Source organism: Haliotis cracherodii, unplaced genomic scaffold (genome assembly GCF_022045235.1).
Source record: "Haliotis cracherodii isolate W230 unplaced genomic scaffold, xgHalCrac1.p SCAF_24, whole genome shotgun sequence".
NCBI lineage: Eukaryota > Metazoa > Mollusca > Gastropoda > Lepetellida > Haliotidae > Haliotis > Haliotis cracherodii.
The window spans coordinates 10,671,829-10,743,917 of NW_027266280.1; the positions used below are offsets into that span (position 1 = coordinate 10,671,829).

Sequence of the window (72,089 nt, forward strand, 5' to 3'; positions counted from 1 at the left end):
ATGACAGTCATTACAAAATAAAAATGCATGCAGTGAATAAGGATTCTTGATGTGTTTGCTTTAGACCGGAATCAAACGGGTGTCTGAAGAATAATCTTGCTAAAATAAAACATGTATGGAACTCTAAAAGTGCACTTACTGTAAAGGGCGACGCACCCCCTATACTCATCTGTCTTGTTTTAGCCATTAGAAGGTGCAGATCTCCAGCAATGTTTTAATGTGTTTTGCAAATAAAGTTAAAATTGTTGCACACAGATGAATCACAATTCAAAATATGTGCTTATATTTTCAAAATCTGATTTTGGCCAATCTAATGAGACTCTATGCCATAAAGCAACATAATCTCTTTCCAAAAAGAATGTAAAGGGAAAAAATAGGGAAAGTTATTATTATTATTACTATTATTCAGGAAACAAGTCTAGATGAATGTAGATCTTTCCATGACAGATCCTGATACTATTTAAGCCCATTTGAGCTGTGGCAGACCCCATGTGGACAGATTGACATTGCACCTTTAACGCTATGCCATTGGGACCTATTCTTTGTTTCGCACGTGAGTCGTCTACTCCAGTGACATGGCCGACAGTAGTTGAATTCATGTGCAATCGATACCTGCTCAATAAGTATACACCATAAGTATAAGAGTGATTATGATAAACACCAGTTTTAATTTGCTAAACACAGATGCTTTTTAACATTTTACAAGAATCTTTCACGACAAAACTTTGACTCATAGCGTTTGCAATGTTTTTTTTGAACACTTGTCTTATTGATCTAAACAGTACACCCACATCTGGGCCACCCCAAATTGTAGGTATTCATGAAGCAGTGTTTACTTTCACATTTTGGCGTTTAAGCGTAAGTTTCAACTGTCTTCATATAATCAGTACATACATGAAATAATTATGTCGTCGAAATGTATTGACTTGAGAATATTATATAAATACACTGTTCAATTTTGGCTATTTACAGTTCCATCGATCAAGATCTATCTATATAAATATGGGATATTCAGTATTCATGCAAAGCCTGAACGACAGAAAGGTCGTCACACACACACTCACACACGTAGACTATTTCTATCAGTATAGGTGTAAATTCAAAGCGTGTAGGCCTATAGGATCTAACAGAGAAAGCACAGAAAAAAGCATGTTGCATTATTGTACATTCTGCCGTTTTGTCTGATCTGTTCACTCGGCTACTGCCCCAGTCTTAAAAAGTCTGCAGCACACAGATACTGCACAGTGTAGCGCCAGCGCAGCATACCCAGGGAACCAGGCTGGCTTTTACATGACCATTGATGTTGATGTTTTTTCTTTACCAATGAAATGTTGGACATTATGTCATCATACCTTCTTCATCAGCGTTCGCTTTCTGGAACAGGGGGTGATGGATCTTTTTTTGAGTATGTCACACATGTTCTGGGCATTGGTCCCTTGTGATGAGTTTTCACCAATGTAGTTTTTTTTGGCCTGTGTTTGTCGACTTTTTGTATATCGGTAGGTTTCCGGCATCGGTTAAAATGTATTTTCTATATTTACAGGTTCCTCAACTGCTTGACCTGCGCGCCACTCACATGAAGTACCTTCATGATTCATGCGTCATCTGTGATATTTCATTCCTTAGTGAAAATGGAGTGACAGTGACACTAGCGTATCCTGAGTCATCTGTGATATATTTTTGTGGCAATCCACTGTGATATAGATCATTGTGTCGTATGATGTGCAATAACGATCTATGGTATTAACTTTAAACCCGCTTTTGCCGGTCCCAAGCCCGGTTGTGTAAGGGTGAGAGTTGGACAATACTTCCTAAGTCTCGTTCATAAACGTGTATTGATGTTTCCGTTATCAGATGCTGTTTCATGCATTATTTCTTTGCAGTTTACTGTCTCATCTCACCTCTATAGTATCTTTGTCTTGTCCACTAGCCTCCTCCTGATGTTCCATGATTTCCTCTCCAGTAAGTTGAAGTCAGACACAATTACTATCATAACATGGCTTTAAATACACCTTTACGAACGATTATTAACCACTCAGATGGCTCGTTCTATTTATGTACTATTGGTAGACAACATGTGTTATTCGTGTACACTGTTGCCATGACAGTTTTCCCTTAATTTTTATTTGTTTTACGGTTTGATTTTCCATTCCATTTTGTAATTCGGATTTCTTCAATTATGACCAGCCACTGGGCCTCCATAGAAATTGTTTGTTTGGACTTGTGCATTCATTTCCCAGTCAACGTCTCGTTTCATCGTTTAGTACTGTTTCCGGTGCAGAGTAACATGGCGTTGCAGATGTACAACTGAGCGGTGTATGTGCATTAAACTGAACAAACAGAAGTATAACATTGTCGTTGAACCTGATATGTGTGCAAGTTAGTTGATTGGGGTCGTATTTGTGTGCCATGTGTGGTCAAATTCTAGTTTTATTGACTAAATTGACATTTCTGTCGCAAGTGGGGAATTGGCCACTTTCAATTGGCGATCTAGCGCACAGTCGGAAATAAATTATTGCATGGCCTGTGCTGTAAATGTCTTCATTCGCCAATTGACGTATAATACGTCGATTTGCTTATTATACGCCGATTGGTGGTTGTCCCCGACCTGATGATTGGAGATGGAATTGGAAAGCCAAATGTTCTATTTGTTATTTATTTTCTTTCTGATACTACATGTCTTTGTCGTAGTGTCTTTAAGGCAGAATCAAATGAAAATCGAGTTAAATAACAATTTCACGTTTTCAGAAAAATATAGTATTTAATCACAAAAAGTACATGAATGAGTACTCCAAACTACAACGCAAAAATAAAAATGTGAAACGCATGTATCTTATATAGTCTAGCAATGAACCTTTCTGTAGTATACATGTTTAATTCTTCTTTTGCAAAAATCAAATATATGAAACAAACTTTCAGCATTAGCATACAATTTGACGCTCCCATCTTTTGCTCGACCTCATGGTCACAATCAACGCACAACATATACACATTTGACAGCAACACGAGAGAAAAATCCAAGTTTTAGACGTGTTCCATGCGTCTACACAATCTCACATTGTGATCGTGAGTAACGTAACAAGCAAGTGACGTCACATCAGACATTATGACGTCATGCTATCCGTACATGCTTGCCAACGGCTCTTACAAGAGGGAGAGTGGGTAATCCGAATTATTATTAATTATATTAGATCTTTTAACGAGTAATGGCATTATGAATAATATTTGTCGGTAACGGTCTTGTAAACGACGAGACCGGAGGTCAAAGGGTGTACACGAACTCTCATCTCGTATAATTCCGTACTCCCTGCTAGTGACACGTGTATATCAAAATGTTTGTGTGACAAATCAGGCCGCCAGTAACTCAAAATGTAAACATGGTCACCTACGACATGACAAGCAGATGACGTCCAGCAATATTCCAGCTATATGAGAGTGGTCTGTAAATAATCCAGTCTGGACCACACAATCCAGATCCGGGTCACGGGGACATATGGTGAATAGATGTTATAGTACCACGCCCGAGTCATCTAAACACAAAAGCATCAGGGGTATTCATACCCGCTCCTGGGTCACACGAAAAGAGACGAACAAATGAAGGCGATCCATGCAGAGAGACTTCACTTTAACGATGACGACAGGTGTTAGTCTGCCGGTGTAACTAAAATGTAAGGTACGTGTAGAACCACATTGACAGTTTAAAGATTGTCACACTAGGTTTCAGCATCCCTTTAACCGCAAATACACACGCACTTTCTCAATAAAACGGTACAGGAATGTGAAAATATACATTTATGTGCAATACTCTTTCGACGAAAACCAATTGAAAACAGTCGGACAACGCTATATTTAAATAATTTCAAGTTTATTTCAACGGGTGGCCCAGTCGTCTAGGGTGCCGCGATTCCCTGTGCCAGAAACCTATGATCGTGGGTTCGAATCCCGGTTCGCACCGATTATGTTTCTAAGTTTGTCATCACCATACTCGTGCTTGTGGGTTTCACTGAAGTAGTAAACGTCTAAGACCTGCATCACTTCGGGCTTTCCTCCCACATTAGGCTGACACGCCGTGATATAACTGGAATACTGTTAAAAGCGGCGTTAAACCAAACTCACTCATTCATTCCTATCAGAGATGTGTGAGGCGATGGCGACCTAAGTGTACAGTTGCACTGAGAATCAGCTACAACATCGGGTTCTATCTGTTCCATCGCTGCCACCAGTCACAGCATCTAACAGAGCGAGGCTTCCAACTAGACACGAAGTTAAACTCGCAACAGACTGACCATTAGGTTTACAAACAACGATGCCCATCCTGAGGCCGAATACACTTCCCTCACCTAAATTATCTGGTTAGTTTGTCAATTTGTCATGTAATTACTTCAGTGAGAATGCAATTCCAATGCATAATTTTAAATTAAGTATTTTTTATACCTTCCTAGGAGCGCTTTGAGAAGCCATTCTCGTCTGGATAGAGCAAAATGTAAATATACATGTCTAATGGACATAAACCGACTTAGAAACCCATGCGGTCAGTCACCTTCTACGGAAAAACGGTCAGACTGTCATAAAGCGGTGAAGGCACACGGGAGAATGTCAGCGCCAGATGTATATGACGTTTATGCACCAGTCGTGTGTACATGTTTATATAGATGGGTGACAACTTTGTGTACTGGCTTCCATTCATCCAGTCCTGGCCTCATTCTGAGAATTCTATAGGCTGCCCTGTGTTGTGTGACATGTATTCGATCTGAATAGATTGTGTTCCCTTGACATTCCAGTATGAAAGTCAGCGCTACAAGGTATACTATTTACCGTAACAAAAGCCTATTCAAAAGATCGTAAATACATGACAGAAGACTTATACGCGGATCTGGCACATCGCTCTACAGCTGAGCTGACAAGCAGTGTCTTCTTCACGTTAAGATGCCCCGAAAAGAAGGATGTCTTGCCTTGATCATTTTAGTTGCTGTTCACCAAGCTTCTGGGTCGAGTAAGTAGCGTGACAAGTCTAGTACACATTATTAATAATAGTATTATGGAGTGATGTTGGTGAGATGAACTGCGCGAAGATAAAATACAGCGAGACATTTTGTTGCGACAGTCCACCGCGACGAAGGCAGGACAAAGTCTCCGAGACCTCTAGAGAATATATTAAAACATGAAACCAACTCTATTCGGCAAGTCTAGATTGCCTCATGTCTAGATTAAGGTAAAACATTGTTCTGGGCTCTAATTGGATTTTATTTTGTCATTTTGAAGCGACATATTTTTAAATTTTATTTTATTTCTGGGACTAAAATAGTTGTTAGTATAGGCGACACACTGCGAATTCAGAAAGCACAGTTTTAACACGAAAATATACAACAAAAATGAATCTTCAATCTTTCTAATTCGATGTTCATTGTTTAATTACACCCGCTACGAAACAGTACAGTCTGACTGTGCTTTCAATGAACATGTAACATGGATGACAGAACAGTCTAAATTGTATTTTCAGGCATTGGTGACCCAACAGCCGCGCCGAGTAAGTATTACTTCAAAACAGGAAGGTTAAAATGTTGAACTCTTCAGTATTACAAATAAGTATTTCATGACTTTGTGATTTGGCATTTCACGTTCAGTAATCGTGTAATTTAGGCACCAAATATATCACCATGAGCAAACACATTCCTATTCCACGAGCTGGTACAGTAGGGATCTTGCCTTCACCTTTCCTTGTTTGTGTGTTATTTCACTCAGCATTATTCCAGCAGTAGTTGAGGGCATCGGTACAGTACCGCTCCTGGGTTCTGATTGGTTGAGAGGATCACGTGACCTCTGTGACGTCACTTCTTGTCACGTGACCTGAAGGATGAAAGCGTTCTTTCGGGAGAGATGGGTGGTCCTGAAAAGGGCCGTTTTGGGGTGTCACGCGTGACTACAAACACACGTTTTATCCATAGGGTGATGACGTCATTCGTTCATCCACGCCGAGGAGTTGTCACTCGTGTATGTCTACATGTCTGTTACCATTTGTGTTTCCATGCAAACGTCATGTACAACGTGTTTTAATGAAAAACGTGGTGCCATGCGTGACTACAAACATACGTTTATCCATAGGATTATTATGTATACGGAGGAGTTGGCACTCGTGTATGTTTGCATGTGTACTGTCACGCGTGTCTTCAAACAGACGTGGTGTACTTCGTGTCTTCAAACACACATGCTGTACTACGTGTCTCCATGCAAACGTGATGTACCAAGTCTCTCCATGTAAACGTGGTGCCACGCCTGTCTTCAAACATTTATCCATATGATTATGACGTTGTCACTCGCTCATCCCTGCTGAGGAGTTGGCACTCGTGTATGTCTACATGCGTACTGTACTTGCATGGAAACACGTAGTACATGACGTTTGCATGGAAACACAAATGGTAACAGACATGTAGACATACACAAGAGCCAACTCTTCGGCGTGGATGAACGAATGACAACGTCACCATGTGTGTTTGAAGACATGAAGAACATCACGTGTGCATGGAGGCACGCTCGACAGTACACATATAGACATACACGAGTGCCGACCCCTCGCCGTGGATGAACGAATGACAACGTCATCATCCTATGGATAAACGTGTGTTTGTTGTCACGCGTAACACCACGTTTGCATGTCAACACGAAGTACATGACGTTTGCATGGAGACACGCGTGACAGTTCGTATGTAGACCTACACGAGAGCCAACTCCTCGGTATAAATAAACGAGTGACAACATCATAATCCTATGGATCAATGTCTTTTTGAAGACACACACATGACACTACGTCTTGCATGAAGATATGAAGTACATCACGTTTACATGGAGAGACGTAGTACACCATGTGTGTTTGAAGACATAAAGACCATCACATGTGCATGGAGGCACGCGTGACAGTACACATGTAAACATACACGAGTGCCGACTCCTCGCCGTGGATGAACGAATGACAACGTCATCATCCTATGGATAAACGTGTGTTTGTAGTCACGCGTGACACCACGTTTGCATGTCAACACGAAGTACATGACGTTTGCATGGAGACACGCGAGACATACGTATGTAGACCTACACGAGAGCCAACTCCTCGGTATAAATAAACGAGTGACAACATCATAATCCTATGGATCAATGTCTTTTTGAAGACACACACATGACACTACGTCTTGCATGAAGACATGAAGTACATCACGTTTACATGGAGAGACGTAGTACACCATGTGTGTTTGAAAACATGAAGTACATCACGTGTGCATGGAGGCACGCGTGACAGTACACATGTAAACATACACGAGTGACAGCACCTCGGTATAAATGAACGAGTGACAACGTCATCATCCTATGGATAGACGTGTGTTTGTCGTCACGCGTGGCACCATGTTTGCATGGAGACACGACATACATCACGTAGGCATATCCCTACATCACGTTCATGTCTGTGCCTGTCGATTCACCTTTAGAATTCAGGCAACAACTTTAGAATTCCACAACATGATCGTAGCGCTAAGGTGATCGCCGATATGACGTCAATCTAGCAACAAAGTGGCAGAGTCGTCGACTGTGTATGATAAGCTCGTCTCAGTGAGCTATCATATCCACATGCCATCGCCACACCAGTCAGTGTCCTGTCAGGAGACAGGTGGCAGACCATCCGTACCTTTGCACCACAGCACCTTTGTGGGTGAAGAAGTGATCGACTTCTTCCCCAAAACGGCCCTTTTCAGGACCTTTGCTTTGACGACCCTCAAACTCAAACAAAGAACCCACCTCCTCCTCTTCCCTCCCTCCCTCCCTCCGTCCACCACCACCCCTCCCTTCACCACCACCACCACCACGTCTATTTTTAGAACAACAAAAGAACAATAATGTCGATCTTGGTCACTTTTTACGACCGCTTCTCTGGGTTTTTTCCCCCTTCCCCCCCTCCTCCCCCGGAAACGGATGCGACGCCCTCTTGGAGGTGCGCACGCCACCGGAAACGGATGCGACGCCCTCTTGGAGGCGCGCACCACCGGAAACGGATGCGACGCCATCTTGGAGGCGCACGCAACCGGAAACGGATGCGCAGCCCTCTTGGAGGTACGCTCGCCACCGGAAACGGATGCGACGCCATCATGGATGCGCACACCACCGGAAACGGATGTGACGCATGCGCAGGTCACGTGACCGGAAGTGACGTCACAGAGGTCACGTGATCCTCTCGACCAATCAGAAGCCAGGAGCGGTACTGTACCGATGCCCTCAACTACTTCCAGCTATATGACGCGGTCTGCAAATAGTCTATGTGGGCTAGACAATGGTGATTGATATAATGAGCATTGATTTACGCAATTGGGATACGGTGACATACATGTACATAAATTAAGTTAGCGAGCTGATCCCTTTAGTCGCCTCTTAAGCTTGCAATAAGCACGGGTTACTGAAGATCCGTTCTACCTCGGATTTTCACGGGGATTCGCCTAGAGCTACTCGTGCCACTTGTGTACACTGACACTGCGCCATATGAACACATCTGTGATTTAATGAGGGATACAAGTATTTATGCTCAAATATTCTAATGTAATTATGAACCGGATTTGTCTATAGTGTGTTGTCTGTTAAAAGCAAACACAAACACCAGTCAGGTATGTCGATCTTGAAGCAAATCGCCGTTCACGGTACGAGTAAGTACCACTCCCACTCACTGGGAGTGTTCTCTCCACGCTCACTGTCTGGCGCGGTTACACATCTACAGCGGTATTCTCCCTTTGTTAGGCACACTGTATTTGGGTTACCGGGTCTCATCAACAAAACGCTTTCCGTTTTCAAAATTTGTTTAAATGAAGGTAATAATAAAGCACACTCAGCAAATACCCTTTATTCTGTTTCAAATATTTATTTCCATAACGTTAATATCATTATAAGTTCAATAAAACACATGGATTGAATTGAGGTAAGCTGACGACGGAGTTTGGGCCATCAGCTTGAGATACGGTTTAATGTAAAGCAAACCCGTTGTATCCATCTTCCCGAGGGTTAGCTGAGGAAATATGGAGTTATATTTTGGCTGGACTAACGAGTCTATTCATAGTCCAATCAAAATCGCGTAATTAAATGAACATCCTGTTCGTAAACAGCCGTCCAGATTTTGGTGGATTTCCGGATTTGCAATGCATGCGGACGTCAACTTAGTGTCAACAGAATTTTTTCAGATCATTTCATGTTTGTAATCAAGGTGTCCACGTGATTTGATGCATTTCGCGCAGTAAGACCCGTTTTATTACAATATTGATCAGATCGTCTTTACTTGTTTGAATCCAAAGGAAGTGATATGTGACGTGAAATCTGATTGGTCTGTAGAAGGGACATAACTCGTAGTAGCCACTGATGGCGCTACGATCGAACAGAATAATTCCAGCCTAGTCTCTTGCTTCGGGAAGATCGTTGCCACAGTCTGGACAAGAAGCTGTTAAATAGCAAAAAGGCTTCTCAACGCCATAGTTGTTAGGTATGAAGAGACACGAGCGACCCTTATTTCAACGTTATATTCACTACACAATGCGTTTTGAGGCTACATCATTCCGAATTGAAGTGGCGAACTGAAACAGATTTGGCATTGTTATACAGATCAACAGGAGAAGCCAGATTTTATGATAGACTGGGTAAACTAACAGTGAGGTTTAACGCCGCTTTGAATAGTATTTCAGTTATGTCACAGCGTGTCAGCTTACTTTTGGAGGAAAGCCCGAAGTGATGCAGGTCTCATACGTTTAACGCTTTGGTGAAACCGACCACGAGCCTATGCACATAATCGGGGCGAATCGGAATTCGAACCCATAATCATAGGTTTCTTGTTTATCCAGGGGCGGTCGGGTAGCCTAGTGGTTAAAGCATTCGCTCGTCACGCCGAAGACCGTCTTCGATTCCCGACATTGGTACAATGTGTGAAGCCCATTTCTGGTGACCCCCGCCGTGATATTGCTTGAATATTGCTAAAAGCGGCGTAAAACCATACTCATTCACTCACTCACTCACTTGTTTATCCAAGGGATGCAACTCTGCACAGCGAATTGTGGCAACTAAGCTGACTGAGCAATCCCCCGTAGACTAACAACAAATGATACTTGTTTATTTACAGAGATGTTGAACTGTTATGACAGCTATTGGTCGAGATATCCTGTGTAAAATATAGTTGGTTACTTCTGAACAACTAAAATATCATCATCATGGTACTCGTCATCACTTCATTGACATCTTACGACCTCTTGCTCTACAGGACCATGTACCGAGGATGAGCCGATGTCCGCTGGTTCGTGCTGGGTCATAAAGTGTGAGGGTGGTTACCTCACCGATTTTGTCACACTCCGGGTGTCCGAGGAGTGCTGCCAACAGCCCATCCATTCAGATCTCTGCCAAAGCGCCTACCCAGGTAAATATAAAAACTTATCGCCAGAGATACTCATTCTTCATTATCTGCCTAAGCAGATTCCGCCAGGCTTAAAAGGCTCTAGTGATGAATATGTTATCACCCAAAGCCTCTTTGCTGCATTTTTAAAATTTTAATCTGTACAGAATAATAATAAGGCCAGAAACAAGTGAATGAGTAGTTTAATATCTGACACAGGTATATACCTCAGTGACACATCATATATACACCATCGGTTATGGCTGTTCGGCATTGCATTCTTTATTACCATGTTCAGAAAACACACATCTTCCCCAGGCAAGAGGTGTTAACTGACTTTAAAAGTCCAGTTTCCACCCTTGCCGAACTAAGCTGGAATTCCTAGGCTCGAACGTAGCGCCACCAGTGGCTATTACCAGTTCTAAGCCTCTCCTATGGACCAATCTGATTTCACCTCTCGTATCACTTGCGTTTGCTTCACACAAAATGGTGGCGCCCGGTCAGGACGATCTGATCGATAATCACGATCTATATTGTGATAAGACGGGTTTTACATAGCGAAATGCATTAAATCACGTGAGCACCTTGATTAAAAAGATGAAAAGATTTGGAAAATATCTGCTGACAACGAGTTGGCGGTGCACATGCTTTGCAAATCCTGCAATCGACCGAAATCTGCACGACAGTTTACGAACCGGATTTCGATTTCGGTGCGCGATTTTGATTGGACTATGCATAGACTCGTTAGTCCAGCCAAAATGTAACTCCATAATACCAGCCTAGTTCGGCAAGGGTGGAAACTGGACTTTTATAGTCAGTTAACTCTCTTGCCTCGGTAAGATGGAAAACACACATGGCGTAACCATTTACCCTATCATTCCGTTTTATTCTAAAGGAATCGACGTTTTCAGGTAAAGGGAAGTGAAGCACGGCCCCCGTTGTACTTTGTAACAGTCCTGAAGTTTCAGTAGTTTTGAATGGTATCATTAACTCTTTGCTTAAGATATATTCTCATTGTTTTTAGGTTGATTAGTAATACATACCCGTTTGCAATTGCACGATTGAGACTATTATGTTTCGTGTCATCATTCTCTCATGCTAAACTTGCACGTCCACTTCTCCTGTTCACGCTAAAAGTAACCTCTGCATGCGTGATTCACCGGTTCACGCTCAAAGTAACCTCTGCATGCGTGATTCACCTGTTCACGCTCAAAGTAACCTCTGCATGCGTGATTCACCTGTTCACACTAAAAGTAGCCTCTGCATGCGTGATTCACCTGTTCACACTAAAAGTAGCCTCTGCATGCGTGATTCACCTGTTGAGGCTGAAAGTAACCTCTGCACGCGTGATTCACCTGTTGATGCTGAATGTAACCTCTGCATGCATGATTCACCTGTTCAAGCTCAAAGTAACCTCTGCATGCGTGATTCACCTGTTGATGCTGAAAGTAACCTCTGCATGCGTGATTCACCTGTTGATGCTGAATGTAACCTCTGCATGCATGGTTCACCGGTTCACGCTCAAAGTAACCTCTGCATGCGTGATTCACCTGTTCGCGCTCAAAGTAACCTCTGCATGCGTGATTCACCTGTTCACACTAAAAGTAGCCTCTGCATACGTGATTCACCTGTTCACACTAAAAGTAGCCTCTGCATGCGTGATTCACCTGTTGAGGCTGAAAGTAACCTCTGCATGCGTGATTCACCTGTTGATGCTGAATGTAACCTCTGCATGCATGATTCACCTGTTGATGCTGAAAGTACCTCTGCATGCGTGATTCACCTGTTGATGCTGAAAGTAACCTCTGCATGCGTGATTACCTGTTGAGGCTGAAAGTACCTCTGCATGCGTGGTTCACCTGTTGATGCTGAAAGTAGCCTCTGCATGCGTGATTCACCTGTTGAGGCTGAAAGTAACCTCTGCACTTGTGATTCACCTGTTGATGCTGAAAGTAACCTAAGCATGCGTGATTCACCTTTTGAGGCTGAAAGTACCTCTGCATGCGTGGTTCACCTGTTGATGCTGAAAGTAACCTCTGCACGCGTGATTCACCTGTTGATGCTGAAAGTAACCTCAGCATGCGTGATTCACCTGTTGATGCTGAATGTAACCTCTGCATGCGTGATTCACCTGTTGATGCTGAATGTAACCTCAGCATGCGTGATTCACCTGCTGATGCTGAAAGTAACCTCAGCATGCGTGATTCACCTGTTGATGCTGAATGTAACCTCTGCATGCGTGATTCACCTGTTGATGCTGAATGTAACCTCAGCATGCGTGATTCACCTGCTGATGCTGAAAGTAACCTCTGAATGTATCCTTCACCTGTCATGTTCACAGTGACGTCATGCATCTATACTTCACCTGTAATACTAACAGTGACCATCTGCATCTATACTTCACCTGTCATGCTAACAGTGACCACCTGCATCTTTACTTCACCTGTCATACTAACAGTGACCTGCTGCATCTCTACTCCACCTGTCATACTAACAGTGACCACCTGCATCTATACTTCACCTGTCATGCTAACAGCGACCTTCTGCTTCTATCCTTCACCTGTCATGCTAATAATGACTACATGGTTTTATGGGAACCGTTGGTTCATACATGTATACTTCGTGTGTTACAGTTCAGTTCACCACATGGTATCCTACCACGATGTCGACCACGATTTCGACCACGTTGCCACGTAAGTCGTTGTTCGTACAGATTGCCCTGATCCATACACACTGATATAAACTGAAAATGGATACTCCGGATTACTGGATATACTAACGAATACTATGACACAGGGATTCGGGTCGATCTGCGTACTATATAGCATAAAATGTTTATTCATTGGCATTTATGACAGTCTGTTCAACTGATACTTCATGCAATGTGTTTTATTTGTTTGTTTGTTGTTTAAAGCCACTCGCAGCAATATTCCAGCCATGTGACAGCGGGCTGTAAATAATCGAGTCTGGACCAGACAATCCAGTGATTGATATCATGAGCATCGACCCACGCAATTGGGATACGATGACATGCATCAACCAAGTCAGCGAGCCTGACCACCAGATCCCGTTAATTGCCTTTTACGACAAGCATGGTTGCCTTTTACGGCAAGCGGGGGCTATTCTTCACGGGTCTCATGCAATGTATAACATTGGAATAGGTGTCGAGATTGTTCGCTGCCCTGCCCTGCCCTGCCCTGCCCTGCCCTGCCCTGCCCTGCCCTGCCCTGCCCTGCCCTGCCCTGCCCTGCCCTGCCCTGCCATGCCATGCCCTGCCCTGCTATGCCCAGATCTAGTACGACCGGATCCCAACCTATCCGACACGACCCACGATCTGCAACTCACTAAAATAACATTGGAAGTCGACTGAACATCTTACATATGTATACATGTAGACCATATATCTTTATTTCAGCTACAACAACTACAACATGCCGTAAGTTACTGTTACTTTCTTCTAAAGATAGACGTAATGTCTAGATTTAAGCACTTGATGCAGTTGATGAAGACCTATTGTTGACAAGGAAACACCGAACCTAAATGATGATGTACTGACTCCCATAACCATATACCAACAAATAAAGTCTCAGTTTTCTGCGTAAACAGGATACAAATGTCTGCTTTGCTTGGATTTGTCGATGACTCCAGGATAGCATATTCATCTTCCATACAGAATATGACTTCGTAATCACATGCATGTCCATGCATGTCTCGCCTGTTTCAGCATGCGAGATGAAGCTCTATCACCACGACATCTGTGGCCAGTACGCCTTCTGCGGCGACTGTTACATCAACATGCAGACACTGACGGTGCGCGACGATTCCGAAACATTACTCTGTTGTACGTGGACCCGGTCGTCTCGATGTCTGAAGCTGTACCCTGGTATAAACACTTATTAAAAACTTAAAAGCATCAATGATATCTCATGAACTAATACAAGCAGAAATCTGATTTAATTTACTATAATATAACTTAAATATAATGGCGACATCACAAACATCACCTGCTAACGTTAATGAGATCATTTTGAATTCATTCTGGCTTTGTTCATGTTATTTTATAAATAAAGTATATAATCTTAAACGAGGTTTATCAATTTCATTTCAGACCTTTTGACAACAACACCACCTTCAAGCACACGTAAGTAAAGAAAAAAGACACAAGGTGAAGAGAGTCCTTGAAAACATCAACTATGTATGCTGAAACATGGAATGATTCCTCCTTCCATGCTACCAAGGCTTCACTGCAATGTCTTCCTCCTTCCACGCTACCAAGGTTTCACTACAATGCCTTCCTCCTCCACGCTACCAAGGCTTCACTGCAATGTCTATCTCCCTCAAAGTTACCATGTTTCAGTGCAATGTCTTCCTCCCTCCACGTTACTATAGCTTTAGTGCAATGTCTTCCTCCCTCCATGTTACCAAGGTTTCAGTGCAATGTCTTCCTCCCTCAATGTTACCAAGGTTTCAGTGCAATTTCTTCATCCCTCCACGTTACCAAGGCTTCACTGCAATGTCTTCCTCACTCCACATTACCAAGGTTTCACTGCAATGTCTTCCTCCCTCAACGTTACCAAGGTTTCACTTTAATGTCTTTCTCCCGCCATGTTACCAAGGTTTCAGTGCAATGTCTTTCTCACTCCACGTTACCAAGGTTTCACTACAATGCCTCCCCCCCGCAATGTTACCAAGGTGTCACTACGATGTCTTCCTCCCTCCTTGTCACCAGGGTTTCACTGCAATGTCTTACTCCATCCACCTTACCAAGGTTCAGTGGAATGTCTTCCTCCCTCCACGTTACCAAGGGTTCACTGCAATGTCTTCCTCCCTCCACATTATCAAGGTTTCACTGCAATGTCTTCCTCCTGCCACGTTACCAAGGTTTCAGTGCAATGTCATCCTCCCTCAGCGTTATCATAGTTTTAGTGCAATGTCTTCCTCCCTCCATATTACCAAGGTTTCACTGCAAAGTCTTCCTCCCTCCATGTTACCAAGGTTTCACTGCAATGGATTCCTCACCCCACGTATCAAGGTTTCACTGCAATGTCTTCCTCCTACCACGTTAACAAGGTTTCACTGAAATGTCTTCCTCCCTCCAAGTCACCAGGGTTTCAGTGCAATGTCTTACTCGCTCCACCTTACCAAGGTTTCAGTGCGATTGTCGTATTCCCTCCACGTTACCAAGGTTTCACTGGAATGTTTTCGTTACTCCATGTTACCAAGGTTTCACTACAATGTCTTCCTCCCACCATGTTACAAATTTTCTACTGCAATGTCTTCTTCCCACCATGTTACCAAGGTTTCACTGCAAAGTCTTCGTCCCACCATGTTACCAAGGTTTCACTGCAATGGATTCCTCACCCCACGTATCAAGGTTTCACTGCAATGTCTTCCTCCTACCACGTTAACAAGGTTTCACTGCAATGTCTTCCTCCCTCCACGTCACCAGGGTCTCAGGTGCAATGTCTTACTCCCTCCACGTTACCAAGGGTTCACTACAATGTCTTCCTCCCTCTATGATACCAAAGCTTCACAGAACTGTCTTCCTCCCTCCACGTTATCAAGGTTTCACTGCAATGTCTTCCTCCTACCACGTTGCCAAGGTTTCACTGCAATGTCTTCCTCCTACAACGTTGCCAATGTTTCAGTGCAATGTCTTCCTCCCTCCACGTCACCAGGGTTTCAGTGCAGTGTCTTACTCCCTCCACCTTACCAAGGTTTCAGTGCAATGCCCCCCCCCCCCCCCCCCACACACACACACGTTACCAAGGGTTCACTGCAATGTCTTCCTCCCTCTATGATACCAATTTTTCACGGAACTGTCTACTTCTCTCCACGTTATCAAGGTTTCACTGCAATGTCTTCCTCCTACCACGTTACCAAGGTTTCACTACAATGTCTACCCCCAACCATGTTACCAAGGTTTCACTACAATGTCTTCGTCCCACCATGTTACCAAGGTTTCAATACAATGTCTTCCTCACCCCACGTTTCCAAGGTTTCACTGCAATGGCTCCCTCCTACAACGTTACCAAGGTTTCAGTGGAATGTCTTCCTCCCTCAGCGTTACCAATGCTTCACTTCAATGTCTTCCTCCCTCCATGTTACCAAGGTTTCACTGCAATGTCTTGCTCCCTCCATGTTTCCAATGTTTCACTGCAATGTCTTCCTCCCTCCATGTTACCAAGGCTTCACTACAATGTCTTCCTCCCTCCAAGTTACCAAAACTTCACTGCAATGTCTTCCTCACTCCACATTACCAAGGTTTCACTGCAATGTCTTCCTCCCTCCATGTTACCAAGGTTTCACTGCAATGACTTCATCACTCCACGTACCAACTTGTCACTGCAATGTCTTCCTCCCTCCACGTCACCAGGGTTTCAGTGCAATGTCTTCCTCCCTCCCTGTTACCAAGGTTTCAGTGCAATGTCTTCCTCCCTCCACGTTACCAAGGCTTCACTGCAATGTCTTCCTCCCTCTATGATACCAAGGTTTCACTGCAATGTCTTCCTCCCTCCACGTTACCAAGGTTTCACTGCAATGTCTTCCTTCTACCACATTACCAAGGTTTCACTTTAATGTCCTCCTCCCTCCATGTTACCAAGGTTTCACTTTCCTGTCTTTTCCCGCCATGTTACCAAAGTTTTACTACAATGTCGACCTACTTCCACGTTACCAAGGTTTCCACTGCAAAGTCTTCCTCACTCCATGTACCAACGTTTCACTGCAATGTCTTCCTCCCTCCACGTCACCAGGGTTTCACTGCAATGTCTTCCTCCCTCCCCGTTACCAAGGTTTCAGTGCAATGTCTTCCTCCCTCCACGTTACCAAGGTTTCACTGCTATGTCTTCTTCACTCCACGTACCAAGGTTTCACTACAACGACTTCTTCCGTCCACGTTAACAAGGTTTCCAGTGCAATGTCTTCCTCCCTCCACGTTACCAAGGTTTCAGTAGAATGTCTTCCTCCCGCCATGTTACCAAGCTTTTACTACAATGTCGACCTACTTCCACGTTACCAAGGTTTCACTGCAATGTCTTCTTCACTCCACGTACCAAGGTTTCACTACAACGACTTTCTCCGTCCACGTTAACAAGGTTTCCAGTGCAATGTCTTTCTCCCTCCACGTTACCAAGGTGTCACTGCAATGTCTTCCTCACTCCATGTTACCAAGGTGTCACTGTAATGTCTTCCTCCTTCCACGTACCAAGGTGTCACTGAAATGTCTTCCTCAATCCATGTTACCAAGGTGTCACTGCAATGTGTTCCTCACTCCATGTTACCAAGGTTTCACTGTTATGTTTTCCTCCTTCCACGTACCAAGGTGTCACTGCAATGTCTTCCTCCACAGCTGAGTGCCAGGATTCGGACATTCACATCAATTCGGACTGCTACTGGATGCGATGCCATGACGGCAAGTGGCAGAGACCGGAGCCGGCCATGACTGAGCACTGTTGCAGCACCTACACCTACTTGCCGGAAAGATGTGCCATTGGTATCTATGAAACAGGTAAAACTTAGTTTTAGTTATTTGCTGTGAGTGTTGTTTATTTCACATGTTTTTGTCATTGTCATTTCCGGTTCCAGTACAGAAGTTGTGTCCTTTTATTGTTTTCATATTTGTTTCTGCAGAACCAACTATGACTACGACAACGTCAACACCGTCGCCAACAACGACGACAGTGACAGAGCCAACGACAACACGTATTTATACTAAATTACATTATCAAACGTTATATAACTGCTTGTTTATAGTCTACATGACTATAAATTAATGTACAATGCGATCGATTCTGACACTTCTGCAGTTTCCACAGACCAGTTCAGGGTGTCTCTATATGAGTGCATAATCTTCCCCTCAAAATACAACATGCAGACGACGACGGCATAAGTAAATAATTTTCGTTCACTTTATTTCCTCCATGATATGCCATCAATCATTCAACTGTTTCCTTTCGTGAAGTGAGTTTTGGTTAACGCTGGTGCAAGAAGTAATCAGTTATATCATGGCTTATTCAGGGAGAAACGTCTAAAGTTACACCGGTTATACGCATTTTACCCTTTAATATTGAAAGTCAATAGGAAATGTTACATATATATACATGTAGATGTGTATCTTTTTTCAGTTCCAACAACCACACCATGCTGTAAGTTACTGTTAATTATTTCTTCTAAAAGTAGACGTTACCTCTCAATTTAAGCACTTGATTCAGTTGATGAAGACCTTTTGTTGATAAGGAAACGCCAAACTGAAATCCTTGTCACAAGAGATGATGTACTGACTCCGAACAAAAAAACCCTCAGTTTTGACTCTTAAGATCGATGTTGTTCACATATCTGCTTTGTTTGAATTCGTAGATGATACATAACCAGCATATTTGTTTTCAATAAAGAATATGACTTCATAATCACATGTGACATACTGACCATGCATGTCTCGTCTGTTTCAGTATGCCACACAATGCACCATTACCACGGCATCTGTGGTCAGTACGCCCTCTGCCTCGACTGTTTCAACAACGTACAGACACTGACGGTGCGCGACGATTCCGAAACATTACTCTGTTGTACGTGGACGCGGTCGTCCCGATGTCTGCAGCTGTACCCTGGTATACAAACTAGTTTCAAACTTATCAACCTTTTGTGACGAAACACTGCTGTGTGATTAGGTTCTTAGACATATTAATAAATTGCGAATGTATTCCTTCACCAGAAAAAAACTTGGCATTCGGAAGTAAATGCCCCAGCTTTAATTGAATTGTAAGACCAAGATTTAACAGTTGAGTTATATAAACTGGCCTTTTGATATGAATCTAATGTTGATTTTTGATTGGTTAACGATCACCATTTTTTTCACATGAAACTTAACGTGTAGGAAACTGCAACCTCGCAGAACGTGTTGCGCCACTCGCACGCTTTCATCAAATTCATTTTGAATTTTTACCTTAAATTGTACTATTGTACAGCTTACTCAAAGTGATGTCACAAAAAATCCTCTACCAACGTAAATAAGTCATTTTAATTCAATCAGCTTTATTTCAAGTTATTTTATTATAAAGAGTTTAATCTTAAACGATGTTTATCATCTTCATTTCAGAACTTTTGACAACAACACCTTCAAACACAAGTGAGTAAAAACTAAAGACACAAGGTGACAGGGTACCTCGGACTTATCAACTGTGTTTGATGAAACATTATTTGCAATGTACATACCATCCTGTCTACCTTCAAGTTACCATGGTTACACAACAATGATTCTTCCCTCCACTCTATTACGGTTTCACTATAATGTCTTCCTCTCTACACGTTACCAAGGTTTCACTATAATGTCTTCCTCCACAGCTGAGTGCCAGGATTCGGACACTCACATCAATTCGGACTGCTACTGGATGCGATGCAAAGACGGCAAGTGGCAGAGACCGGAGCCGGCCATCACTGAGCACTGTTGCAGCACCTACAGCCCATACACGCCGGAAAACTGTGCCCTTGGTTTCTATGATACAGGTAAAACTTAGTTTTAGTTATTTGCTGTGAGTGTTGTTTTTTCACATGTTTTTGTCATTGTCATTTCAGGTTCCAGTACAGAAGTTCTGTCCTTTTATTGTTTTCATATTTGTTTCTGCAGAACCGATTATAACTACGACAACGTCAACACCGTCGCCAACAACGACGACAGTGACAGAGCCAACGACAACACGTATTTATACTAAATTACATTATATAACTGCTTGTTAAGAGTCTACATGACTATAAATTAATGTACAATGCGATCGATTCTGACACTTCCGCAGTTTTCACAGACCTGTTCAGAGTCTCTCTATATTGGTGCATAGTCTTCCCCTCACAATACAACATGTAGACGACGACGGCATAAGTAAATCGTTTTCGTTCACTGTATTTCCTCCATGATATGCCATCAATCATTCAACTCTTTCCTTTCGTGAAACAAGTAATTAATTGGATTCAAAGGTTTCTTATAGTCAAGGAAATAATTGTAAAAAATCCTGTACTATTTCAGCAATGTGTTCTGGTAACGGGCTGCTTCAACAGGGTTACAGTCATTGCTGGGATCTCTACTGTGTGAGTGGGAATTTGGCGACCCAGCCATCTTTGACCCTCACATGCTGTGAAGAGTTTGTGATACACAACTCTCCCTGGTCCCAGGATTGCTACAACACGTTTCCAGGTAGTTAAGAAATGTTGTTACCATATCTGCACACTATGTTCACACTGTCATAAAACATATCCACACAATCACAAAATGCCATCACAATAAAACACCATGTCTCCACAATCACACACACGATGTCCACACAATCAAACATCATGTCAACACTTACACAAACCATATCCACACGATCACATCATGTCCCCCCACACACACGCACGCACGCACACACACACACATACACCATGTCCACACAATGAAACATGATGTCCAAACCAACACAAACCATATCCACACACTCACACACGATGTTCGCGAAAAGGTGAGCGTAGCATGCCCCACCGGTGGCACCCGTCATAAACACATCCAAGGGCAAGTCGATTGCTCACCTGAAAAACCACGGGAACATATGGTACAAGTCATAGTAGGAAAATGCATCGGGCATAATTCTTGTCACTGATGCGTCAAATTTGTAAATTACCACCTGATGTATACCATACAATCGAACATGCTCTATTGTACCTCAAAGGCTGTGAATGGCTGGAGCTGCAAGTCATCCCTCTTCCTATACAGTCTTTATGCATAGACCTAATTATGAAAGAGATGAGGCAGTCTCTCTGATCTCCTTTATTTCTAGTTGAGGTGGGTAAATCAGCGGCAGGAAACTGGCTATTTGATGGTTGTTTAACGATATCATATCATCGATATACATGAATATTAAGTTAAACTTCTTGGCAAAAAATCACCTTGTTTTGACTTTGGCCAAATCACCTTGTTTTGACTTTGCCAAACCGAACAGATAAGCAAGAGGGGGAGGCACAAATACTGTCAATTGGGATGTCTACTTTTTGCCAAAATATCCTACCCCAAATTTGACATAGATGTTATCAATGAGGAAGTCCAGCATTTCGCATTTTATATTCTCAGTAAAGTTCAGATGGCATTTGCCTCATTTTTGAGGAGCTGTAAGGATATATATGTTACTGTATCTATAGTCATTACATTTTGTAACAAAAGCTCCATGGATCAAGGAATGAAGTTTTCCATAAGTTGTCATGTGGGATAATAGTGTACAAAGTTGCAAAAATCAAATACTTTTACAGAATTCAACATGGTTCTTTTCTGAGATTGTAAAACTTCAAGAAACACATTTGAGTTTATTAGAAATCACATGGTTTTAATCCCACTTGTCGCGGGTACGTTCTGTGAATATAAAGAAAGTCATTCCTTGATTGTATTAGGGATTATGGTTAACCGTCGGAATGGGATTTGTTGGTACATTTGCTTGACCCAGCATTATATCTCATTGTGTACAGATTTTATATTGAGCTTTGGAATCCAGTACAAAAGAGGAATGTAAATGCCTACAACACAATAGCCTCACACCATGACGCACTCTGCCTACAATATTTCACACTCTTCTAACACCATCACACACTCTGCCAGCAACATGACACTCCGCCTACAATATTTCACACTATTCTAATACCATCACACACACTACCTACAACATTGCACTCTATTCTCACACCACCACACACTCTGCCTACAAGATTTCACACTATTCTCATACCATCACACATACTACCTACAACATTGCATCATATTGTCACACCATCACACACTCTGCCTGCCATATGACACACTATTTTAACACCATCACACACTCCGCCTACAATATTTCACACTATTATCATACCATAACTCACACTACCTACAACATTGCACTCTATTCTCACACCATCACACACTCCGCCTACAACATTTCACATTATTCTCACATCACACACTATTCTCACACCATCACACACACTACCTACAACATTGCACACTATTCTCGTACCGTCATACACTCTGCCTACAAGATTTCACACTATTCTCACAACATACCTCACTATTCTCACACCATCACACACACTACCTACAAAATTTCATACTATTCTCACACCATCACACACTCCGCCTACAACATTTCATATTATTCTCACATCACACACTATTCTCACACCATCACACACTCCGCCTACAACATTTCACATTATTCTCACACCATCACACTATTCTCACACCATCACACACACTACCTACAACATTGCTCACTATTCTCGTACCGTCATACACTCTGCCTACAAGATTTCACACTATTCTCACAACATACCTCACTATTCTCACACCATCACACACACTACCTACAAAATTTCATACTATTCTCACACCATCACACACTCCGCCTACAACATTTCATATTATTCTCACATCACACACTATTCTCACACCATCACACACTCCGCCTACAACATTGCACACTATTCTCACATCACACACACACTACCTTCAATATTTCACGCTATTCTAATGCCGTCACACACTTTGCCTACAACATTTCACACTATTTTCACACCATCACTCACTTTGTCTACAATATGAATCACTTTTTTCACACCATTACACACTCTGCCTACCAGATTTCACACCATTCACATACCATCACACACACTACCTACAGACAGCTGTAATATTGCTGAATGCACACGTGAAATAGCTTATTTACGCACGCATTGTACTCATTTGAAGGCAATTCATAACTTGTGGACATGCAGAAAAAGTGTAAAAGTTTATAAACAAATGACCTTTCTTTCCTTTCAGAACTATACCTCCCACGTAAGTTCATGTCAACCATCGTGTATAATGTATATAAGAAATAAAGATAAACTGTCAGATTGGTGCACAGCCAGTAAATCGATGACGTTGCTATGTGTACCTGTAATATTTTAACACTTTATCAACAGAATTAAGCTTTAGAATATTAAATTGTTATGAATATAAAATAATACTTTTTAAGACAGCAAGACATGAAATGTAAAATTATGAGCAGATACTTTTTATGTAATTTTGGTCAAGCACGTGTGATGAAGTCTGTATAAATCTGTAAAGACATACAAAATAAAATTTTGAGTAAACCTATTTGTATTACCTCATTTGATATTTAACTTTGCTTATACATATATAGCCTATATATTTTACTGCTCAATACACATGTGTTATTATTAGGATGTACTTCTGATGAGGTGAATGGCTGTGCGTATCGCAAGTGCTCGGGCGGTCGCCTTATGGATTTGGTGTGGGCAGTTATCTCTGAATATTGTTGCCAACCCGAAAATCGCCTCGACATGGCCTACAGTGAGGGCGGATGTGATGGTATGAACCTTATTACTAAGCCACTGTTGATTGTAATGACATGTAGAACTGGTGCCTTGATAGATACATCGCCGATGTAAGAACAGGAGATCAGATGAACCAAGGACCAGTCGCACTTCAGCTTTTACTGCTCATAGTAGCAGTCGAGTGATTGTTTTGTTTTAGCTATTCACAATATACCGTTCATAATACCAAGGCAACCTTGGGAATTTAAATTATTATATTTTTGAAGACATGATTACATTTAGTGATGTCAAATAAGTAAATATAGGTTTCCCCTTCTAATTTCAGTGATGTTCCCTCCTACTACGACAGGTAAGACATTTAGTTGCCGTGGAAAATCCCGGGAAAATCAATAGCTTGTGCGCAGCGGTGCCCTTTGCCAACATCTTCTCTCCAGAAACTGTTGATGTGATCAGGTTATGTTTCTGCAATTAGTTGCATTCGATAATAGCTAATAATATTTTTGACATTCCATTTTCAATTTGGTTAAGGTTATTTTGTTTATTAGCATATTGAATACCCTTTTCAGTGACTGTCATCGTTTAGGTTTAGTTACACCGGTTGTACGCATTTTATCCTTTAATAATGAAAGTCGATTGTACATGTTACATATGTATACATGTAGATATGTATCTTTATTTCAGTTCCAACAACCACACCATGCTGTAAGTTACTGTTAATTATTTCTTCTAAAAGTTGACGTAATCTCTCAATTTAAGCACTTGATTCAGTTGATGAAGACCTTTTGTTGAAACTGAAATTCTTGTCTTGGGATAATGTACTGACTCCGATGACAAAATACCAACAAATAAACCCTCAGTTTTGACTCTTAAGATCGATGTTGTTCACATATCTGCTTTGTTTGAATTCGTAGATGACTCATAATCAGCATATTCGTTTTCAATATAGAATATGACTTCATAATCACATGTGACATACCGAACATGCACATCTCGGCTGTTTCAGTATGCCACACAAGGCACCATTACCACGGCATCTGTGGTCAGTACGCCCTCTGCCTCGACTGTTTCAACAACATGCAGACACTGACGGTGCGCGACGATTCCGAAACATTACTCTGTTGTACGTGGACCCGGTCGTCCCGATGTCTGCAGCTGTACCCTGGTATACAAACTAGTTTCAAACTTATCAACCTTTTGTGACGAAACACTGCTGTGTGATTAGGTTCTTAGACATATTAATAAATTGCGAATGTATTCCTTCACCAGAAAAAAACCGGGCATTCGGAAGGAAATGCCCCAGCTTTAATTAAATTGTAAGACCAAGATTTAACAGTTAAATTATATAAACTGGCCTTTTGATATGAATCTAATGTTGATTTTTGATTGGTTAACGATCACCATTTTTTTCACATGAAACTTCCATAGCGTGTAGGAAACTGCAACCTCACATATCGTGTTTAGTTTCGTAACCCACTGTTTTCCCACTGAGCCACCAGGGCAGGTAATTAAAGGATGTTCAATCTTACATGTAATGACTTCAGTTGTGTGGTCTTTCACTCGCACGCTTTCATCAAATTCATTTTGAATTTTTAACTCAAATTGTACAATTGTACAGCTTACTTATAGTTATGTCACAAAAATCCTCTACAAACGTTAAAAAGTCATTTTTTATTCATTCAGCTTTATTTCAAGTTATTTTATTATAACGAGTTTAATCTTAAACGATGTTTATCATCTTCATTTCAGAACTTTTGACCGCAACACCTTCAAACACAAGTGAGTAAAAACTAAAGACACAAGGTGACAGGGTGCCTAGAACTTATCAACTGTGTTTGCTGAAACATAAGTTGCAATGTACATACCATCCTGTCTACCTTCAAGTTACCATGGTTACACAACAATGATTCTTCCCTCCACTTGATTACGGTTTCACTATAATGTCTTCCTCTCTACACGTTACCAAAGTTTCACTATAATGTCTTCCTCCACAGCTGAGTGCCAGGATTCGGACACTCACATCAATTCGGACTGCTACTGGATGCGATGCAAAGACGGCAAGTGGCAGAGACCGGAACCGGCCATCACTGAGCACTGTTGCAGCACCTACAGCCCATACACGCCGGAAAACTGTGCCCTTGGTTTCTATGATACAGGTAAAACTTAGTTTTAGTTATTTGCTGTGAGTGTTGTTTTTTTCACATGTTTTTGTCATTGTCATTTCAGGTTCCAGTACAGAAGTTCTGTCCTTTTATTGTTTTCATATTCGTTTCTGCAGAACCGATTATAACTACGACAACGTCAACACCGTCGCCAACAACGACGACAGTGACCACGACAACACGTATTTATACTAAATTACATTATATAACTGCTTGTTTAGAGTCTACATGTCTATAAATTAATGTACAATGTGATCGATTCTGACACTTCCGCAGTTTTCACAGACCTGTTCAGAGTCTCTCTATATTGGTGCATAATCTTCCCCTCAAAATACAACATGTAGACGACGACGGCATAAGTAAATAATTTTCGTTCACTGTATTTCCTCCATGATATGCCATCAATCATTCAACTCTTTCCTTTCATGAAACAAGTAATTAATTGGGTTCAAAGGTTTCTTATAGTCAAGGAAATAATTGTAAAAAATCCTGTACTATTTCAGCAATGTGTTCTGGTAACGGGCTGCTTCAACAGGGTTACAGTCATTGCTGGGATCTCTACTGTGTAAGTGGGAATTTGGCGACCCAACCATCTTTGACCCTCACATGCTGTGAAGAGTTTGTGATGCACAACTCTCCCTGGTCCCAGGATTGCTACAACACGTTTCCAGGTAGTTAAGAAATGTTGTTACCATATCTGCACACTATGTTCACACTGTCATAAACCATATCCACACAATCACAAAATGCCATCACAATAAAACACCATGTCTCCACAATCACACACACGATGTCCACACAATCAAACATCATGTCAACACTTACACAAACCATATCCACACGATCACATCATGTTCCCACACGCACGCACGCACGCACGCACGCACGCACGCACGCACGCACGCACACACATACACCATGTCCACACAATGAAACATGATGTCCAAACCAACACAAACCATATCCACACACTCACACACGATGTACGCGAAAAGGTGAGCGTAGCATGCCCCACCGTTGGCACCCGTCATAAACACATCCAAGGGCAAGTCAATTGTTCACCTGAAAAACCACGGGAACATATGGTACAAGTCATAGTAGGAAATTGCATCGGGCATAATTCTTGTCACTGATGCGTCAAATTTGTAAATTACCACCTCATGTATACCATACAATCGAACATGCTCTATTGTACCTCAAAGGCTGTGAATGGCTGGAGCTGCAGGAATATTGCTGAAAAGAAAGAAAAAGTTGAAGTCATCCCTCTTCCTATACAATCTTTATGCATAGACCTAAATATGAAAGAGATGAGGCAGTCTCTCTGATCTCTTTTATTTCTAGTTGAGGTGGGTAAATTACCGGCAGGAAACTGGCTATTTGATGGTTGTTTAACGATATAATATCATCGATATACCTGAATATTAAGTTAAACTTCTTGGCCAAATCACCTTGTTTTGACTTTGGCCAAATCACCTTGTTTTGACTTTGCCAAACCGAACAGATAAGCAAGAGGGGGAGGCACAAATACTGCCAATTGGGATGTCTACTTTTTGCCAAAATATCCTACCCCAAATTTGACATAGATGTTATCAATGAGGAAGTCCAGCATTTCGCATTTTGTATTCTCAGTAAAGTTCAGATGGCATTTGCCTCATTTTTGACAACTGACCCGAAGCTGTAAGGATATATATGTTACTCTATCTATAGTCATTAAATTTTGTAACAAAAGCTCCATGGATCAAGGAATGAAGTTTTCCATAAGTTGTCATGTGGGATAATAGTGTACAAAGTTGAAAAATCAAATACTTTTACAGAATTGAACATGGTTCTTTTCTGAGATTGTAAACCGTCAAGAAATACATTTGAGTTTATTAGAAATGACATGGTTTTAATACCACTTGTCGCAGGTACGTTCTGAGAATATAAAGAAAGTCATTCCTTGATTGTATTAAGGATTATGGTTAACCGTCGGAATGGGGATTTGGTGGTACATTTGCTTGACCCAGCATTATATCTCATTGTGTACGGATTTTATATTGAGCTTTGGAATCCAGTACAATCGAGAAATGTAAATGCCTACAACACAATAGCCTCACACCATCACGCACTCTGCCTACAAGATTTCACACTCTTCATGCACCATCACACACTCTGCCAGCAACATGACACTCCGCCTACAACATTTCACACTATTCTTATACCATCACACACACTACCTACAACATTGCACTCTATTCTCACACCATCACACACTCCGCCTACAATATTTCACACTATTCTCATACCATCACTCACACTACCTACAACATGGCACGCTATTCTCACACCGCCAGACACTCTGCCAGCAACATGACACGCTATTTTAACACCATCACACACATTTCGCCTACAAGATTTCACACTATTCTCATACCATCACACACACACAACCTACAACATTGCACCATATTGTCACACCATCACACACTCTGCCTGCCATATGACACGCTATTTTAACACCATCACACACTCCGCCTACAATATTTCACACTATTATCATACCATAACTCACACTACCTACAACATTGCACTCTATTCTCACACCATCACACACTCGGCCTACAAGGTTTCACACGTTTCTCACAACATAACTCACTATTCTCACACCATCACAACACTACCTACAATATTTCACACTGTTCTCACACCATCACACACTCTGCCTACAACATTTCAAACTATTCTCACATCACACACTATTCTCACACCATCACACACACTACCTACAAGATTTCACACTATTCTCATACCGTCATACATTCTGCCTACAAGATTTCACACTATTCTCACAACATACCTCACTTTTCTCACACCATCACACACACTACCTACAAAATTTAACACTATTCTCACACCATCACACACTCCGCCTACAACATTTCACATTATTCTCACATCACACACTATTCTAACACCATCACACACTCCGCCTACAACATGTCACATTATTCTTACATCAAACACTATTCTCACACCATCACACACACTCCCTTCAATATTTCACACTATTCTAATGCCGTCACACACTTTGCCTACAACATTTCACACTATTGTCACACCATCACTCACTTTGTCTACAATATGAATCACTTTTTCACACAATTACACACTCTGCCTACCAGATTTCACACCATTCACATACCATCACACACACTACCTACAGACAGCTGTAATATTGCTGAATGCACACATGAAATAGCTTATTTACGCACGCATTGTACTCATTTGAGGGCAATTCATAACTTGTGGACATGCAGAGCAAGCCTACCCTTTTCGCGAACACCTAGTGTCATCACTGATTTTCATATAATTTCTACAGCTATTTGCCCTTAACGCCAAGTGGAATCTGTTTTGGAATCTGAATGGTTATTGTCGCATTAACAATTGATAGTTTACGCTTGTTCACAATGCTTATTTGAAAGAAGTTATGTCCACATAGTCAAACAAATTCTTGGTATGGCAATGAACAAATTGTAAAAGTTTATAAACAATTGACCTTTCTTTCCTTTCAGAACTATACCTCCCACGTAAGTTCATGTCAACCATCGTGTATAATGTATATAAGAGATAAAGATAAACTGTCAGATTGGTGCACAGCCAGTAAATCGATGACGTTGCTATGTGTACCTGTAATATTTCATAACACTTTATCAAAAGAATTAAATTGTTATGAATATAAAATAATCCTTTTTAAGACAGCCATACATGAAATGTAAAATTATGAGTAGATAGTTTTTATGTAATTTTGGTCAAGCACTTGTGATGAAGTCTGCACAAAAGTATAAAAATCTGTAAAGATATACAAAATAAAATTTTGAGTAAACCTATTTGAATTACCTCATTTGATATTTAACTTTGCTTATACATATATAGCCTATATATTTTACTGCTCAATACACATGTGTTATTATTAGGATGTACTTCTGATGAGGTGAATGGCTGTGCGTATCGCAAGTGCTCGGGCGGTCGCCTTATGGATTTGGTGTGGGCAGTTATCTCTGAATATTGTTGCCAACCCGAAAATCGCCTCGACATGGCCTACAGTGAGGGCGGATGTGATGGTATGAAGCTTATTACTAAGACAATGTTGATTGTAATGACATGTAGAACTGGTGCCTTGATAGATACATGAACAGGAGATCGGATGAACCAAGGACCAGTCGCACTTCAGCTTTTACTGCTCATAGTAGCAGTCGAGTGATTGTTTTGTTTTAGCTATTCGCAATATACCGTTCATAATACCAAGGCAACCTTGGGATTTTAATTATTATTTGTTTGGAAGACATGATTACATTTAGTGATGTCAAATAAGTAAATCAAGGTTTCCTCATCTAATTTCAGTGATGTTCCCTCCTACTACGACAGGTAAGACATTTAGTTGCCGTGGAAATTCCCGGGAAAATCAATAGCTTGTGTTCATTTCTGTTCTGTCGGTAGCGGTGCCCTTTGCCGTTGGTGTGATCAGGTTGTATTTCTGCAATTAGTTGCATTCGATAATAGCGGATAATGTTTTTAACATTCCATTTTCAACTTGTTAAATGTTCTTTTGGTCGTTAGCATATTGAATACCCTTTTCTGTGGTTGTCATCGTTCAGGGACAGGTTATTGTAAAACAGACTGTTCAGATATGAAACTTGGTACTTCCAGTATGTTAAGAAAGTAAAATATATATGTATTTTCCAAAGTGAGGTTTATCATTGTAAACTTCTGTTACAGCATTTGTGGGTTGAAGTGAAAGTTGTACGTATTACCGTGAAACAAGGATTAGTGTTATCATGTGTTCTCAATTCATCAGTCAACAGTAAACAGTTTTCCAGGAACATTTCCTAATTAAGCTCTCTGGCATATCTTGCAGAGCCACCAGGCGTGCGAATTTGTGTAGTTAACTTCGACGTTACAGACCACTTTCTAACAAAACAAATGCTTGTCATAAAGGTGAAAATGATTTATCATGTTCCAATTGATAAACTCTCTGCCTTTTTTTATTGCTTTCATATTTCTGTCCCGTAGAACCGTCAACGACAACGACAACGTATTCAACGACATCAGGTATTTATACCCAGTTACGTTATCAAAGGTTACACAACAACAATTGGACAAGTTCTCTTTACACAACTTTTTCATTAGGAATATAGGATATGGTGTGCGCATAACGAATAATAAAATAATGCCTCTAGTTTCCCAACATTGAAATGTCTAGGTTTATGAAGCCGGACGTTTATACTTATGACCCCAAAAATCTTGCGTCTAACCGTGCTCACACAATTCCAAGCCAGTTCTCAACATGGCCGCAATATCGATAACATGAAAATTACGTTAAATGGATTTACGCTTGTCCAGGAATTATGTTAAAAGTTGCTTTGCTATTTCAGCAATGTGTTCTGGTAACGGGCTGCTACAACAGGGTTACAGTCATTGCTGGGATCTCTACTGTGTGAGCGGGAGTTGGGCGACCCAGCCGTCTTTGACCTTCGCATGCTGTGAAGAGTTTGTGATGGACACCTCTCCCTGGTCCCAGGATTGCCTCAACACATTTCCAGGTTGTACATTCAATGTTTGTCAGCGTCCGGCTAAGTGAGTGCTATAACCATGCTATCACCCTGCTGTTACTCTGTAATAACACTCTCATAATCAGAACCCTCACATCACCCTAATATAACCTTGCTATTACCCTGCTATAACTCTGATATTACCCTGCTATAACTCTGCTATTATCCTGCTATTACTCTATAATAACACTCCTATAATTAGAACCATCACATCGCCCTGCTATAACCATGCTATTACCCTGGTATAACTCTGATATTACCCTGCTATAACTCTGCTATTACCCTGCTATTACTCTGTAATAACAATGTCTATAATTAGAACACTCACATCTCCCTGCTATAACCATGCTACTACCCTGCTATAACCCTGCTATTACCCTGCTATAACTCTGCTATTACCCTGCTAATATTCTGTAATAACACTCCTATAATTAGAACCCTCACATCTCCCTGCTATAACCATGCTATTACCCTGATATAACTCTGCTATTACCCTGCTATTACTCTGTAATAACACTCCTATAATTAGAACACTCACATCACCCTGCTATAACTGTGACGTACTCACTTTGATCAATCACAAATTTCAAACCAAATTTGAAACATACATCTATCTTTTTGGGAACGTTAAACAGGCACTTTGTAATGGTAATATACGCCACTATTGCGTCAAACGATCATATTCAGTAAATAGTATTTGATGTTTATAGCCCCCTACAATGTTCATATAAATAAAGGGGGCAGTGGGGTAGCCTTGTGGTTAATGTGGTCGATCGACCCGGGTCCGATTCTCCACATGTTTACAATGTGAGAAGCCCATTTCTGGTGTCCTCCACTGTGATATTGATGAAATATTGCTAAAAGCGGCGTAAAACAATACTCACTCACTCATTCAAAGAAGACTTTCGGGCAGTTACAGATTGCTCAGGGCTATAGGGTGGTTTTGATATGAACCAAGAACAATATATTATTATTATTATTATTCGGGATCTTTATTTGTACTTCAAATGGTACAAGACATTTTCTGAATAACCTTTAACACAGCGCTGAAATTACTGACCACTTATCATGGGAGAAAGTTGATCAACCTAATTTTATGCTGAAGACATAATCGGACATACAGGTATCTATTAAAAGCACACTTAAATTGGAAGTAACTGTTTCTATTTGATTTGTCGAGGCGTTCTCAAATATTGATCTTCGGCCAAATTTGAATTTCACAATCCGTTATTTTATTTTTATATTCATGTGATTTGCCAAAATCACTGCTGACGTGTTCTTAACAAAATATATCCAGTTACATCATATCACCAAATGCCATGTTGAAATGTGCCTGAAACTGTATTGATATAAAAATACATCCCATTGTGTCCAACATAATGTTTTCTACGAATCTACCAGACACTGCTGTTTCATTAAAGAATGTATACTTTCAGATAATCCAAATAGTAGTAGTATCAAACTAACAGAATTCTATTTAGTTTAGAGTCTGTTTCAAAACAATAGCATGTGCTGAACTGTATGAAATAAATCTATCACATGTATTAGTCTAAAGAGGATGGTTATCAAAGCGGTTGGACACTCAGGACAGGTACTGGCGCCGGTACTGAAATGTCGCACTGAAAGACAATACTAGAGCTGGTCAAAAAAGTTCAAAGCCTAACAAACAAAACCAACAATTGTGAAAGTGTTTTTTATTCTATTTTTTATCATAATCTCCCAGCATTTCAATACACTTCTCATATCGATAGAGAAGCTTTACAATTCCAGTCAGGTAGAAGTTTTCTGAAGCCACCGAAAACCCATTCACTGCAGCTTTGAGGTCATCGTTGTCGTCATAGGGTGTTCTTTCAGTTTAGGAAACAGGTAGAAATAACTTTTTGCCAGATCTAGTGAGTATGGAGGGCGAGGAAGCGCTTCGAAGCCACATTATTATACAGCAGCCTTTGAAAGTCGGGAGGTGTGAGAAGAGGCATTGTTATTATAAATTGATTGGTAGAACTCCAGCAGGCAGCATTCCTCGCCGTTTTTGTTTGATAGAATCTCTCAGGCGATGAAGCAAATGAGCATAGTAGGCACCGGTAATCGTCTTTTGACTTGCTAAGTAATCAACAAAGATCACACCCTTTGCATCCAAGAATACAGTGGCTTTCAACTTTCTCCACTGATCTTGAAGACTTGAATATCTTTGGTGTCGGAGAAGTGGAATAGTGCCATTCCACGGATTGACGTTTTGACTCGGGATCATAGTGATAGACCCATGTTTGGTCACCCGTTGCTAATCTCTTTTTGAATTTGACGAAATCCTCCTCAATTAGCTCAACATTTTCTCTGGCAATGTCAGTTTCTTTTTCCTTAAGATCAGAATTTAGAAAATTTGGCACCCAACGAGAATATATCCTATTCATCTGTAAATGTTCATGAATTGTAGTTTCAATGGATCCATGGCTTAGACCTACCTGTGTCTTCCTCAAGTTCAGCGTCTATCTGACAGTAAAAGTCTTTCTATCTCCTTGATTGCATCTCCATTGATGGCAGTTGAGGGACGTCCAGAGCTAGGGTCATCATCAAAGCTTGTTCTCCCAGCTGTAAACATAGCTGCCCAACGTTTAACAGTGGAATAGCTGGCGCACTTATCCCCATACACTTGTGACATGCGGTCATGAATTTGTTTGGGAGTTCTTTTCTCAAGACTTGATGACTGATCGGTTCTCGTTCCTTTCCATTCCTGTGTCCATTTGGACCCCTATCACGTTGTCACTTATATACAAACGGCCTCAACAGACCAAATACACTTGCAATGAGCTACTCACACAACGTACTACACTGACTAGTTCAATTTGTTATGAACCATAGTTGAAAGTTAGTCAAGCTAAGAACTTTTTGACCAGCCCTTGTAAGTGTATTCTGCCTCAGTGCAATTTAATTGTTCGAGACATTTTGTGAACTCATAACATTATTTTTCAGAGTTACACTTTCCACGTAAGTTTAATTTCGTTGATTCATGTAGTCACCTCTATTCTGACTTTAACTCTCAATGGAATCTGTTTCGGCAGATAATTGAGACTCATTATTCTCTATTCACATTTGTATGGTTCAGGGTTACGTGCTCTCTCACTCAGAAACTCAGGAAAGACAAGTATTCCGCTACATATTGGTTGGTTAGCGTTCTCTATTCACATTTGTAGGATTCAGGGTTACGTGCACAATGTGCCTCAGCCGACACTCAAGGAAAAATATGTATTCCGCTACGTTTTGGTTAATTTGTTGCACTGACATAGTTCATTCTTTTGAATGTTATAGATGTTCATAGATTTAATTAATATATTATACAATGTTGAAATATCATATCATCGTCAATACTTCACTGGTGATGATGTGAAAGTGAAAACTACAGTGTTAAATTGGGGCCTTCTATTTTTCTGTTTCATTCTTTTAACAGTAACCATTTATGTTGGATTTGTTGGATATCAAATTATTGTTCTTTTAAAGTAAAAGATATATTTTACCAAAGCTCATAGCGTTGGGTTACGCACTTTGGTCACGTTCCAAACAAAAAAACGAAACGCTATGATTCTCATATGGGAGTTAAATTGTCTGAGCGCTAAGACAGCTTTGAGGGACGACCCGTCTTTCTGTGTCCTAAAACTACAGTATGTGCGTTGAATAGAACACACCTGCCTTTCAGAAACCACGCGTCCTGCTTATTGCATTTAATTCATTCAGTTCCATTCATGGATGTCAACAGATGGTAGCTACGCAAAGCCACACGGAGATATACACCAGTGATGTGTTATTAAAGGCCCAAATGCTTCGCAGTATGATAGAACTTGCACTCACACCCCAGGGATTCCATATATTAGCGTCTTATGCTTTCATTCACTGTCTTTGTCAGCGTTTCTCATGCAGTCATGCCCTCTGCGGGAAATGACGTAGATCAAATATGACACTTGTAGGTATTAGCAAGTCAATAGGCCAGGTTTACCACAGTAGCCTCGATATGTGTCAATGTATGTCGTCGTACATTGGCGTTCTTCTTACCGCCAGAATCGTGACTTTTATAACAATGATGTATTTGAATCGTGGTCACGTTTCGCTTCAATGTAATATCCTCTTGTTCACAAGGACTCAGTATTCTGATATTAATAAAGCTGAATTTAAATAATATGCAATTAACCTATTTCAGTTGGTGAATGAAAAGTGTTTATTACTTATTAATATTAGGACAGCGACACTGGTGTTAGCCGATTGCGATATAAAGGTGTATGGTATCGCCCGTTAGTCCAAATGGGGCACTTGGTGATTCTTTAGTTGTAATGATTTTGCTTGCGTTTGAATTCTATTCATATGCTCGTACAGGTAGAACGATTGTACTAGAACTCTTGGCAACTTAGTCTCTTGATATTTTACTACAATTTCATACATAGTAAATTATTAAATATATTAATTTTAGTATACTCGTACTATATTTTATCCTACCTGAACGTTTCGTGACTATTTGTATTTGAATATACACTTCAAAATAATTTATCACTGTCATATCACTATGACATGATATAATATGTATTATTACTCTTTATGTCATTGTTGTTCTTGGTATCGTGGTAATAGCTATTGATATTTTATTCTTCAAATGAAACAAAACGCTATTCACCATAAATGTCAGCAGTAAACTGCCCAAAACCTATTGGCGAGATCAGTTCTTGTAATCACATTCATAAAACCTACCTGTACATCAGGAACAGTACTGTGGTTTTAATATTTTCCATCTTGTTGACAACAGCCTGTACAACTGATGAAATCGGAGATTCCTGTACATACCGGAAATGTGTAGGAGGACGACTAATGAGTCTCTTTTATCCCGTGATTTCTGAGTATTGTTGCCGACCCGAGAACATCGCATACCAAGGCTTCACGAACGGTTACAGTGATACAACTTGTGAAGGTAATTCTTTGTCGAAACAAATGAGCCCTCGCGTAGATTAGGAACGACCATTTGAAAGAAGGTTTTTTTTTTGAAAAGTGGAAGAAGAAATGTTTGCTTGACATGCCAGATGACCTGAGCAAAATGTTTTTTGAAAATTGGTCTGCTCCTTTCATAGAAGAAAATTGCGTGTTTGGAAGCAATGACTGAGTTAATAGCCTGTCTCATCCAAAATGAATGGTTTTTGATACAATCATTTGAAGTCGCCATTATGTTATTTTTCTGATTCTCCCGCGAAGATGGAAGTCGCCTTAAGCCACCAACGCTTGTCAGAATAGAGAATATGCTTGTTGTAAGAAGCGACTAACGGGATCGGAAGGTCAGGCTCGCTGACTTGGTTGATGCATCTCAACCGTATCCCAATTGCGTGGATCGATGCTCATGGTGTGAATCAGTGGATTGTCTGGTCCAGACTCGATTTTTCACAGACCACTGCCATTGTACTTAGTCCGACGTTAAACAACAACACACATGTTCGTTTTAATTAAATTGTTTAAATTATTTAATCTTATGCAACATTTGATGTTTAGTTTATTTTCTATCACCTATGCAATGACATTTATTGTTATGGGAAGATTTACAAAAGTGTTTTTTTCTCATTTTAGAGATGTTCCCTTCGACTACCACAGGTGAGACCTTTTCTTCTATATCGGGTCCCGCATAGGTACAATAGATAAAAAACAATGTGGTAAAAACATAGTCACTCACTCACTCACTGAAGGTATAGAACTATCTTGATAAGGATTCCAACATGGGGATAAAGTATAAAGTCCATTTGCCTCGCTGTGATGTTCCTGGAATATTGACACAAGCGGCTTAAAACCATAGTCACTCAATCACTCGAGGGGTAGACCAATCTCCTTAAGGGCCTCTACAAGGATACTGAAAGTGAAGCCATTTTACTGGTGATCCTACCTGGAAATAGTTGCAATTTTGGTTAAAGGGTGTAAAACTCTACCCACTCACTCACTCTACGTAAATGAAGGTCACTCAATACTTTAATTACACAGGAAGACCGCCTCCGTGGTCTTGTGGTAGAGCGTCCGCCCGGAGAGCGGAAGGTCCGGGGTTCGATCCCCGGCCGCGTCAAACCAAAAGACGTTAAAAAGATGGTACTTGTTGTTACCCTGTCTGGCGCTCGGCATTAAGGGGATAAAACAAGGACTGGTCGGCTCGGAGTCAGTATACTGTGTCTGAGTGGGGTATTCATGTTAAACTGCGGCATGGTATCTCTGTGAGCTAGCACTATAAATCGGCATCAGTCCGGACTAGTACAAGCAGCCACACAAACACACACGCGTACATGCACGTCGCTATATAAGTGCAATAATCTTGGACGCGACGTTAAACCCAATTTCACCTCACCTCACCAATTTACACTGGAACCGAACCGTGTAAGGTACTTTCACTTTACGACCATGAGGATGACCTTCATCAATCCAATGAATTATTAGTGTGTAAAAAAGATTGTCTCTCTGCTCTACAGCAGAAGTACTTGATAAGATATCTCTCAGATGTTTAGAAGCGGTGGGGTAGCCTGGTGGTTAAAGCGTTCGATAGTCCCGCCGAAGGCCCGGATTCATTCCCCAAATGGGTGCGATGTGTGAAGCCAATTTCCGCCGCGATATTGCTTGAATATTGCTAAAAGCGGCGGCGTAAAACCATACTCACTGACTGATATGTTTAAGCCCCCGATGGGCTGGAGGTGGTTGTCAAAGCAAACGGAGCCATATCAAGCGGAGAACTCACTTGATTCTTTTCTCTCAAAGTTTCTATTGCTTTGATTATTTCCGCGACACGTCAAGAATGCATTAAACATTACCATTGAATGATTGTACATTTAGTAGGTAAAACTAGAATAGAAACGCCAGTTTTCATATGTGAAATTGATTTTATGACACATTCCACAAACACGTGTGTATTTGTGGCTTATTAATACAATACTTTTACTATTACTGGTTGTTCCTCATGATACAGTTGTGTACACGACGGCAGCTACATCATACCCAACTCCAGCAGATTTCACGAGAGGTACGACTTCGCCAACAGTCTTCATCTTGATATTTTATACTGATGTCTCAGCAAGTACTAACGATGATATTATGTGATAAATCAACCGTGAATTTTTCTCAATTAAACAGTTTAAGCACAATCAAAGGATGATCTTGGTGTCACGGTCCGATAAATATGATAAATATGCAAAAGAGGTCCCCCGTGAAGATCCGGGGTAGAATGTGTCTTCAGTTGTCGTAAAGAGGCGACTATGCTAATCGTAAGAGGCGACTAACAGGATTGGGTGGTCAGGCTCGCTGAATTGGTTGGTGCATGTCATCGTATCCCAATTGCGTAAATCGATGCTCATGATGTCAGTCACTGGAGTATCTGGTCCAGGCTCGATTATTCACTGACCGCCGGCATTTAGCTGGAACAAACAAACAACAAACAAACAAACAAAACAAAAGGGTTCACCTTGCAGGAACTACTTTTAAGCTCCACACGTCGATGTCTGTTTGATCAATAAACTCTTGTCTGACGTTCCCAATAAGTTTTGATAGGGGTTCCCCAATGTGTGGGCGTTTCTATAGATATGTATGACTGTGCATAATTTGGCACCGTATGATAAATGACACTATACGCACGAACACTGTAGGGTCGGTCAGGTAGCCTAGTGGTTAAAGCGTTCGCTCGTCACGCCGAAGACCCGGGTTCGATTCCCGACATGGGTACAATGTGTGAAGCCCATTTCTGATGTCCCCCGCCATGATATTGCTGGAATATTACTAAAAGCGGCGTAAAACAATACTCACTCACTGACTGGAACACTGTATTAATGAGCGGATTGTAAAGCTGCTTCACTGAGAAACGCCTCAGTATCATTCGGTATTTTTTAATATAAACATAAGATAAAGATAAAGATAAAGAGAAAATCGATCTCATTTCTTTCCTTGTAGTATGTATCATATATTAGGAATAAGAAAATATATATTCCAAACATTATGATATCTACTGCCGGTAACTTTGTTTACCTATATTGTTTAATTATCTGTCATCTCAATTACTTAGACAAATTTCCTGTTTCAGATCCTTCTTCGGGACAGATGTGTAAGCATATTCTGCTGTAATCATAACGCCCTCGTTCTTGCTGAATCTCTTACACGACTGGAAATAGCAACATCTACCATTGTTATTCTTTTCACTTTACTGTATTGAAATAGATTTAATATACGATAAACATAAATGTCCGTTACATTCCTGTACCGTCAAGTGAAGATTGTTATTACTGGTGTTGGGTACAGTTACATTGCTATACCGTCAAGTGAAGAATGTTATTACTGGTGTTGGGTACAGTTACAGTGTTATGCCGTCAAGTGAAGAATGTTATTACTGGTGTTGGGTACAGTTACAGTGTTATACCGTCAAGTGAAGAATGTTATTACTTGTGTTGAGTACAGTTACAGTGCTATACCGTCAAGTGAAGAATGTTATTACTGGTGTTGGGTACAGTTACAGTGCTATACCGTCAAGTGAAGAATGTTATTACTGGTGTTGGGTACAGTTACAGTGCTATACCGTCAAGTGAAGAATGTTATTACTAGTGTTGAGTATAGTTACAGTGCTATACCGTCAAGTGAAGAATGTTATTTCTAGTGTTGGGTACAGTTACAGTGCTATACCGTCAAGTGAAGAATGTTATTACTGGTGTTGGGTACAGTTACAGTGTTATACCGTCAAGTGAAGAATGTTATTACTGGTGTTGGGTACAGTTACAGTGTTATAACGTCAAGTGAAGAATGTTATTACTGGTGTTGGGTACAGTTACAGTGCTATACCGTCAAGTGAAGAATGTTATTACTGGTGTTGGGTACAGTTACATTGTTATACCGTCAAGTGAAGAATGTTATTACTGGTGTTGGGTACAGTTACATTGTTATAACGTCAAGTGAAGAATGTTATTACTAGTGTTGGGTACACTTATTCTGTTATACCGTCAAGTGAAGAATGTTTTTAGTAGTGTTTTTTTCACCCCAACCGGAGACGGTTGTTGTGACGGCGCCACCTGGGGTCATCATTTATTGATGCTGTTTCCTTAATCTTTTCTTTAGATCTCGAAAATCTCGTACAAGGATTTTTTTTGCAGGTATTTCTTAGGACAGTGGAAATGTTTCTTTTTCCGCTGTTATAAACATGAGTTGTGTGTCTATATGAGTTACTCTTATCAATGCTACAATTTATAGAATCCTGGATTCTTAAATATACGTACCGTTTATGATTAATTCAGATCCCTGTACAGAAAACGAGATTCAGGCAGGTGGCTGTTATGAAAAAATGTGTGTGAACCGCTACCTGAGTGATGTGCTCGTCCCCATCTACAACATGGACTGCTGCAGCAACGTGCTCAACAGCCATGACGAATGTTACGTCAGCTTCCCAGGTACAGTAGTTGTGGTGGTCAGATAGTGGACGTCATGATTTCACACCGGCTCAGTGAGTCTCACCTAATATTACTTCACTGCCAGCAGATCATCACAATGGACGAAATAGGAAAAGGTCCCTGGGATATTCATTATTTCATAAAGAAAGAAAACGTTAACAAATCATTATTAAAAGCATCACTTGAATGCTGAGCCGTTTTATCATTAATTTATCCAAACTTGTGTATTTCATCGTGTCAGTAAGAATATATCTTTTGCAACTACTTGGCTCCTCGTTGGGTTTCTAGGACTGTACACCTCTACCTCAACAACGGCGGCGACGACAACTGCGAACGTGGATGTTTCTGATGCAGATGGTGAGATACCGAAACTCTCAGTGCCTAGGTTGTTGTTTAATATACCGAACTCATGAACGCCAGATCGAGCTTGTCAAGTAAAGACGACGAGTTTACGAAATGATTTTTGGCACTTAACTATTAAAAAGGTTTTTAACATTAGTGAGATATCTGTCAGGTTTTAGACCACTATATAGTTGACCTGTCTATCAGGTTTAAGACCACTATAAAGTTATTAGGGTCTATGTTCTAACGAACATATCTACTATTCAAGAAATATTTGTGAAAACTCTGTGTGTTCTATGTCGAAAAAATAATACACTAATTTAACAACAACCCGTGAAAATCCGGGCGAGAAAAGGTCTTCAGCAACCCATGCTTGTCGTAAAAGGCGACTTATGGTTATTTACTATGTAAAACTGGAATAGAAACGACAGTTTTCATGTGTGAAATTAATTTAATGAAATTAATAACACATGTGTGTTTGTGGCTTATTAATTCAATACCATTTCTAACATTACTGGTTGTACCTCATGTTACAGTGTCGTCCACGACGGCAATTACACCATCCCCAACGCCAGCAGATTTCACTAGAGGTAAGACTTCGTCAACGGTCTTTATCGTGGTATTTTTACTGATGTTTCAGCAAGTGGTAACGTTTATACCATTTGATAAAACAAAACGGTGTGATTTTTTTCAATAAAACAATTGAAGTACAATCAAAAGTGGTTTCGAAACACTCAGAATTGTGTTTACTTGATAGTCAAACAATATGTCATCATATAATAGTTACAGTTATTGCGACAAATCGACCAGATGAACTTGGTGTCACGATCCGATAAATATGATAAATATGCAAAATTGGTCACCAGTGAAGATCCGAGATAGATTATAATCTTCAGCAACCCATGCTAGTTATAAGAGGCGACTAACCGGATCGGATGGTCAGGCTAGCTGACTTGGTTGTTGCATGTCATTTTATCCCAGTTGCGTGGATCAAAATGCTCATGATCTCAATGACTGGATTGTCTGGTCCAGACTCGATTACTTACTGACCGCCGTCATATAGCTGTAAAATTACTGAGTGAGGTGTTAAACAACAAGCAAACCAAAAAGCAAAATGGTTCACCTTGCAGAAACGACTTTTAAGCTGCACACATCGAAGTGATGTCAGTTTGATAAATAAACTCTTGTCTGACGTTCCCAATACGTTGGGATAGGGGTTCTCCAATGCGTGGGTGTTTCTGTAGATACAAATGACTGTACAGCATTTAGCACCGTATGATAAATTAGATGATACACTCGAACACTGTATTAATGAGCGGTCTTTAAAGCTGCTACATTACACGAAAATACGCCTCAATATCGCTGGTTGATTATAATATAAACATCATAGTGATTAAGAGAATATTACCCACATTTCTTTCAGTATCGTAAACATCATATATTAGGACTAAACAATGTTTATTCTTAACATATGATATTTACTGTACTCAAACACATTCGGCCAATAATATCTGTATGTTTTCAAAGAACACTCGACTTTTACAAGTGATTATAGTTAATCTGTCATGACCATGATAGGTTAACTAAAGTGATGTGAAAACATCGGGTGTTCTTCAACTTCTTTTGAGTAGTATAATTCGAAATGGAAGACACAATGCGCAGTCAACATAATCAATACCAATAATATACCGATAGTCAGAGATTCATAAAACCATCAGAATGTCATTGTGAGGTAACTTTGATTACCTATACTATCAAATCAACTGCCATCTCAATTACATGAGAATAAATCCTTTTTTTTCAGATCCTTCCTCGGGACAGATGTGTAAGCATGCTCTACCATAAATCATAATTCCTTCTTTTTTGGCTGCATCTCTCACACGACTGGCAATAGCAACATACTACATCATTGTGATTCTTTTTACTTTACTGCAATGAAAAAGATTGAATATACAATATACATCAATGACATACATTCCTATACCGTCCAGTGAAGAATGTTATTACTGTTGTTGGGTAAGGTTACAATGCTATATCGTCTAGTGAAATAAGTTATTTCTGGTGTTGGGTATACTTACATTGTTATACCGTCCAGTGAAGGATGTTAGTACTGGTGTTGGGTAAGGTTACAATGCTATATCGTCTAGTGAAATAAATTATTACTGGTGTTGGGTATACTTACATCGTTATACCGTCCAGTGAAGGATGTTATTACTGGTGTTGGGTAAGGTTACAATGCTATATCGTCTAGTAAAGTAAGTTATTACGTGTGTTGGATACACTTACATTGTTATACCGTCCAGTGAAGGATGTTATCACTGGTGTTGGGTACAGTTACAGTATTATACCGTCCAGTGAAGAATGTTATTACTGGTGTTGGGTAAGGTTACAATGCTATATCGTCTAGTGAAATAAGTTATTACTGGTGTTGGGTATACTTTCACTGTTATACCGTCCAGTGAAGGATGTTATTACTGGTGTTGGGTAAGGTTACAATGCTATATCGTCTATTGAAATAAGTTATTACTGGTGTTGGATACACTTACATTGTTATACCGTCCAGTGAAGGATGTTATTACTGGTGTTGGGTACAGTTACAGTATTATACCGTCCAGTGAAGAATGTTATTACTGGTGTTGGGTAAGGTTACAATGCTATATCGTCTAGTGAAATAAGTTATTACTGTTGTTGGGTATACTTACACTGTTATACCGTCCAGTGAAGGATGTTATTACTGGTGTTGGGTACAGTTACAGTATTATACCGTCAAGTGAAGAATGTTATTACTGGTGTTGGGTAAGGTTACAATGCTATATCGTCTAGTGAAATAAGTTATTACTGATGTTGGGTATACTTACACTGTTATACCGTCCAGTGAAGGATGTTAGTACTGGTGTTGGGTAAGGTTACAGTGCTATATCGTCTAGTGAAATAAGTTATTACTGGTGTTGGGTATACTTACACTGTTATACACAGCAAAAAAAATGCAGTTTCCGGTATCCGGATACCTGCCGGATACCACCGGACACTTACCCAAAACGCGTCCGGGTATCCGGTGGCAGAAACCTTGCCGGATACCAGATCCGTGGTATCCGGCATGGACACCTCACCTGAAAGTATGCCACCTGGAATCCGGGTATCCGGCACCGGATACCTCACCGGATACCTCAATCTGGGTGTCCAGGGATCCGGCACCGGATACCTCATTCTGAGTTTCCAAAAACATGTCACAATTTGGGGGGTGCATTTTGTTCAATTAAGTGTGAAACACCTAAAAATATATTGGAAACTAACCATGAAAATTGAACATTGCTGAAGGTATCCGGCAGGTATCCGGCAGGTATCCGGATGCAATTTTTCGAGATGTCTTTCTCCTAGTAAATAATGTTAGCCTGGGCATAGCAGATAGCTGTAGTAATATTCTGTGTTATTTTGGTTGTAAATATCCCCTTAAAGTTGAGATCTATGGGCAGGTACTTTTGGTGAAAACATTTTTCAAATTCATATATATTTCATTTTAGATGTTCAGCGTATTAAATGAAAAGCATTCAGTCCTGGTATGATGGTATCCTTACATTTCATCTTCATATTCCCAGTTTGTTCTAGCTTCTCGTGGTTGAAGCGCTCGATTCACCACATCGGTACATTGCTTGGTGTCACCCATCATGATATTGTTGGAATTTTGCTCATAAAGTGACATGACACCATATTCACTCTGACAAAACAAATGAAAGTCATTGGCTATGTGCTCACTTGGGCCTTTGTTCCTGGTGAGATTAAAAGATTATTTTGGAACTGTATCAGTACTTGTTACATCTTGACAGACGAGTTTCATTGAAGTTTGAAACAGAATATCATTAACCCAAATGGGTGCATCCACAGAAAACACCTAATAAAGTACCGGTACATAAAAACATCAATGTAATTTTTCTACTGACATGGAACTAAAAACTTCATTCAGTGAGCTGTATTAATTGTTGGAAAACATTCAGGGCATTAGTATATTTGATATATGTTAGCACCTATGTTATGAATGATCAATATCATATTTCTTTAAAGAAGCAAAACAAAAAAATTTGTTAAGATAACAAATCATATTTATTGATTTTATGACATTTCATTGGTTCAGTAACCAAAGGTGTTTGCAAGAACATTCAAAAACAGAAACAGATGCTTCAATGCCATTTTCTAAATAAACAAATCGGTCAAATCTCAGAAGAATTTCAAGGGAGAAGAATATCTAAAGTCAATTATGTTTGTGCAGTAAACCACAAAAGTCATTCAGATTTGTATAGTCAGCGTCAGTGTACACCACATAAACATAGTCTCACTGCTGTGGTATTAATTCCTTTAGACTTGATTAATGTCGTAATAAAACAACCTACAGAATCACACTGATGTGGCATTAGTCATTCAGAATCATCACTTTCTGAGGTGAACCTGCTAGTTGTTCTGGGGAGGATTATTCATCACCCTGAGAGTCCTTTGTATGACTTGTCTGATCTGGTGTCATTGTGAAATCCAGGTGCCTGAAACAATTTATAACATCTTTAAGATCTTGTTATTAAAAATATAAGAAACACACATATATTGACAAAGGGTAAAAAGTTGGTTTCTCAATGAGTAAGGTAATGACAGTTTATCAAGCAACTGTTAACCAAACCATGTTAATCAATGTAAAAAAGCCATAGCAAACAGTAAATTTTACAGAAAATACAAAATTGTAATTGATCTTCTGAAAACAATTCCTGTAGTGCCATAAGGCAGGCTCACCTGATTTTTTCTCAAATGTTTGCATTACATCAAAACATAAGGAAGGTTAAACAAGGCAATGCAAATTGCATAAAATAGGTTCTTATACATAAAACAGAACTACCGTATTTGATGTAATAAGCGCCTCGCTCTAATAAGCGCCCACGGGAATATTTGCTAATATATTGTCTCGTTAACAATCCCAAATAGCACCCTTTCCAATTGATCAATGTATACAAGACTTATTTATTTGCATATAATACTCATTCGTGTGTGATATGCACCCTTAATTATGGGGAATTTCATTCTGGAAAAATATATTTGTCGTACATTAACATTTCAGGCTGCCAGCATAAAGCAGGAAATTTTGAGAGCGCCCTGGGCGCTTATTCTGTCGAATACGGTATTCATAATTATCAAAACTTTCAATCACACAAGTAATGTAAGTGATCTCAAAATATTATATAATGAGTGTGCAAGTTAGTATAGTTCCACACAGCTTTTAGCAATATATCTGCGGGGACACCAGAAATGGGCTTTTCACACAGTACCCATGTGGGGAACAGAACCCAGTGCTTCGGAGAACGCATTACCCACTAGGCTACCAAATACAAATATCATCTCAAATACAAAAGTAAGTAACATTAGGATTTCATACAACAGATATTTTCTCCAAATATCAAGTCACTATACAACTGATTGAATTACTGATTAGAGAAGCAAGGACATATAAATGTAGCAGCTGAATCAGGCTTAATTTGAATCGTTCCTTGCTTCAGTTGCAATGGGAGCCACATTGAAAATAATTATCTCACTTATTATTGATGATTAATATCTACCATTAATTGGTAGGCAAAAATAGACACTGATACAAAAAATCAACTGAAAAGAACCACCTGAACAATCGACTAAAAACTATGTATATTACATTTGGGGGACCTTATTTCGGCTGCTGGCAATAGCATGGGCGGATACAGAGGGGGGGTTGCTGTGGTGCGCACCCCACTTTTTATTTCGAAAATAAATCTTTATTTCTGTATAAATTTCCACCAAAGACAATAAATAGCTGTAAAAAAGCTGTATCCGCCCATGATTAGTCATGAGTAAAATCATTATCATATTTTTATCATTTATCCTATCTTTAATTAAGATTAACAATAACGGGAAAAGCTGCCAAATATATTGGTCAAGTGTAATCATAATTTAAGTAGTTCTATTTGGTTTTGGAACTTTTCAAGGGTCATTGTAAATATATGTGTATTCCTATTTGAATACTCGTTTGATTGTTATAAAGTTACACAGTATTGCATCTATCGTCTGTTTCTAAATACAGTGGAACCCATCTTTGACTTGTGTGACATAATTGAATCATACCCCAAGTGCATTGTTATGCATCTGCACAGAGTGGTCAAAGTCCTTGTCACACACATAGTTTGCTACAAGGCAGAATCCAATAAGTACAGTTGAGACATCAGGTTGTATCCAGACAAACTGTCTGATAATCTCAAGTATGGTCTTGGTAGGATCAAGGGATGTAGCTAATCCTAAATAAACATTAAACAAATGACATAATCTCTTCTACAGAACACTTGATCAAAGCCTGCCCCACCTTTGATGTTTATCATCTTGTTACGCTCACAACAGCTCATTAGCAAGATGAACTCAATGTCAACTCATGGTGGATTAGGGATTAACAGGGCAATTAGTGTCAGGTGGGTATTATCACTTGCAATTATCTGTTAATTACTTAATTGAGTAGTGACGGCTTAGTTAGTTTCCAACCACACTGACAAGTCAGTTTACAGTTTACTAGTAACATGTTTCTGTGGACCAAGGAAATGTATCTTGCCAGATACTTAAAAAGTTCTACTCATAAGTAATAAAATAATGACAGTTTTGATATGCAATTCTCCCTACAAAGACATTTAACATTTGATATACATAAACTGTCTGTTGAAACTATGATGATGCTAATATACAAGTCGCACAAAACAACTAATTCATATACTGGTACCTAGCCAAACATACATAATTTTTATACGCGTATGCACATGCTTGTACATATATACCTCTACTGGCACAGCACACATACAAACAATCATTAGATGGATGTAATCGTTGAAAAAATATTTTACATACACAAACAAGTGAACAGATTCTGTAATAGCATGGTTAATATTGGGAGATGTTTAAGCATTTCCATTTTCACAGAATCGAAGGCATATCCTTTCAGGACTCAGATCAGCTTGTAGTGATTTAAATTCACATAAAAATGATTCATGTGAAATGACCTATCCCGCACGTGTGGCACCTGTTATAAAAATACCATTCATTACTTATTTGTGTGTCCAAATTATGCTATTATTAGAAATAATAGGTATTATTATACAGCATGGATATAAGAAAGCTTTATATGGAATTGTTGAAAATTATGTACAGGAAAACATTGAAATAAATCAATCAATACGTGCATTTATCTCAGAATCTGGTAGATTTAATCAATATGGACTTCTCCTTCATTATCTAATTATAATCAGATGATTACATTATTGCTCAACTGATAGTTTGCAATAGTATAGAATTAGTATTTTATTAATAATTATTTTGTATTTGAGCATCATTTAGATAAGCCAATGAAATAAATATATGTTTAAAACACATGTAGTAGAACATATTGCAATAGTTAAGACCCGAAAAGAAGTTATGTGTAGGATCCTCAAAATGGTATCCACAAGAGCAGGTTGTAGAATCATGTTGGTGTTTGTTGTTTAACTCTGCACTCAGCCATATTCCAGCTAAATGACGGCGGTCTGTAAATAATCAAGTCTGGACCAGACTATCCAGTGATTGACATCATGAGCATCCATCCACACAATTGGGATACAATGACATGGATCAACCAAGTCAGCGAGCCTGATCAGCCGATCCATTAAGTTATCTCTTACAACTAGCATAGGTTGATCATGTTGATGGGGACTAACTTCAACCTGGAATCCCCATGTGAGTATGTATGCGGCTGTTAGCTTTGTTTGATGTTTAACGCCACACTCAGCAATATCGCAGCTATGTGGCAGGAATCAAACCTGCATGGGTCTTCAGCACGAAGAGTGAACGCTTCAACCACTAGGCTACCCCACCACCCAAAATTCCCCCATGATAAAGTTGTCATCATGGTTATTGTTCAGCTAGTTCAAGTGAAAATGTTCATACCCTTAAAATGTCTTATCTTCCACTTCACGATGATCTCTGATGCAAAACTTCCCTGTCATTAAAGCTGTTCTTGATTCTTCACATCTGGAAAAATATGTTGAGGCTATTAATCATCTCACAGAGTAAAGGGAGTATATGAAATAAGACAGTGAGTCACATTAGCATACAAATTATCCAGTTAAAGTAAACATATTTCTTCATTATATACATAAGCATATACTAACATATGATAGACAGGCTACTTGTTATATAAAAATATAATTATATCCTGATACATTTACTTACATGTTGGTTATGAAAGTTAATGTGTCACATGTGACAGGCTTACATGTGGTAAATTACTTTAATACGTGATCATTGTAATATTCACATATTCCTTACCTTAATGTGTCACTTCAGCTGCCAGCATTACCTCAGCTGCAATCTCAATATTTGGCCAGTTTTGACGAAATGACCGATTGTGTTCAGTGTATAAGCTGGGCCTCGTCTCTAATATAACTTGGCGCAAGTTGACGACGCGCATAGAGAGCCGGGAACCAGCTTATGTCGTGTTAAACTAGTTCCCGGCTCCCTATGCGCGTCGTCAACTTGCGCCAAACAATATTGTGATATCAGAGACGGGGGCCCAGCTTTGTGTTAACCCGGAACAAGCCAATTTACCCATATTCCCCTGCGGTCCAGGGCGCCATTTTAGAACATGGATGTAAACAAACCTCGTGTATAGATATACACCGTGATGCTTGATTACGATAAGCTTACCTCGTGTATCGATAGATTGTTCTCATTCACCTCCACCACGGAAATGCCGGCCGAAGTTCCTCTGAGCCATCCACAACGCGGAAGTCAACAGTATTTGGAAAGGCGATTGGCAGCAAATGCGGATGCCAGGTACGTAGCAGGGCTTCGTGACCTTATGATTTCCGTGCAGAGATCTTATGGAATGGATTGATTTAGATATTTTCCTGCTCTACATACTTTACTGTAAACGCCAAGGGTCCTTTTTTTAGTATTATGGTCAACTGTTTGTTATGACGACAAGGATTTGCATAAGGGGCGTAATGGATTTGTGGTCAAAACAAGATGATCCAAATTAGATCGGCTTTTTATAGATAATGAAGAAATGTACAAAGATCTAGGAACGATTATTAACTCTAAACTTTTGTGGGATGCTAATACAGACTATAATTTACAATAATGGCCACCAAAGACTTTACTTTTTTTACGCTTAACATATTTTTATAATTACACTGTTATGTCCTTGTTTTGTATAAGCTTCATAATTAAATAATATATTTCTGTAATGTGAATGCTACTTATTTTTGCAGAATGTCTGGATAAATGAATGAGTCAGTCATCTGCACAGCATCAATGGAAAAAGGGAAGCAATGAGGAACAAGAGAAGAGTAGCAGTGAGTGGTAAATATTTGAAATTATTCTGTTTGGTTCATCATGTTCATGTAGCTATTCTGCAAATATTTCTTCAGTTTGCTTGTTCTTTATCACCTGTTGGCATGGATGGCCTAATTATCAAAGGCACCACAACTTGCTGTGCATAGTTGCATCTCTTGGGCTTGACAGAAACCAATGGTCGTGGGTTTGAATCGAGGGTAGCATCATACACTTGCTTGTGGGTTTCATCAAAGTGGTAAACATGTAAGACCTGCATCACTTCGGGCTTTCTTCCCATTTCACTCATTTAACACCACATCCAACAATAGTTCAGCTAAATGACAAGGATTATAAATAATCAAATCTCAAATCTCAACTAGGCAAACCAGTTATGAGCTCGATCAAGACGCACCGATGATGACTGTTATGGACAACATCCCACGTTATTGGGTACGATTACGAGCGATCAATGAGCCCACTTGCTACCTCATCTATTACTTTGGCTTGTATGGCAAGCATTTTTAAGAGATGTCAGTTAATGATTGTTTCAACTCATCAGCATGGAACAATATATATCTCAAATGTTTGGTATATAACAAAACTCAAAGACGATAAATTAAGTGAATTTGCTGCCTTTTATCTGTAAGTACATGTTGCAACGATTCTTTTTTATTGCTACAATCTTTATACATAATTTTGCAGAAACTGAAGTCCAGCTTGAGATACCCGGATGACTGGTTGACAGTCTGGAAGGACCCTTCCAGATATCAGAAGTGATAGGCAGACAGTGATGAGGAGAATCCTGTTATTTCAATGGGGGCCTACCAAGAAGTTATATCCCAATTGACACTGGGACACACTCACACAGGCTGGTCTGGCTAATGTGAGAAGACCAGCCAATGCCAAGTCGGAGTGGGACCCTTCAAGGACGTTGAAGAAATTATTGTCTTTGGCCATGTGGTAATCACTTGAAAGGAATGATGTTTGCGACTACTTGTCTATAAATGTGGACCCAAACACCAAATAGAATTTTCACAATTCTACTAACACAATGCAACAGGGATAGAGCCGATCTGGCCTCCCCTCATCCTGGTTCCTGTTTTTCCATGGCAATATAGAAGGGAAAGGATATTTGAGGGCAAGTAACTCTGAACTGGTGAGCATGGTCTGCTTATGCTTTCAAGCGAACAGTTATCCCACTCTGTTATGAGTATTGAAGAATAGGAGGAAATTGCATACTGCATCAGGAACCATCATGTGAACAATGTTCAGTGTGTGATATAGGCATATAAATAAAAGAAATTGATAATTTGTTTGTTGTTTATGTTTCTTTAGCCAGGTGTGTAAATGGGGATTTTCCAATATTTTGCCTCACTTTGATAGCCATAGTTATCGGATGAAACCATGCATTGCTTGGACATCTTTGGAATAACACATTGATCTGCTATGTCAAAGGTCAATGTCATAGCCAGACAAAAAAATTGTTAATGGCCAAACTCTTCCTTAGGGCAGGGATAGAAGTTGGCAACAGGTCATACACTTACTTTTTATCCCCCCGGCATATAATACGGGGTGATGTAGCGATCAGCCAGTCTGTCTGTCCGTCCGTCCATCCGTAATCATTTCCTTTTCCAGGGGAAGGATTCCCAAACCATTCAGTGTATTTGATCGAAACTTGGCAAATCTATCAGGCACATACTGAAGTGGTGCCTTTCGATATTTTGGGATTTTTCTAAAAAAAATTATTTTATTTTTTTTATGGAATGACGTTGGACATAGACTCAATTGGGGATGGGGTTCGTTTCCGGGGCAGAATTCAAAAACCATTCAGTGTATTTGATCGAAACTTGGCAAAGCTATCAGACACATACTGAAGTGATGCCTTTTGATATTTTGGGATTTTTCTAATTTTTATTTTTTTAAATTTTTATGGAATGAAGTTGGACATAGATTCAATTGGGGATGAGGTTCGTTTCTGGGGCAGAATTCGAAAACCATTCAATGTATTTGATCGAAACTTGGCATTCATATGGATGCGACCATGGTGGATCTTTTGTGGATAAACAATGTATGCTTCTTAAAGAACTTTAAACTGTTGACTCATTACATACAGAATTGCACATTTACTAGTGGTTACTTTACAGACAGCTGCCGGGGGGTTATGTCATCTTTCTGATGACTCTTGTTCTCTAATGTGCCTTTTCCTGCAGAAGTCTAAATAACTCTTATACATATAGTTGTATATCATTGTCATATGTTTGTCAATGTTATACTGAATGAAGCAATTTACAATTGTTTTTGAAATAGTTGCAACTGATATTGAAGGTCAAATTAGCTTTCAATGTCTTTCAGTAAAAATGTTCACAGTAACTGAGGAACAGCTCTCTGTAGTGTGATGAAATCTGGTACATGTCACCCTCAGAGTGAGGCATATTGTGTTTCAAAACTTAAATGAAGCTGGTATGCTCGTAACAAGTACTTGTACCTTTACAAATAATCATATTATCATCTCACTAGGACCAAAGGCCAAAGTGAGCACACAGTCGATGAGTTTATACTTTCACTCAGAACAATCTGGAAGTCTGAACATGAAATTTAAGGGTATCATCATACATGTATTAGAACTGATGTTTGTTCATTAAACAGCTTAACATCTAAAAAGATTGAAAAAATTGTCTTCTCCAAAAGTACATGCCCATAGATCTCAACTTTAAGGGGATATTTACAACTAAAATGACACAGAATGTTACTACAGCTATCTGATATGCCCAGGCTAACATCATTTACCAGGATTAAGACATCTCGAAAAATTGCATCCGGATACCTGCCGGATACCTGCCGGATTCCTTCAGCAATGTTCAATTTTCATGGTTAGTTTCCAATATATATTTAGGTGTTTCACACTTAATTGAACAAAATGCACCCCCAAATTGTGACATGTTTTTGGAAACTCAGAATGAGGTATCCGGTGCCGGATCCTTGGACACCCAGATTGAGGTATCCGGTGAGGTATCCGGCGCCGGATACCCGGATTCCAGGTGGCATACTTTCAGGTGAGGTGTCCATGCCGGATACCACGGATCTGGTATCCGGCCTGGTATCTGCCACCGGATACCCGGACGCGTTTTGGGTAAGTGTCCGGTGGTATCCGGCAGGTATCCGGATACCGGAAACTGCATTTTTTTTGCTGTGATACCGTCCAGTGAAGGATGTTATTACTGGTGTTGGGTAAGGTTACAATGCTATATCGTCTAGTGAAATAAGTTATTACTGTTGTTGGGTATACTTACACTGTTATACCGTCCAGTGAAGGATGTTATTACTGGTGTTGGGTACAGTTACAGTATTATACCGTCAAGTGAAGAATGTTATTACTGGTGTTGGGTAAGGTTACAATGCTATATCGTCTAGTGAAATAAGTTATTACTGGTGTTGGGTATACTTACACTGTTATACCGTCCAGTGAAGGATGTTAGTACTGGTGTTGGGTAAGGTTACAATGCTATATCGTCTAGTGAAATAAGTTATTACTGGTGTTGGGTATACTTACACTGTTATACCGTCCAGTGAAGGATGTTATTACTGGTGTTGGGTAAGGTTACAATGCTATATCGTCTAGTGAAGTAAGTTATTACGTGTGTTGGATACACTTACATTGTTATACCGTCCAGTGAAGGATGTTATCACTGGTGTTGGGTACAGTTACAGTATTATACCGTCAAGTGAAGAATGTTATTACTGGTGTTGGGTAAGGTTACAATGTTATATCGTCTATTGAAATAAGTTATTACTGGTGTTGGATACACTTACATTGTTATACCGTCCAGTGAAGGATGTTATTACTGGTGTTGGGTACAGTTACAGTATTATACCGTCAAGTGAAGAATGTTTTTACTGGTGTTGGGTAAGGTTACAATGCTATATCGTCTAGTGAAATAAGTTATTACTGTTGTTGGGTATACTTACATTGTTATACCGTCAGGTGAAGGATGTTATTACTGGTGTTGGGTAAGGTTACAATGCTATATCGTCTAGTGAAATAAGTTATTACTGGTGTTGGGTATACTTACATTGTTATACCGTCCAGTGAAGGATGTTATTACTGGTGTTGGGTTAGGTACAGTGCTATATCGTCTAGTAAAATAAGTTATTACTGGTGTTGGGTAGACGTACATTGTTATACCGTCCAGTGAAGGATGTTATTACTGGTGTTGGGTATACTTACATTGTTATACCGTCCAGTGAAGGATGTTATTACTGGTGTTGGGTACAGTTACGGTATTATACCGTCAAGTGAAGAATGTTATTACTGGTGTTGGGTATACTTACATTGTTATACCGTCCAATGAAGGATGTTATTATTGGTGTTGGGTAAGGTACAGTGCTGTATCGTCTAGTGAAATAAATTATTACTGATGTTGGGTATACTTAGATCGTTAAACCGTCCAGTGAAGGATGTTATTACTGGTGTTGGGTAAGGTTACAAAGCTATATCGTCTAGTGAAATGAATTATTACTGGTGTTGGGTATACTTACATTGTTATACCGTCCAGTGAAGGATGTTATTACTGGTGTTGGGTATACTTACATTGTTATACCGTCCAGTGACGGATGTTATTACTGGTGCGTTTCTTTTTTCGATTTTATTTACATGCATTGTGTGTTTATATTAGTTACTCTGATCAATGCTTCAATTAATAGAATCCTGGATTCTTAAATATACGAATCGTTAATGATTAACTCAGATCCCTGCACAGAAAACGAGATTCAGGCAGGTGGCTGTTATGAAAAAATGTGTGTGAACCGCTACCTGAGTGATGTGCTCGTCCCCATCTACAACATGGACTGCTGCAGCAACGTGCTCAACAGCCATGACGAATGTTACGTCAGCTTCCCAGGTACAGTAGTTGTGGTGGTCAGATAGTGGACGTCATGATTTCACACCGTCACAGTGATCAACCAGCATCACTCCACTGCCACAGTGATTCACAAAGCACATCATCACAAAGGGCGAAGGAGGATAAGGTCCCTGGGATATTCATTATTTAAGAAAGAAAACGTTAACATATCATCAGTTGTCAAATGTAGTCATATTGATCAGAAATTGACTTTATTTTATTTCAACACTTGAATGTTTGGGTCTTTCTTTCTTTAATTTATCCATACGTATGTATTTCATCGTGTCAGAACTTCTATGATTTTCAAAGTGGATGAAAGAAAATAAGGCTAGTCCGACACGTCCGATATTTTTCATTCCAACTTTTTGCTTTAACGTTTCCAGTTGTCCAAAAAGAACCCATGCTCTACCGCGTTCGTTGTAGATATCACGTTACATTACAGGGAAACAAAAGGTTCTGAAGTTATTGGACTTGTACACGCCGCTTTTAGCACTATTCAAGCAATATCAGGGCGAAGCATGTCAAAATGGGGTTCAAACGGGGGTCTTGGTCGTGCGATCGAAGGCTTTAACCACCAGGCTACCCCACTGCCCCTAAAAGAAAGTAAGATCCATTTGAAACATTCGAATAAAGCATTCGTGTGATATCCTTGAGTCGAAACTTTGGAAACTACTTGGTTCCTCGTTTGGTTTCTAGGACTGTACACCTCTACCTCAACAACGGCGGCGGCGACAACTACGAATGAGGATGTTCCTGATGCAGATGGTGAGATACCGAAACTCTCAGATTATTGCTGATTTATATTACTCAGTGCACAAAGAACAAAAGAAGTTGCTATCCATAAAAAAGTATCATGTACTCATGTTCTTGAAATTGTCGCTTCAAATTGAATTTCTGGTAGAAATTGCATTAACAAACCTAATGGAAACAGTGTTTCATGTTTTCGTTCGAGTGCTCACCTGTTATTATCCCCGCCCCAACGAAGTTGGCGGGGGATACTAAAATGGGTTCCGTCCGTGCGTCCGTGTGTGCGTGCGTCCCGAAATCGATTCCTGAAACTCAGAAACCTTAAAATATTTCTCTACGAAACTTTTCATGCCTATCAGACTCTTGCTGAACTGGTGCCTTTTGATATTTAGCACTTTTAGAAATGTAATTGTTTATGCTTCCATGACAAGTTGGATTTAAGTTTTAATATAGGGTGTGTTCACTTATGAAGTATAACAAATAAACTGTTCAATATTTCCTTGCCAAACATTGCATGTCTATATATAAAGCACATACTGAACTGGTGCCATTTGATATTAAGAAGTTTTAGAACTGTTATTTTAGAATTCCCATTGCAGTTATTTTGACATTGGCTAAGAGAAATGTTGTGTCAGTTACCTGGTTTCGTCGACTATACGCTTGTTTTGTGTTTTGCATTTAACCAGCCCTCACGGGTGATCTGCAACTAGACGACAATGGAACAGCATCCCCTGCCTGTCAGCATGTCCTGATGATGGCTGTTCTCCTGCTCTACAGGCTCCTGGCTTAAAGGGGACATACAGCAGCACCATCGCCTATCTCCTTGTCGTATAGATCACCATTATTCTGTTGCCACCAGGCCCTAAGTTTAAAGGGGACACACTCCTGGCACGGGTAGTGACAAGAGTGAGTGAGACTGAGTTGACGTCACACAGCGACTATCAGAACAGTGTACCCTCACTGTCCTATGAATCGCAACCCTGTTGTTTAACACTACTGGATACATTGTTTTCACCTTTCATGATTTAATATTTGCTCTCTGTCCGAATACCTTACTACCTCATGATCAATCTTGATTTCTTGTCACATAAAACACGAAAATACTGCTTACTGTGGGAATTTTAAGTTTCTCAGTTGATCATTATGTATGATGACTCATTGCAGCGGCAAAGTAGCATCACATTTTGACATACCCCTGCTTCTATTAATACGTAATTACATTATATGTTGCAAGTTTGAAATGATCCATGGAAGAGTAAATGTGCGTGCAGATATATTTTTGTAGGAGATAGGAGAGAGAAGTAGGTTCTGGTCAAGAATTCCGTGTCAGAAGTGAACTTTGTTTTATCTCGCAATCATTGATAATAATTGGTTTGAGGCATTTTAAAAAACTTTTGCGATCGATATTGTTCTCATTTTCTTGATCCCCGGCGTCTCCTCCATATTACCTTTCCACTAAGATACACATATGATCAAGTAAGCGTTAACCAAAAATCTACCACAACCCGGCATCACCAATGTTTTTGTCACCATAACATGCCTTCACTAGCTTTACACTTTTTTCTGAGAGTCCGTGTGCCGTCTAAAGAGGAGTTCGATCTCACTCACCGCATTAGCTGTAGGCGTTATTCTTAACCTTTGCTGGTCTTGATGGATCGGGTGGTCAGGCTCGGTGATTTGGTTCATAACGTGTCATGGTACCCCGACGGCGTGGTTCAGATTGGCTGGTCCAGACTCGATTATTTACAGGCCGCCTTCATATAGCTGGAACTAATGCGGCGTTAAACATACGCACGCACGCACGCACGCACGCACACTGCAGCAGGCTGGAAACCGCATTAACTGTTCCTCTGGCCCTGCAGTTTCAAAGGTGGTGGGTTGTTTTATATTTTGTTGCTTTACTCGGCTTCAGTTTAGCCAACTTGTGACGTTGATAACTGTCTCTCTCTGTGCAGTATGTTCTTGTCAGTGATCTGTGACAAAACACATAAGCACAGAAACATGATCTGTCTTCATGTGTAAATGAATAAAGAGTATTTTTGTTCGTATTGTGTTGATTTGTTTTCGCGAAATTACCCACAATGGGAAGAATTTCTTATAGCGTCGCATCGGAAATATGTCTGCGTCATAGGGCGACGAGAAACTTGTCAGAAAATATTAAATATGCATGTAAATTAAGAAGCCATGATGCAAATAGTTCAACAAATTGGCAATATGATATCTTCCTCATCGCTATCTAGATGAATCAAGACCTAAACTATCGCTATCAACTCAATCATCCACTGGCAGCAAATGCCTGGTTCCCTTGAGACAGGTCCCACACAATATCATATCGCAGAAAGGAAGAAAGTCACTCACTCAGAAGTGATTTTACACGTGCATGTCATGTTGGTGTGTTTCGGCGTGGTTGTCTTTTTGCGATATTTCATCTTTTCGCCACATTTCTGCAGTGCCTCATTCTTTCCACACAAATCAATTCCAACCCATGCAGAAATGACCAATTCAGTTTTGGCATTAATTGTGTATGGATGTTGGCAACACTCTGTTAGATATTTACATTTTACTTCTTTTGCGTTTCTTTGAATATATATATATATTAGTTCTAAAAAAGTGTTAAATTAGGTTGCTGCTTTGTACGTTATCTCCATTCTTTCTTCTGCTAGAGTAAAACGTGATACTTTTGTCGTCCGTGTAGTTAATTTATGGAATAAATCCTATTACAAGCTGCAGTTATTGCCAAGCCCAACAGAGATTATACGAGCGTATCACATGTGTGGCAATCGGAAACCAGATCATATTCCATTTACATTTTGGGTTTTCTGTTGTTTTTATTCAGGACGGTTTTCATATATAAGCACTAAGTCTAACTAGTTTGCTTAAGAATAAATGTTTTCCTTCTGTTTTCTGAACCGTTCACTGATTCAGAGTGAATGAGTGAGTTTAATGCTTTGAACAGTACTTCACTGATATCACCACGTGTCAATTTAATTTGTGAGGAAAGCCCTAAGTGATGCGGGTCTCAGAAGTGAAACCCACGATCGCAGGTAATATGCAGACCTAGAAGCAGAACTTCGGCGAACTAGAATTCGAACCCACGATCATATTTCGCTGGCGTGGTCAAAGGACGCAACTCTGCACAGCGAGTAACTCTTGCAAGGAATATTATAGGTATTTATTATAAGTATTGTAGATGATATATCACATTATTTACATGTAACTTGTACAGGGGATGTAACACGTTATTTAGATGTAAGTCTTGCAGGTGAGATGATGCAGTATTTACAAGTAACTCATGCAGGGAATGTAACACATTATTTACAAGTAACTCATGCAGGGGATGGAACTCGTTATTTACAAGAAACTCATGCAGGGGATGTAACACGTTATTAACAAATACCTCATGCAGGGGATGTAACACGTTATTAACAAGTACCTCATGCAGGGGATGTAACACGTTATCTATAAGGATCTCATGCAGGGGATGTAACACGTTATTTACAAGTAAATAAAGCAGGGGATGTAACACGTTATTTACAAGTAACTCTTCCAGGGGATGTATCACGTTATTTATAAGGATCCCATGCAGGGGATGTAACACGTTATTTATAAGGATCTCATGCAGGGGATGTAACACGTTATTTATAATGATTCCATGCAGGGGATGTAACACGTTATTTATAAGGATCCCATGCAGGGGATGTAACACGTTATTTATAAGGATCTCATGCAGGGGATGTAACACGTTATTTATAAGGATCTCATGCAGGGGATGCAACAGGTTATTTAAACGTACCTCTTGGAGTGGATGTAACACGTTATTTTCAAGTACCTTTTGGAGTGAATGTAAGACGTTATTTACAAGCACCTCTTGGAGTGGATGTAACATGTTATTTATAAGCACCTCTTGGAGTGGATGTAAGACGTTATTTACAAGTACCTCTTGGAGTGGATGTAACACGTTATTTACAAGTACCTCTTGGAGTGGATGTAACACGTTATTTAAGTGTGAATGCCAAGGATAACATAGCGACAATTGAATGGGAAAATATGGGCGCAGCTTTATTACATGGCGGAAGTCACGACATCGTGATGCGGCAGCAACAGTAAACATCATGACCAAATGGGCCGGAATATAATACAAGCACAAACACACACACTGAATACCCTCCGTGGCCACACACAACGTGAGGTTCAGTTAGTCCAGCGATGAACAATTACACACCCTGTATACCCTCTGTGGATATGCACAACATCAGGGTCAGGTTAGCTACAAACTTTTTGGTAAATACTTTACCATCCGTGGTTACACACAACGTGAGGTTCAGATAGTCCTGTGGTGACAAACCATTATGTCACATATTTGGTACGCCTGCCATGACCTCCGCCACTGGACTTGCTTTATAGCAAGTTCATCCCACCCACTGAACCTAAGATAATGCAACAGTGTCATGTCATATATCTAGTTTGGGAACACAAGCACATCAGACCTAGCAATGAAATTCTCCAGGCCTCCCTGCAATGAATTTAGAAAAATGTCTTTTCCAATGTCTGAGACGTGAACGCCGTCCTCCATGAACAAACCTTGAACAGATACAATAATTTCTGAGTGTCCATTTGCACGGCCTCATTTGCTGAGAATCCCTTTTCTGCCAAATCTGTTGTATCGCTTTCGCTTCTTCTCCATTATCCTGCCATCAGAGATGCCTCTCCATGTAACCCACTGTAGAATGTCAGACCATATCAACACAGTAGCCGGCATCATGGCTTGCAGCTTTTGCAGATCCTGGTTGACAGTGTCAAGTAAATGTCGAGTTGCAGTGTCGACAAGATTGTTTGATCCCAAGTGAATAAGAAGCCACGCGGGTGGAGGATACCTGTCTAACTGCTGCGTAATGAAAGGAACTAAAGATCCCCACTTCATTCCACGTCTCCCGCACCACCTAACTGTCATGCCATGTTACTTTTTCAGTCCAAAATTTAAACCCACTGGCCTGGTAACTGCTCTCCTGTGTGCCCAGTATATGAGACTGGATCCAACCATCCAAATTTCTGAATAACATTAAGGGTAAATTAATATCATTTACATGTTAAGCCTTATGTATGTTGAGTATGCCTCAGACTTCCACCTGCCCCACATGCATATCACATTGTCTGATATGCCAACTCTTGATGCATGGGTAGCTGCTACTATTCTAAAAGAATGTGATTTGAAGTGTTGAGCGTCAATGTTGAGACATGTCAATGCTTTCCGAAGGACAGCTGAAAACTGGTACCTTGTCACTGGGGTACCATTCAGATGGATTAAAAACTGTGACGGTTGTGATGGACGATATGTTAGGTATCTGTTGATTGCTCGAACTGAGCAGCTGATTGGGTCTGTTTTTTGGGGTGATAATCAGTGTCGTACCCCTACCAAGTTGATCGGTTTTTGAAAAACGAACTCTTACATGTAAGGGTCCCTGAACAATGGCTACATCCTGGAACTGAAGTGGTCTATCGCGGTCCCTTTCAGAAACAAGTGCAATTTCTCCTATCCGAAGAAAACCAAAAAAGGCAAGATTGAACAAAGCTGTAAAAAGGCATGACTCATTATCTGATTTACACACATGGTTGAAGGTTTCTCAGTGTATAAAAGGGTTATTAGTTGACGAGTGTCATGTGTACAGTTTTCCTTTCTATATCCCTGCATGCACATTCTCACCAGGAATTGGTCAGAAGGGTCAAGCCTGCAATTTACTTAAAGATGTCTTGCAAGTGCTGACAGTTGAAGTGCAACTGTTGAACTAGAATAAGTTTTTCTACACATGTCTGCTATGTAGCATAATATGTGATCCACATTTGCTGGCCATATTTGAGGGATGTTAAGTTCACTCCTACATTGCATAAATGATCTTACTGCTGCTGCGTAGGTCTGCCGTGTGTTCAATGAAAGTGATGCTTCAATCATTGTAAAGGCTTCAGATTTTAGATGATCCCAAGATTGTCTGGAACTTGAGTCGGGTTGACAGCAGCATATGGTGCAAGGCAGCGAAAACGCTGAAGCTGAGAACGAGAAAGTGCATCAGCTATGCTATTCTCAGAACCTGGATTGTACTCTCCCTTAATTAACAGGTTGATTTGGAGACAGTGGAGAACAAACTTTCGAACATACTGCATGGTGTCCTTGCATTTAGTAGTTTGCCTATTCAGTATAGAAACAACAGCCTGGTTATCACAGTTGATAATTATTTTCTTACCACTGAGTTCTTCTTTTCAAATATTAACTGCTACAAAAATTGGGAAAAACTCGAGGAGTGTAATGTTCTTTGTCAAACCCCTTTCGTGCCAGTGATTAGGCCAGGATCCTGCGCTGTCCGTGTACAGCTGTAGCGAAAGACTGCTGGTCCAGAAGCGATCCAAAAATAGTGATGTACCATTGTGATGTTTGAGAAATTCTAGCCAAATATGGAGATCTTCCTTCATCGATTGCGTGACCCGGATCTTGTGGTGGGCTCGCTTCAGTCCACATGTGGCATCTATGGTCCTACGCAAGAATGCTCTACCAATTGGGATAGCTCTGCAGATGAAATTAAGAGAACCTAGCAGACTTTCTACTTGCTTTTTTGTTACTTTGCTTTTAGTTTTAATGAACTCTAACTTCTCCATTGCTTCCAATAGCTTTTCCTCGGGGATGCTAATCTGCATTTTGACAGTGTCCAGCCTAAATCCAAGGAAGTTTAGAACTTGTGTTGGGGGAACTGTTTTGTCTCCTGCAATTGGAACTCCTAGCTCTTCACAAACTGACAAAAATGTTGAAAGTGCTTCCTGACTTGTCCAGACTGCTGCCACCAAATAGGAAGTCGTCGAGATAATGCATCATTTCCCCCTGACACTGAATCCTTGTCTCAACGACCCACTGTAGAAATGTGGCAAACCTTTCAAATATGGAGCAACTTATACTGCATCCCATAGGCAGACCCTTGTCATTGTAGAACTGATTTTTTGAATGTAATTCCCAACAGTTGAAAATCTTGTGGTGATACCATGCATAACCGGAATGCATTCTTTATGTCTGCTTTTGCCAAATATGCTTTAGGGCCTAAATGCTGTATAATCCTAATGGCATCATCAACTTTTGGATAGTTTACTGAACATAACTGAGGACTGATAAAATCATTAACTGATGAACCCTCAGGGAAGGACAAGTGATGAATTAGTCGATATTGCCCGATTTCCTTCTTTGGAACAATCCCTATTGGATAAACTTGGAGATTTGAAATTGGCGGTACTTCCAAGGGGCCCGACATCCTGCCGAATGATATTTCTTTGTTGAGCTTTTGAAAGACTTTGTGCTCCATACCCGGATCTCTGGCTGATTTCAAATTTTGACAATGTGTGCTAGCCTCCCTGGGCCCTTGGTACTGTAAACTAAAACCATTAGAAAAACCATTACTCAAAATAAATGCATCTTTCTTGTGTGGATAGGTCTCGAGTAGACATCTTAGGTTATCGAGCTTGACTGGACTATGACCTAGGGCCTTGAGATTTGAGAAAGGGCTTCTTTGGATCTGAAGGGGCATGCTTTCCTTTGCATTTAGTGTAGGGGTGGCCATCGCCACAATTGTAGCAGACATGTGGGAATCTGCAGTTTTGCCTTCGACAAAATTTGCCTATCTCGTTAAAATCCCAGCAATAGCCCACTTTAGGGGTATTAGCAGCTTGTGAGAACAACCCTTTCTTTGACTGGAACGAAAACGAGCGATTTGCAGGTTGATTCATGTACAATGACCAGAGTTCTGTATGGATACTTGCCCAAGACATAGTGGATCTAGCCATGCGAAGTCTGAACTGCCTGTCATACTGTGCCCATCCTTGACCCCTACTAGCAGCTAGTCTGATCGCGTGCATGTACTTGAGTATGTCTTGGTGTTTTCCTGGGAACTGCTCAAGATAAACAGATGAATATACAATGAAAGCTGATGTCCATTCCTTGATAGACTGAATTTCCTTAGTTTGCCGAGCCATTTCAAGTTGACCATTTGAGTTGACCTTAATTGTACCATCATTACCGTTGTCCTTGTCCAAACCTTTGAGCAATGTGGTCAGTTCAATAAACTCGCCATTCCTTATTTTATCCCTTACCCCCTGGGGGACGAGATAACCTACATGGTCAGATGAGATTGGTGCCATGTCGTCTGGTGTAATATGCATGTGATCATAATTATGCCTATCGTTCAAATCATGTGTTTGCTGGCCTATGCGAGTGGGGCTGGAAATGTTGTATTGTGAACCGTATTTACGGGCAAGTCAATAATAACATCAGACGATGGAACGGGGTTTACGAAATTATGATGTAAAGTGAGTTCACCTGTTGCGACATTGCCGCCTTGCTCTGCGATGTTTGGCGCCATGTTGTCTGGCTGGCTTGTAACCTCGCTGACTGTGGCGGATGCTCGCTTGGTTGTTGACTGCCTCGCCGCTTAACCTTGTCTCGTTTTTTGTTTGTTTGCTGTTGTTTAACGCCACACTCAGCAATATTCCAGCTATATGACGGCAGTCTGTAAATAATCGAGTCTGGACCAGACAATCCAGGGATTGACATCATGAGCATCGATACACGCAATTGGGATCGATGACATGCATCAACTAAGTCAGCGAGCCTGACCACCCGATCCCGTTAGTCGCCTTTTACGACAAGCATAGTCGCCTTTTACGGCAAGCACGGGTTGCTGAAGACCTATTCTGCCCCGGAATCTTCACGGGTCTAACCTTGTTTCGAACCACCTGACAGTGTAGTAGGCCGTAACTTCCTTTTTCGACCCTTTCCCCGTCCCGACATCTTCTTGCACATACAATTTCCCCGCGCCCACAAACTTGCTGTAATGAGACAGTGTTTACTGCTGGCTGGTCGCTGTGAAAGAATGAGATATCGACCCGCACAAGTTAACGTTATCACGTGACCGTGAGACAGCATGGCGATTAGTTATTTAATACGCTCGGCTATGCACACAGATTCACAGGGTTTACAGTTAAAGGGAAGTAACTCATGATTTGGTGGTAGAGCGCCTAACCTCTCACTTAAACAAATTTGTTGCAGACAGGCTTACACAAATTCGATTATCAGCACCTCTTGGAGTGGATGTAAGACGTTATTTACAAGTACCTCTTGGAGTGGATGTAAAACGATATTTATAAGCACCTCTTGGAGTGGATGCAAAACGTTATTTACCAGTACCTCTTGAAGTGGATGTAACACATTATTCACAAGTAACTCTTGCAGGGGATGTAACACATTATTTACAAGTAACTCATGCCGGGGATGTAACACATTATTTACAAGTAACTCTTGCAGGAGATGTAACACATTATTTACAAGTAACTCTTGCAGGGGATGTAACACATTATTTACAAGTAACTCTTGCAGGGGATGTAACACATTATTTACAAGTAACTCTTGCAGGAGATGTAACACGTTATTTACAAGTAACTCTTGCAGGAGATGTAACAGGTTATTTACGAGTAACTCTTGCAGGGGATGTAACACATTATTTACAAGTAACTCTTGCAGGGGATGCAAAACATCATTTACAAGTAACTCTTGCAGGGGATGTAACACATTATTTACAAGTAACTCTTGCAGGGGATGCAAAACATTATTTACAAGTAACTCATGCCGGGGATGCAATACGTTATTTACAAGAAACTCTTGCAGGGGATGTAACACGTTATTTACAAGTAACTCATGCAGGGGATGCAACACGTTATTTACAAGTAACTCTTGCAGGGGATGCAACACGTTATTTACAAGTAACTCTTGCAGGGGATGGAACTCGTTTTTTGTAAGTAACTCATGCAGGGGATGTAACACGTTATTAACAAGTACCTCATGCTGGGGATGTAACACGTTCTTTACAAGTAACTCATGCAGGGGATGCACTACGTTATTTACAAGTCACTCTTGCAGGGGATGGAACTCGTTATTCGCAAGAAACTCTTGGAGTGGCTGCGACACGTTATTTATAAGTACCTCTTCCAGGGGATGTATCACGTTATTTACAAGTAACTCGTGCAGGGGATGTATCACGTTATTTACAAGTAACTCGTGCAGGGGATGTATCACGTTATTTACAAGTAACTCGTGCAGGGGATGTATCACGTTATTTACAAGTAACTCATGCAGGAGATGTTACACGTTATTTACAAGTATCTCTTCCAGGGTATGTATCACGTTTTTTACAAGTAACTCATGCAGGGGATGTAACACGTTATTTACAATTCTACCATGACGTTGACGAATGCTTGATTCTGATTGGTTAAAAAGAGGTTTCCTTTTTGCTACGGAAACCTCTTTCAAATATATTAAGCCTTTTCACAAAAAAACCGTGTGCATGAATACATAGAAAGCCTACATATCGATTCATAAAAAATGGCTGCTGATCGATCACTCCAATATGAACTGTAAAACGAATCTTTATTTCCTCTAATACACGCCGGGTCTCTAATACCAGCCAGGTCTCTAATACACGCCGAGTCAAGGGCTCTCGCGAAATTAATAGAGGAAATACGGTAGTTTGAAATCGGATGTTTGGGGCGTTCTATGCCACAACCCTGACTGCTTCGATGATGACATTAAAAGATTTAACGAAGGCATATCTTTTGCATAGAAATGAAATGTTTATGAAACTGGTAGAGAAATGTTCTATGGAGACCAAATCGGAAGAATTTAAATTATTTCCTCATTGAAACAACCGACAATGAAGGTAAAATATAACATTATAAAAATTGTTTGACAAAACTTTATTCATGACATGTTGTTCACAAACCTTTTTGTGATCGATATTCGTTGCCATCTCCGTCAACCACCACCGTTAGAAGGTCGTTTGGCAGGAGGGGATTTGAAAGTCCATCAGAAAACCCTCCCCTTCGAAAGTCCACGAAAACAATGTCCCAACTGAAGTGACAGCTTATCAAACTTGATGAAAGTAATTTCAGAACACGCACAGTTAAGAAATCATACATGACCCACTATTTCTGGGCCACAAATGCATAAGTTCTGTCACTATCTGGCTTTGAATACGTGAAATCTTGAAATTGACACGTCACACCATGCAGATTCCTTGTTTCAAAAATATCCGGCTCGCCTGCAGGCTAAAAAACGGCTGTGGAGTCATACTCAGTTCCATTGGTAGTCATATTGTACCAGCAGGCTCGATCAATCCCAGATAATCTACAGGTTAATGTTGAACCACATCATAGATCGGGGTTGTCATCTTGCTTCATTCTATAACTGGTTACGGAGAATGTAAACACAAGATTGTCCGCCATTGACAGCTGCGTGGTGTGAGTAACCGTGATGTAGGTCAAGTTCTGCCACATCCAAGTTCGGAGTGGAGAGGCATTTATTTTGACTTTATTATTGTTTACTGGGGGTAATTGCTAACTAACTAATAACACTTACTCATGTTAGATGTATAACAGAATGTTAATTCATAAAGTTTGTTGTAGAAATATATTCGTTTAGCATTTAAAACCTTTTTCTATAACCTGTCACCCCTACAATGGAAATGATGGCATCTTCGAGTTCCAAGAAATGACCTCTCTCGCAAAATTCCGAGAAATGAGTCAGTCCACAGTGTACAACAGTGTACAACAGTTTGGTAGAAATTTGGTAGAAATTAAAACCTATGAACTACTCACGACTATGGTGTTTTTGATATTGAACTTTATTAATAATTGTTACATATATAACTACCTTTGACCACTTTTCGGAATGTTCTAAGATTGCGGACCTGTGTACCTGTGTTGTTACGCGTTGCAAGAGAGCATCGTTTTCAAAGCGTTGTTGCCGTCATGGTAGAATTGAGATAAACCTACTGTGTTTTGAAATTTGATGCAGTCCCACTGTAGAGTAGATACCTCTTTATTTTGATTTTGAACCGAGCGTTCATCATACACACGGGGTAATAGTAAGTAGCTCAGATCAGTGTAGCCCTTGAACATGCTTGACTAAATGGCGTGTAGGATGGGGTTCCGTTTTAAACAAATGATGCTTCAAGTTAATTTTCCATGTTGAAATCATGAAGAAAGCATCAAAGATCTCGCGTCAGAGATTTTGTTAGTCACGATAACAAGCCACATCACTATCGAGTCGATAGCTTAAATATCATCACTTTTGGCTTGACTTTAAAACCTGAAGACATGTCCGTTCCTCATTTGTACTGCATTCCAAAGCTCAATAACAATCCGAACAAAGAGAGACATATTGCTCCAGCAAATGTACCACCAAATCCCTGTCTCAAAGACTAACCACAGTCCTCAAAACATTCAAGGAAGGACGTTCTTTATATTCACAAAAGTATTGGAGACAAGTCTGATTAATACAATGTGGATTCTCAAAAACTCAAAGGATTTGCTTGACTTTTTGCAATATCAGAAAAGAACCGTGTTCAATTCTGTCAAAACAGTAGATAGTTCAACTTTGTACACCACTATCCTACATGACAAACTGAAGGGAAAAGTTCATTCCTTGATCCATGGTGCTTTTGTGACAAAACATGGCGAACACAGATATAGTTACGCATCTATCTTCAGGGGTTCAGGGCAATTTGTCAAATAAGAAAGCAAATGTCATTTTTAGGTTACTGAGCAAAGTCAAAACAAGGTAATTTGGTCATGAACTTTAACTTAAGCTTCAGGTATATCGATGATCTGATGTCAATCAATAACCATCATATAGCCCATTCCCTTCCACTAATTTACCCACCTGAACTAGGATTAAAGGAGACCATGGCCAGTGAGACTGGCTCATAATATTCTTATAACTATTTGTAATATGTTTGTATTCTTTGTATGCACTGCATCTTTCATATTCGAACTACCTCTAAACAGCGACCACCCGAACGATATTTACAGGGTTTTGTAGGTGGTCGTTACTAACATGTCATTAACCTGAATTTTTTTAATCTTGGTATATTGGTGTGATCTTAATGAAACTAGGTTTGGATGTTCAGGACATGATACAGTTAAATAATCTCAATAAGAAATCCAACTCTTGCAGGGTATGTAACACGTTATTTACTCGTAACTCTTGCAGTGGATGTAAAACGTTATTTACCCGTAAATCTTACAGGTGATATAACACATTGTTTACAAGTATCTCTTGCAGTGAATGTAACACGTTATTTACTTGTAAGTCTCGCAGTGAATGTAAAACGTTATTTACCTGTAAATCGTGCAGGTGATATAACACATTGTTTACAAGTATCTCGTGCAGTGAATGTCACACGTTATTTACTTGTAAGTCTTGCAGGTGATAAAACGCTTTATTTATAAGTAACTTTGCAAGGGATGTTACACGATATTTACCTGAAAATCTTGCTGGTGATATAACACATGATACACAAGTAACTCTTGCAGTGGATGTTACACGTTATTTACAAGTCACTTTTGAACGGGATGCTACACGTTATTTACCTATGAATCTTGCAGGTGATATAACACATTGTTTTCAAGTAACTCTTGCAGGGTATGTAACACGTTATTTACTTGTAAATCTTGCTGGTGATGTAACACATGGTGAATAAGTAATTCTTGCAGGGGATGTAACACTTTTTTTACAAGGAACTCATGCAGGGGATGTATCACGTTATTTACTTGTAAATCTTGCAGGTGAAAAAACGCATTATTTATGTTACTTTGCAAGGGATGTTACATGTTATTTACTTGTAAATCTTGCGGGTGATATAACACATGATGAATAAGTAATTCTTGCAGGGGATGTAACACTTTCTTTTACAAGGAACTCATGCAGGGGATGTAACACGTTATTTACTTGTAAATCTTGCAGGTGATATACCACATTATTTCATTGTAAATTTTGCAATGTACTGTTAGTCATTTTTTGGAATAAATCATATAACAAGCTACATTTATTGCCAAGCCCAACAAAGTTTATACTTAGAGGGAGAGAGATTTTAACGAGCGCATCACATGTGTGGCAATCGGCAATCCGATCATATTACACTTACATTTTGGTTTTCCTGTTGTTTTGATTCAGAAGGGTTTTCATTTATAAGCACTAAGACTAACTAGTTTGCTTAAGGATTACTGTTTTCCTTCTGTTTTCCGAACAGGTGACTGATTCAGAGTGAGTAAGTTTAATGCTTTGAGCAGTATTTCAGTTATATCACGACGTGTCAATTTAATTTTGGAGGAAAGCCCAAAGTGATGCGGATCTCAGAAGTAAAACCCACATATGCCAATGTAACCATGGAGCAATTCTGTGGAAGATGCATGAAATCATTTGAAAACAGTTCTTGAGCTATTCAGCTGACGGTAAATCGAATGTAGTCATAAAATGTGTGGCGAGCTGCAGGTGTCGCAGCCGTCTCTGACACTAGTTTTCTCGACCCTCTCCCCAGGCCTCAGCAGATGTACAACAGATGGTGCCTTAGTCATCACTGCTGGATATAACAGTGATAATGTAGCAATCTCGTGCAAGTCGGTATATCTTCTATTCTAAAACACTTTTTTTAATACGGTTATTTTATTAATTTGTATTACTGGCGCCTTTGTGTCCATGTCGCCTTAAGGCTCGGAATTCGCTATGAATAATTCCCAGAGTCTACCGATCGTGGTTTGGACACCTGGCGTCATAAACACCTCTTGAGTGTCTTTCAGAGTTGGGTAAGTCAGTGTGTTATGTTGGCCTTGGTAGAATGCTCAAACTTCAAAAGAGGAAATGGACTTGGAATAAACCCATTCTGTGCTTGGCAGTCTGGCTACCCTAGTTTGTAGGTGTATCAAATTACAAGGCCGCAAATAACACAACCATAATGATTATATGCAAACATCACTACATTAATTCTTTTATCAAAGAACTTAGTATGAATGACATTATCAAATAATGCCACATATAAGGCCAGTATGTTAACTGAGGAAGAAATCTGACAAAACCATGCATCAGCACTATGGACTTTTGGCTTGACTCTAAAACCTGAAGACATGTCCATTCTTCAATTGTACTGGTTTCAAAAGCTCAATAAAATCCGCACAAAGAGAGATATATGGCTGGGTCCAGCAAATGTACTACCAAATCCCTGTCTCAAAGATTAACCACAACACTCAATACAATCAAGGAAGGACGTTCTTTATATTCACAAAAGTGTTTGAGACAAGTGTAATAAATACCATGTGGATTCTCAAAAACTCAAAGGATTTACTTGACTTTTTGCAATATCAGAAAAGAACCATGTTCAATTCTGTCAAAACAGTAGATAGTTCAACTTTGTACACCACTAGCCCACATGACAAACTGAAGGAAAAAGTTCATTCCTTGATCCATGGGGCTTTTTTTGACAAAACATGGCGAACACAGATACAGTAACGCATCTATCTTCAGGGGTTCAGGACAATTTGTCCAATATGAAAGCAAATGACATTTATGGTTTACTGAGCAAAGTCAAAACAAGGTAATTTGGTCATGAACTTTAACTTAAGCTTCAGGTATATCGATGATCTGATGTCAATCAATAACCATCATATAGCCCATTCCCTTCCACTGATTTACCCACCTGAACTAGGATTAGAGGAGACCATGGCCAGTGAGACCGCCTCATAATATTCTTATAACTATTCGTAATATGTCTGTAATCTTCCTCCAACTTTGTTCGCTTTGTGCTCTCGGCCACTTCAACTTGTAGCTGTGCACACTGCAATTACTGCCCATTATTACTGCCCGCCGTATCATTTTTTCGATTGCTTTGAGTGCGTAGATTTAGCTACGGACACTGTACGATTTTCCTTTGTAACCATAGTGTTACCATGGCAACGAAACGAAGGACTCTGATTGGTCGAAAAGTTTGTGTATTCACATG

General features: G+C 40.0%; 1 protein-coding gene, 2 long non-coding RNA genes and 1 pseudogene across 6 annotated transcripts; 2 read left to right on the forward strand and 2 right to left on the reverse strand.

Annotated features, from left to right (window-relative positions):
• The first annotated feature begins 4,889 nt into the window (after positions 1–4,889).
• LOC139472260 (mucin-3A-like) lies at positions 4,890–58,279 on the forward strand. Of its 4 annotated transcripts, XM_071254663.1 has the most exons (41): positions 4,890–4,993; positions 5,501–5,527; positions 10,274–10,426; positions 13,036–13,095; positions 13,818–13,838; positions 14,127–14,285; positions 14,511–14,543; positions 17,754–17,912; positions 18,035–18,106; positions 18,529–18,549; positions 18,853–19,011; positions 19,500–19,529; positions 19,745–19,906; positions 20,028–20,099; positions 20,421–20,588; positions 23,217–23,231; positions 23,622–23,768; positions 24,060–24,083; positions 24,416–24,436; positions 24,738–24,896; positions 25,481–25,510; positions 25,726–25,887; positions 26,010–26,075; positions 26,397–26,564; positions 29,445–29,459; positions 29,847–29,993; positions 30,274–30,297; positions 30,943–30,981; positions 31,305–31,472; positions 34,449–34,463; positions 36,265–36,426; positions 37,071–37,094; positions 38,443–38,496; positions 39,547–39,567; positions 40,745–40,897; positions 41,186–41,254; positions 41,776–41,829; positions 43,044–43,064; positions 55,336–55,488; positions 56,185–56,253; positions 56,922–58,279. In XM_071254663.1, the coding sequence occupies exons 1-41, from the start codon at positions 4,927–4,929 to the stop codon at positions 57,023–57,025; spliced, it is 3,447 nt and encodes a 1,148-aa protein (XP_071110764.1). In that variant the 5' UTR covers positions 4,890–4,926; the 3' UTR covers positions 57,026–58,279. The 4 variants fall into 4 exon arrangements, with proteins under 4 accessions (XP_071110764.1, XP_071110765.1, XP_071110766.1 ...); XM_071254664.1 differs by lacking the exon at positions 34,449–34,463; XM_071254665.1 differs by lacking the exons at positions 20,421–20,588; positions 23,217–23,231; positions 23,622–23,768; positions 24,060–24,083.
• Positions 45,328–49,718, reverse strand: LOC139472442 (uncharacterized). Its single transcript, XR_011653883.1, has 3 exons — positions 49,583–49,718; positions 49,202–49,285; positions 45,328–45,768 (listed from the first exon to the last, which is right to left on the reverse strand). It is a non-coding gene; the product is annotated as an uncharacterized lncRNA (long non-coding RNA).
• LOC139472443 (uncharacterized) lies at positions 49,861–52,286 on the forward strand. Its single transcript, XR_011653884.1, has 3 exons — positions 49,861–50,089; positions 50,527–50,617; positions 51,293–52,286. It is a non-coding gene; the product is annotated as an uncharacterized lncRNA (long non-coding RNA).
• A 2,415-nt stretch (positions 58,280–60,694) lies between the features above and the next one.
• Positions 60,695–62,182, reverse strand: LOC139472220 (uncharacterized; annotated as a pseudogene).
• Between the last annotated feature and the right edge of the window lie 9,907 nt (positions 62,183–72,089).

Bases quoted from the DNA above. Each gene is read 5' to 3' on its own strand.
- LOC139472260 (XM_071254663.1), top strand. From the start codon at position 4,927: ATGCCCCGAAAAGAAGGATGTCTTGCCTTGATCATTTTAGTTGCTGTT. The intron at 19,530-19,744 runs GTGAGTAAAAAC...CTTCCTCCACAG, and splicing joins AACAACACCTTCAAACACAA to CTGAGTGCCAGGATTCGGAC. The intron at 24,437-24,737 runs GTAAGTTACTGT...CGGCTGTTTCAG, and splicing joins TCCAACAACCACACCATGCT to TATGCCACACAAGGCACCAT.